At 43.2% G+C, this 72,089-nt stretch overlaps 1 protein-coding gene across 1 annotated transcript; it reads right to left on the minus strand.

The window, feature by feature from the left end:
- Positions 1-9,538: 9,538 nt before the first annotated feature.
- Positions 9,539-47,588, minus strand: ENPEP (glutamyl aminopeptidase). The gene is made up of 20 exons (XM_068137441.1): positions 46,750-47,588; positions 40,881-41,022; positions 38,226-38,357; positions 34,142-34,262; positions 31,887-32,041; positions 31,156-31,269; positions 29,809-29,943; positions 25,417-25,482; positions 23,840-23,905; positions 22,443-22,594; positions 19,064-19,143; positions 17,113-17,240; positions 16,940-16,995; positions 15,920-16,070; positions 15,111-15,184; positions 14,168-14,269; positions 13,888-14,058; positions 11,874-12,014; positions 10,695-10,773; positions 9,539-10,450 (listed from the first exon to the last, which is right to left on the minus strand). The coding sequence occupies exons 1-20, from the start codon at positions 47,346-47,348 to the stop codon at positions 10,301-10,303; spliced, it is 2,814 nt and encodes a 937-aa protein (XP_067993542.1). The 5' UTR covers positions 47,349-47,588; the 3' UTR covers positions 9,539-10,300.
- Positions 47,589-72,089: the final 24,501 nt, after the last annotated feature.

Here is a 72,089-nt window from a genome sequence, read left to right on the forward strand (position 1 = left end):
ATGGACAAACCACATTTCCCAGACTATTAATCTTTCAGTTATTTTTTTTTCTTTCCTAAAGCACACAGAAAACAGATAAAAAAATTTTGAGCTGCATTTTGAAAAGGATTTGAGCAATAGCTCCTAATTATAGTAGGAAATATATGTTTTACTTTAACACATATTTTTAGAGTAATACATTTCCCGCAGGAAAAGGTTAATGATACTTCACTACTAGCTTTTCCATCTTTAATCTTCCTCAGCTGATTTGTCTTTGACAGACAAAACTTCATTTTTTTTTCTAATGCACACAGAAAACAGATCAAAAAAATTTTGAGCTGCATTTTGAAAAGTATTTGAGCAATAGCTCCTAATTATAGTGGGAAATATATGTTTTATTTTAACACATGTTTTTTTAAGTCATAAATTTCCCATAGGAAAACATTAATGATACTTCACTTCTGTCCATAATCTTCCTCATCTGATTTGTCTTTGACAAGTTGCATTCATCTCCTAGGTAAGGAATCCTAGCTAAAATAACAGAAGTCCCCCCAATGTTTTGCAAAGAATTTTGTGCAGAGCTGTTAATATCCAACCCAGGAGTGTTTAAATAAGCAAAACACCAGCTGTTTGTGTCTCTAGGCATGCATATCAACCTGCTTTGGCAACTTAACAGCCTCTCAGTTCCCCTGTCCCACATGCTCATGTGGACAGCCTAGAAGGTACACCAAAAATGTCTTTTTCCTCACTAAACCCATTCATTAGATCAGAAGGAGCATTTTGCTTTGGCTAGGTGAGGTGTTCTGCTTTCTTTCACATATTTCTTTCAAATGTTTCTTGCCCTGCCCTGTTCTCTTCTGGCTGTCCGTCATCTGTAGTCAGAAGTAGGGACTGTGGTGAGCAGTCTGGCCAAGGTACAGGGTAGAACAGAAAGCTCCATGTTGGCATGTTGATGTATCTTCATGCTTGCATAAATAACATCCTTCATCCTAGCCCTGGCTTTTCTGAGTGGGCAACTCTAGTGCCTGTCATTCGATGTTGTACGTACTTTACTCCTCATGAAGTCTGACCTTACCCATAGCTGCCCTTCCCTTCAGTATTCTTGTGTCAATGCTAGTTACATGTTGTTCGCTCTACTGGCTGTTGCCTTCCTGTAACACATGGTGACTGAGTCAATGTTCACTAAAACCAGTCCCTACTTGCATCAACCCTTCTCAAATTGCACAACTCTGTGCTTCTATTTTGTGGCTGGGGTGATACCTGAGGGTGTAGTTTGCTCTGGTTCACCTCCTGGTTCATGCTGGTTCACTTTTGTGCCTGGAGCATGTCTTTCTTCTGTTGCAGTCTGTCCAGGGAGCTCAGCAGGCTGTAGGTGAAGCCAATGGCCTGACGTTATTCTGGGGCATTAGCTGCAGGGAGCACATTTCTGTTTGTTTGTTTTTCTCCAGAGCTAGGGAGGAGGGAAGTGAGTCTGTGCAGCTTGAATGAAGCTTTGTTTTCTGCTGAGGAAATGAAAAGCTGAAATCTTGTCTCGCCTGACACAGAAATGTTCCTTTTCACAGGACTGGGGCTGTTGGTTTGGAGTCCTTGAGGTGGTAAAGTAAAAGAAGGGCTGCATTTACAAGACCACTGGAGAAGAGGAGTACCTCTTAATGTGCAGTGGTTGGATACCTTGTGTGGGAGGTAGAAGACTTGGTGAATTATTGTTTCTGCTGGAGAGAATTTTAAACCACATGTCTGCCCTTTCAGGCTATTACTCAAACTGCTGTGCTATGGAATGGTGCTTCTCTACATTTCTAATTACCAAGGGCCTGTTAATGCAGATCTGAGCTAATTAGCAGGCTCTGTTGAAGACATTCATCTTAACTTAAAGTAATAATAAAATACAAGGGTCTGACAATCCTGAGTTCTCAGGCGCTCATGTGAATCAACAAACTAGAAAGTTACTAATTTGCTTGTGATTCTGGCTATTCTTTAAGTAGCATATGAGAATTCAGAAGCAGGCCCACTATAGTCCTTTGGAAGAATTCACATGCATTTCTGTGGTGGAGGCAGAACTAAGCCTTGGTCAGCTTGCTTTCTTCACAAGTGCTCCAGCCCAAAAAGGCAGGGATGATAACTTCAGGTCCATAGTGCTTCCTCCAGCTGAAGCTGCTTAACAAACCTGGGTGGGCTGTAATTTCAGTTTGCTGAAAGTGACTATTTGCTAAAATAAATGAATCAAATCAGGTTTTGGCTGCCCACCAGACACCTGGAAAATCTTTCTTAGACTGCCACAGTAACTCTTTGGATTCACAAGAATTTTAACCTATGACTTAACACCTACCTTCCTTCCTTCCTTCCTTCCTTCCTTCCTTCCTTCCTTCCTTCCTTCCTTCCTTCCTTCCTTCCTTCCTTCCTTCCTTCCTTCCTTCCTTCCTTCCTTCCTTCCTTCCTTCCTTCCTTCCTTCCTTCCTTCCTTCCTTCCTTCCTTCCTTCCTTCCTTCCTTCCTTCCTTCTTTCTTTCTTTTTCTTTCTTTCTATTTTTTTTTCCTGTAAGGTCCTGCAATTTCTGCTCTAATAGCTATGCTAACTACCCTCCAGAGAGCATCCTGCTGTTGTTTGGTTTCAGGCTCCCTCTTTGTGAAAGACCAAAACAAAAATAAAATACCCCTGAGCTGCAGAGCTGCTACAGGTATGCGCTCTGTAGCATGGATTTCCTGAGTGAAGAGGCTTCTTCACTGACCTGTGGTGCATGAACACATCTGACAGCAGGCAATACAGAATAGGAATTCTGGAATGGCAGAACCTCATGATCTGTGCTTGGCCTTGTACTTTGTGGAAGGAACCATATCAGTCTCTCGTTCACTGCAAGCAACTGAAAAACCTCAAAAGTGCTGGAAAGGATGTTTAGAGGTTACCTGGCCATTTCATCCATCTGCAAAGGAAAACTTTGGAAATCACAGAATCATCCAGGCTGGAAAGGACCTCTGAGATCATCAAGTCAAGCCATTTCACCACTCCACCAAGTCTGTCATTATACCACGTCACCAAGCACCAGATCTAGATGGCTTTTAAACACATCCAGGGGTGGCGATTCAGCCACCTCTCTGGGCAGCCCATTCCAGCGCCTCACAACCCTTTCCATGATAAAAGTTTTCCTTATGTCCAGCCTAAGCCTTCCCTGGCACAGCTCAAGGCCATTCCCTCTTGCTCTATCATTAGTTACTTGTGAGGAGAGACCAGTGCCTACCTCTCTAAAATGTTCTTTCAGGTAGTTGTAGAGAGCAATTAGGTCTCCCCTCAGCCTCCTTTATTTTGTAGAGTAAACAGCCCCAGTTCCCTCACCCACTCCTCGCAGGACTTGTTCTCCAGGCCCCTCACCAGCTCAGTTGCCCTTCTCTGTACCTGCTCCAGTGCCTCAATGTCCTTCCTGTACTGCCATGCCCCAAACTGAACACAGTACTCGAGGTGCGGCCTCACCAATGCTGAGTGCAGAGGAACAATCACCTCCCTGGTCCTGCTGGCCACGCTATTTCTAATACAGCCCAGGATATTGTTGGCCCTCTTGGCCACCTGGGCATATTGCTGGCTCATATCTATCCTCCTGTCAATCAGTGTGCCCAGGTCCTTTTCTGCCATACAGCTCTCCAGCCATTCTTCCCCAGATGATTTAAGCTAGGGTGAAGATAGTGGAGGGTATCACAAGTATAACAACATCTATTTCAAATTAATACTTGATTCTTACTAAGAATACTGACCCCATACACCCATCCTTCTTCTGAAAGAGTTAGGCTTCAGTCCTCTTTCATGCCCAGATCTCTTCTTTTTCCTGACCACCTGAGATCACCTATACACATTTTTTTCAGCATCATTAAAGCACTAGCAAGCAGGTGTCAGCTTGGGAGCAGTCTCTGGACATGAGTTTGTGAAGAAGAGGGCATTGATGTGGAAAGGTTTTCTGTGGGTGAAGGGTTTACTGTAACAAGTAGTGAGTGCTACTTAAGAATGGTTCTCAGATGCTATGTCAAGGTCATGTTTTAGGATTTGCTTTTCCCTCACAGCTCTTAAGAATATATGATGGGAAGCCAGAAACTCTCAGATTTATCTGAATCAAATACAGTTTGGGTTGATTTTTGTTTTTTTTTAATGACTAGATTCCCTCTCCCCTCTCCCCTCCCTCCCCCACGCAGCCTATCTTGGAAAAATTAAGACATCTGGGCAGCCGTATGAACCACTGTAGTACCTGTGAGCTGAAGAACATTTTCTTAATCTCAATATAGCTATATCTTTCTGTACCAGTTTTCCACACACAGGCATACATTCAGCTGCCATAGGTGTGAATGTGAAGTTGGAATATCTCCAGCCCAGCTGGCTTCTGCCTAAGCATGCAAACTCAACCTTGTTTGACTAATGAAGGTTTCATCTGGCACTTAGGGGTATTGCTGCTGCTGGCAGCAGAAAGAGGTCCTCTCCTTCTAACCTTGATTAACTCATCTCTCCTGTGCCCATCAGGAGTGGGATTTTTCCCTTTCACCTTGAGTCCCAAAAGCTGCTGGAAGGCACCATCATTCAAATGACAGTGTGTGCAGAGGGATGCTTTCTAGTCATGTCCTGTTTCAACACTAAGGGATTTTCTTAATGTCTGTCTACTTTGTAGCGATCTTCATTGCTGGTTTAGAAATCCACTCAGCTGGGGAGCTGTAGATGCCTTGGTATTTGCACTGGTGCTACTCATTTTTTGTTCTGGGCAGTGAAACAGTGTCTCCAGTTGTTTCTACACCTGAATCATCAAGATTTTCATGTGTCTGTTAGGCTTACAGCCTCCTGAGGCTCGCAGACTCAGGCTCTATGTGACACACAGCTGTGGCTGATACAGGAAGGACTTACAGAGCTGTGTAAGGTGACACTGCCATAGTAAGCAACGGCCCCTCTTTAACTTGGCCACATCACACTTCCATTACTCACAGCGTTTCTCTGCCTCACTGCCTGCAATCGCTCCTGCCGTGGTACTGCAGGAGCAGCAGAGACTCAGAAAGCCGTGTGGGTCTAAGGGGCCAGCCGGTTCTGCACTCCCTCACTTGGCTTTATCAGTGGAAATTCCTTTCTTGCTGATCGAATGGCCGAGGGGAAATTATCTCTTTTTAAAACAGTTCACATTTCTTTGGATTCAGTTTCAAATTGGCATTCTTAAGCTTATCACAGACCATTTGTAAGTGCACTAGTTCCTGACCGAAAGATTTAGCATGTACCAGATTTGTTATCCATCTAGGACAAACAGTCTGAGAGAGGCACATGCCATACAGTACATTCTCCATGAGCCACTTAAAGGTACCAAGAGCTCTACATAATCTAGAGAACATTATTTAAAACTGACAGAACCTTACCCTATCATAAAAGCAGGCTTCTTCTAGGACTTTTGGATTTACTTGCATGTTCAGATCCCCACTTAAGATCAGTGTAGAAACCCAAGTAACCCTTCTGTAACATCACAAATATCCAAGCACTAGTCACAACGTCTCTCTAACCCAGCGTGGCTCAGGCACAAAAGCTGTGCATAGCCACATCTTCCTGGACCTAGCGAGAACTGAATGACTGGCAGCAATTGCTTCATTCACTCTTTAAATCCCCTTCTCTCCTCCACTAAGCCCAGTAGTTGTTCAGGCTTGTCCCTGATTTCTTGCTTTCCCTTTGCCTCACTGGTATTTTCCTGTTGTCTCTCTCTGATTGACCTTCTTTAATTTTTTTTCTACTACAGTGATAGACAATGCTGCCAACATGTGCCTTGTTATGAGCGGTGGTAGGTCTGCATGCTTTGAATGGGGTCTACTTGTTATAACTTTCCAGCACCATAGGAAAATCTCAGTTACTTGTTATGTTTTCATTGAAAGCCTACTGCTGTAGCTGAAAAAGTTGGCCAGCCTGAACCCACTCAGTAGTAGTAAGGGCTGCATGTAACAAAGGACAGAAATCTCCTAAACTACTTAATCTTAGAATCACAGAATCATGAGCTGGAAGGAATCTTAATGATCATCAAGTACCAAACCCCTGCCATGGTCAGGGACATCTCCTACTAGAACAGGTTGCTCATGGTCCCATCCAACATGGCTTTAAACACTTGCAGGTTTGGAAACTCAAGAACTTCTCTGGACAACCTGTTCCAGTGCCTCACCAGCCTCATGGGGAAGAATTTCTTCCTAATGTCTCATCTCAGCCAACCTTCTTCCAATTTGAAGCCATTATCCCTCACCCTGTCACTACATGCCTTTGTAAAAAGTAGCCAACACAAGTGGGAGGACAGAAGCTTTATATCCTAGGTAAATGTTATTTATTTGTAAAGGAGAAACTCGATCCCCTGCAGTATTATCTGTCTGCTCCTGGAGCTCAAGCAGCAAGGTCCTATGAAAATTGCTAACTCTTTTGATGTAACAGATAAATGCAAGTTAATAATGAGAGTAATGCTGTGGCTCTGTTACCTTCTTCAGTGTATGGGGGAAAATTCATAGTGTCCCAGTACTCCTGCTTCTCTTTCTATAGCAAATTGTGGCCGAAGTGTTATGAATGATTAATCATCTCTTTCTTTACATGTTCTCTGAAAGGGAAGACAGCTGATCTACGTGCTTCAATATCTTCATATCAGTTTTGTGTTGTACATCATGGCCAGCTGGAGTCAAAACTTTCCAATTAAAACAAATATACAACAATTAATTGTTTTTTTCCTGAGCACTTGTACATGATGTCCCATCTTGAATTACACAGGTGAAACACAGGGTTAGCAACAGATTATGTTAATGCTGTTATATTAATAACATTTTGTTGAGATTAGGCTGTCAGAAAGTCATCTAGTAAGGGTTTAGTCAGGGATTGCATCTTGATTTAACAACTACTGGAAACCTTTCTTGGACAAATACAGGCACAAATACAGGCTGGGCAGTGACTGGCTGGAAAGTAGCCCTGAAGAGAGAGACTTGGGGGTGCTGGTGGACAAAAAGCTCAACATGAGCTCTCAGTGTGCACTTGCAGCCCGCAAAGCCAATCAGATCCTGGGCTGCATCAGGAGAAGTGTGGCTAGCAGGTCGAGGGAGGTGATCCTCCCCCTCTACTCAGCCCTGGTGAGACCCCACCTGGAGTACTGTGTCCAGTTCTGGAGCCCCTATTACAAGAGGGATGTGGAGGTGCTGGAACATGTCCAGAGAAGGGCCACAAGGATGAGCAGAGGGCTGGAGCACCTCTCCTATGAGGACAGACTGAAGGAGTTGGGGCTGTTCAGTCTGCAGAAGAGAAGGCTCCGAGGTGACCTAATTGTCGCCTTCCAGTATCTGAAAGGGGCCTACAGGAAGGCTGGGGAAGGACTTCTCAGCATCTCAGGTAGTGCTAGGACTAGGGGGAATGGAATGAAGCTGGAGGTGGGGAGATTCAGGCTAGATGTGAGGAGGAGGTTCTTCACCATGAGAGTGGTGAGACCCTGGAATGCGTTGTCCAGGGAGGTGGTCGAGGCCCCGTCCCTGGGGGTGTTTAAGAGCAGGCTGGATGAGGCTCTGTCCAGCCTGATCTAGTGTGGGGTGTCCCTGCCCATGGCAGGGGGGTTGGAACTAGATGATCCTTGTGGTCCCTTCCAACCCTGAATGAAACTATGAAACTATGAAACTATGACAACTCTTAATGCTCATTTAGTAATGAAAAAAAATAACTAAAGGTAACTCAGTTTTCAGTTATTATTAGAACTTTAACCACTGATGCCTTGCTATCATTCTACTCAGCTTGGCTTATTGCTTTGTTTTGAGTAGCAGGTAGTTCTGATTAACAAAGTGATATCAGGAATCACCTCAGAGCAAGCTGAAATCAGTGAAACCTGTAGGATGCTTCTGAGCAGACTATGAAATGGACGATATACATTCTGAAAAAAGCTGAAGTGGAGTTGCAGTTGGCAGTATGATGGTTACTTCAGGACATCACACAATAGAGGGCCTACAAGAAAGCTGGTGAGGGACTTTTTAGGGTGTCAGGTACTGATAGGACTAGGGGGAATGGAGCAAAACTAGAAGTGGGTAGATTCAGATCGAATGTTAGGAAGAAATTCTTCACCACGAGGGTGGTGAGACTGTGGAACAGGTTGCCTAGGGAGATGCTAGAAGTCGCATCCCTGGAAGTTTTTAAGGCCAGGCTGGATGGGACGCTGAGCAACCTGATCTAGTGTGAGGTGTCCCTGCCCGTGGCAGGGAGGTGTGTGTGTGGGAGTGGTGGTGTTGGAAGTATATGATCCTTGAAGTCCCTTCCGATCCTGACAATTCTATGATCATACCATTGCGTAGTCACAGTGCTAGAGCAGCACTCTGATAGCATTACAGTGTGATGCTACCAAACCAGTTTGTAACCTTGAAACCAAGAGAGATGTTGTTTGGCTTCTGCTCCTTCAATTCTTTCATCATAACTGCAAAATCATGAAGGTGAATTGCCATGTGTCCTGCTGAGCAGGCAGCTGCCCAGGGACATCCTGCTTCTCATGTACTGAGCTGCTGGTAGTTTGGGTGTGGACAACAGCTTCACTTTCTCTGTCCTTTGTGTATGAGTCTGAGCAAGAAGAAAAACTGGAATAAATTGCCTGGCCCTCTGCCACCTCTTCACCTTAAAGAGTAGCTGGTATCTGTAGCAAGTTGTTTTAACTACTGTTAGTCAAAAATCTGCCATGTTCTGTTTGCAGAAGCAAATGACTGACATTTTTCTTTGACAAGACAACTGCCTTGGTCACCAGATTTGTCTGAGCTTGTCGTCACTGTTTGGGTATCTAGGGAGAGGCCCAAAACAGTACCAGCCCTGAATCTCCTGGGGGAGCAAGCAGGGTGAAGTGTTTCCCTCTGGCACAATGTAAGTCTCCCCGCAGCCTTCTGTGCTGTTCCAAAGCCCAGAGGTAGACACAGACTGTACCCTTGGATTTTTGTACATTACAGCCACCTCCTCAGCATCTCTAGCTTTCCCTTTGAGTAGCGTTGCAGGATGAAGGGGAGAGAAGTGTTTTTCCATATGTCTGTCCTCCCATCCATCTGCAGTTGCCTGACAGAGGTGCCTAATCTCTCCCAGGGCTTTCTACTGTGAGAAGCTCTGTGATCCTTTTCCCAGGGCATCTAGACAGGGATTAACTCCAGCTGGCTCCCTGCTGATGCACCTTCCCACTCAGGAGACCAGGGAGAAGGCAAGGACGATGGGGCTGATGCTCTCACATCTGCTGCCCACAGGGTGGCAGGACACAGCACATAGAAACCTGGGAGCTCCAAGGCTTGGGAGGAACAAGGCAGAACAGTCCTGTTGCCTTCTCCAGCATCACAGTGGCAGAGAGACCTGGGATCAAGAATCATTTCTTTGCTGCCTGTGCTTCTGCAGTAGACTGAATTGCAAAAGGGGCTTACCTGTCCCCTCCATCTGAATTTGTCATTTTAAATATAGCTTATCTGAGGAGTTAACACATTCCCCCCACCTCCACCCCCAAGTCACTGAAGCTATATGTACAGCATACCTGGGACATGCAACAGCTGCTTTTCTGCCTCACAGGCACTTTTGCCATTTCATTAGAAAGAGACTGTGATTCCCAAGTAGGTTCTTGAATTTTATTTTTTTCTCCAGAAAAGAAAGAGTAAGTACTGTCTGTCTTGCTTGCAGTAGCAGCTACCACAGGCTCTGCTTTTGACAAGGTTTAGAACTAAAACAAAAATAACCAAGCCAACTCCTAACCCAAGCTACAGAATCCCAAAATCCCAACAAACAACATTGAAAAAGAAGCTGATAGTATTGATCCTTTGTATAGTGATAATTAGACTCCAGAAATCATGAGAGAGAGCCCTCCTGTAGTATCAGAAGGCAAAGCTAGATCCCATATATAGCATTTTTATAGCTGCAAGTATAGAGGATGGTTTTCAGACAATGCTAAAGCAACGTTTTTTTCCCCTTTCCTTCAGGAGAAAGCTCCTAAGAGGTACTACTTGGAAAGGAATCCCTGAGTGTGCTCTGTGTGAACAAAGAAGCAGCTTTTCAGAGCAGTATGTGGAAGGAGTGAGACCAGCTGGATCAGCAAGAACCCTAGTTCTGCCATCACTTCTGCCTTGAGTAGCTTTAAGAGTTTGTCTTCTTTGTTCAGGTAAATGCATCTCTGAACATATAAAGCTATTCCTGCACACAAGTGCTGGCAGGATCTAGGATCAGCAACTACACAAGCATTGCTCTGGCAGTGGTCTCCTGAGTGTTTGTAGAAAAAATATTAGGCCTTGGTCCTCTAAGGTACTTAGGTGAGAAATCCACATTGCTAAATGTCTCTGAATGCCCAGAATGATGTTTTGAAAAAAGTAAGACTTTAAGGGCTCAGCTCTGCTTCTAACCATCTTTGTATTTCCTCCTTGTTCGATTTTAGCCATTCAATGTTGATTTCCACTTGCTCAATTGACTGACTCCTGGACGATTGTCCTGCCCCAGCATTAGGATATTTCTCAAAGAAATTTTCCATCTGAAAAAGAGAGAGAAAAAGAAATGATGTGAAACAAATAAAGCTGCTACTGGGCAAGTGGCTTTTTGCAGGGCCAAAGGCAGTTTTGTCTGGGAGAGATATTTCAGGTCAGGCTAGCAGCATTGGGATAGTTTTACAGTAACTCCTACTGCTTCACTCTTTTAGAGAATGAAAAGTCAATTTTCCTGGCCAGTAGCTCATTAACTAAATTGACTTAAATCCAAGACAAATGCTGTCACCATACCTGCCAAAGCTGGAGCTCTGTGTTGAAGTTTTGGGTAATAGTTACTATTCGACCAAGGTTTCTGTCATTGATAGTGAATCTGGGGAAAGAAACAAAACAAGTAATACATGATGTTTGATGCAAAACTCTCCAAAAGAGAAGGTACAAGTCATCATAGAATTGTAGAACCATAGATTCATTCTGGTTGCAAAAGATCTTTAAGATTATCAACTCCAGCCATTCTCTAACTCTCCCAAGTCTGGTGCTAAACCATGTTCTTCAGCATTACATCTCTGTCTCTTTTAAACATATCCAGGGATGGGCATGCAGCCACCTTCCTGGGCAGTCTGTTAGATTCTTTAAGAACCCTCCCAATGAAGAAAGAGTTTCTTCTAAACCTCCCCTGGTGACACCTGAGGTAATTTCCTCTCTTCCCATCACTCATTACTAGGGAGAAGAGACCAACACCCATCTGGCTATGACCTCCTTTCAGGTAGTTGTAGAGAGCGAGAAGTTTCCCTTCCACCTTCTCCAGACTAAACAACCCCAGTTCCCTCAGCCACTCCTCACCAGACCTGTTCTCCAGACCCTTCACCAGCTTTTCTAGACCCACTCCAACACCTCAGTATCTTTCTTGGAGTAAAAGCCTCAAAACTAAACTCTGTACTCAAGGTGTGACCTCCACAGTGCTGAGTACAGGGGACAATCTCTTCCCTGGTCCTGCCATTCACATGACTCCTGTATCAGGCCAGGACACTGTTTGCCTTCTTGTCCACCTGGGCACACAGTCTTTCTCTACTGGGTAGCTTTCCAGCCACTCTCCCTCAAGCCTGTAGCACTGCATGGGGTTGCTGTGACCCAAGTGTAGACCTGGCAGTTGGCCTCATTGAATCTCATAACACTTTGCCTCTGTCCATCTAATTTCCTTGCAAAAATACAATTTTCTATGGCCTTGGTAGAACATTCTAGACTTTAAAATCACTTTTCATTGACAGTGATCATGTAGGCAAAGAATGATTTTCAACTTAGCAGCAGAGAGCTTTTTCACAGCAGGTAGATATTACTGTTTTGAACACACAATTTTCATTATGCAAAGCCCAGTGTTTAGAGCTGTGCAGTGAAAATACAGAAAGCCAGGGCATATAACAAGCTACACAAATGGGTGCAGACCTAGAATGTCTCAGGAGTTTCCTAACCTACCTGTCAACCAAGTCCTGCCAGTTAAGTCGTATCCAGTCCCAGGCCATTGTTTTCCCATAGACGTTGGACGCGATGTATCGCAGGACTGTGAACACATCTTGGCTTTTGATGAGGTTGGTGTCATTAATGGATTTCAGGTACCTAAGGGCAATGCCAGAAGAATCAATGAAAGTCTTCTACAAAAGACGATGTAAAGCAAATGGTAATTTAACACTTCTGACTGATGATGATCAATGACACAATGCCGATGTCTGGATTGCCCAAATATACAACCCCCGGCCCATTTCCAGGCAGGAATATGATTTCTATCTACAACATTCTAAAAGTGAAATACAATGATCTAAACCACAAATATCTGTTGATGACTGTCAAGAGATAATTATACTGAAAGAAACCCTGGCTGTTATGTATCTCTTTAAAAAGTAAATAGTATTTATGTCTTTAAGTTACTCAAAAATAGCCCAAACCCATTGTTAATATTCCAGTGAAAATCAGATTGGATCTTTCAGTAGTCTGGCCTGTTTGGGGAGTAAAGAGCCCAAAAGGTAGTAGTCCAGGCCATGGTCTCATATAGAGACCATGAATCCCCAGGCAGGAGTCTTGCTCACACTTAAAGCTGTGCTGTTCTGAAACTTGCTCACACAAAATGGGCATAGCAAGCCTGCATGTGCTGCAGTTGTACTTCCAGCTACAGCACAAATGGCTTTGGCTGACAGAGTGAAGGGATCCCTTAGCATGCATGTTTGCAGGGGGATGAGCAGCATGAACATGACTTCCTAGAAGCAGCTGCAGAAGAGCACCCTCAGACATTTTTTGTGCTGGGATTAAAGATTGTCTTCTTTTTCCCTGCATGTAAGAGACAACCTTCTCAGTCTGTTTGCTCTTTTCCCTTTCCTTGTTGTTTCAATAGTAAATTAAGACATGAATTCTCTCTGCTTTAGGGGGGATTTTTCCCCCCTGTAAATACAGGCTGATCTGTCTAATTAATTCATGTATTAATCATGTCAGTGATTAGTTATTGAATGGCTTTCAATTATGGCTGTTGTGGTCACAAGGTTTTAAGAATACATCTGCCTTCAATCACTTTTTTATTTACTCTAACTTTTATATTTACTCTTTCTGAACTTCCTATACTTCCTTGTTTCATCTTGCTTAAACTTGGAACTTTTCCAGACAGAGATTGCTTCATCTTATGATATTTAGGCAAGGCTCCAACCAAGTGGTGAATGACCATGGTGAAGGTGTTTCCTTGTATCTCTGCTACATGATACAATGGCTTGCAAAGCTATCAGAGAAGCTTACAAGAGCTGGTGTGTCTGCAGAGTGGCAGCCCATCCAGCCTGACATTTGGACCAGTCTGTGGCAATTTCTGGTCTCCCCATCACTGCCATGGTGACATGAATACTTAGTCTCTGGTTCTGGCTCAGACACCTTTACACAGCACCCCAGGGAGCATTGCAACCTCACACAGATGCCTTCATAGGACTGTTAGTAACAATTGCTCAAGGTTATTTGCCCAGTTTGGGCTACTTAGAAGGCAGACATATGTTCTAATGCTACTCAACGTTCTAATGTATTTAATGTTCTAATATGCTCTCTGCAGCCAATGGAGGGTGACTGACAACACCAAAGTAATTGTTCCCATTGATTTTAAGTCCTTTTCCTGGTCTGAGATAAACAGTGCTCTGTCCTGTATCCCTTCACTGATTGCAGAGGAAACAAAGATGACTATTTTTCTCCTTATGCTTAACTATTAAGCAACTAAAATGACACGGGGTGAAGGTGCTGTTGGAAGATCTGAAGACTCTGATTGTGTTCAATATCTTTCCACTAAAGGGGCAGGGCTTTTTTCTGCTATAACACAATCTCAGAGGAGGGTGTTAGATAACTGCTCTTGAAAATGTGTTGCATTCCTCATGCTGTAATCTGACAAAAATGACAGGAGAGAGGAGAGGGGAATGAACAAACCATTTACACCTATAAGGAAAGTAAAATCTTTGTGTGTTTAAATCACCTGTCCAAAAGGGTGATGTTCTTCACTGATGCCAGGCCATACAGCAGCTTCTCTTTTTCTTGTGCTAATGATGTCTCCTGGTATTTCTCGAACATATAATTCCATGATGACTCATTGCCTGAGTTCTGCATCCCATAGCGATACACTAGGAGTCGGAGATTTACAGGAACACTAAAATAAAGAAAGAGTACTTGAATATTCTTCCCCCTTTCCTGCTTGAGATCTGTGACTGAGCCACGTGCTGTGCTTTTCAGCAGCCACAGAAGCTGTGAGCACTCACTTGTTTCCTCGTAGCCAATCCTCAAAAAGGACAGACGCATTGTTCAGAGATTCTGGGTCACCCATACTGCAGGCAAAGTCTAGAACAGATGCACGAAGAAGCCTTTAAAAGAGAGAGAGAGGGAGAAATATTTTCCTACTGCTTAGTGTTCTTTGAATCCATCAATAATATCACAGTACCACAGTATCACAGTATCGCTTAGGTTGGAAAGGACCTCGAGGATCATCGAGTCCAACCTATCAACACAGACCCCATGACTAGACCATGGCACCAAGTGCCACGTCCAATCTCCCCTTGAACGCCTCCAGGGTCGATGACTCAACCACCTCCCTGGGCAACCCGTTCCAATGAGGAATGACTCGCTCGGTGAAGAACTTCCTCCTCACCTCGAGTCTAAACCTCCCCTGGCACAGCTTGATACTGTGTCCTCTTGTTCTGGTGCTGGTTGCCTGGGAGAAGAGGCCAACCCCTTCCTGGCTACAACCACCTTTCAGGTAGTTGTAGAGGGCAATGAGGTCACCCCTGAGCCTCCTCTTCTCCAGGCTAAACAATCCCAGCTCCCTCAGCCTCTCCTCATAGGGCTTGTGCTCAAGGCCTCTCCTCAGCCTTGTTGCCCTTCTCTGGACACGCTCAAGTGTTTCGATGTCCTTCTTAAACTGAGGGGCCCAGAACTGGACACAGTACTCAAGGTGCGGCCTAACCAGAGCAGAGTACAGGGGCACTATGACCTCCCTGCTCCTGCTGGCCACACTATTCCTAATGCAGGCCAGGATGCCATTGGCCCTCCTGGCCACCTGGGCACACTGTTGGCTCATATTCAGGCGGCTGTTGATCAGCACCCCCAGGTCCCTCTCTGTTTGGGATCTCTCCAGCCACTCTGACCCCAAATATGAGATTAAAAAGAAAAAAAAAAAAAAAAGAAAAGAAAAAAAGATTGCCCAACCTCTCCAAATGGTCTCCACTATCATTCCAGAGCAGCTGATCCACAATAGGCTTTACTTGTTGGAGAAAATATTTCTGAGGTAGAAAAGAGGAGTTAGTCCCTCATGTAGATTTCTTTAAATAACAATGTATTTGTGCCCAGAGATCATTCTCCTTCAGTCTTCCTAGAACTGGCATCTCTTAAACAATAAATAACATAAACATGCACAGTCTCTCCAGATCACCATAGCATTCCAGATCTGAAAATCTGCTGCACAGACAGGACAAAGGCAACCTGCTTCTCTCCAGCCTTCTCTGTGTTCCCAAAGGAAAATCAGGGTACAGCAAGGATCCACTGACATGACTATTTTCCAGAGATGATGCTGAGATCAGGACATATTTATTTCAGTGACTGTTAAATCATGTTCAAAATTTTAGGTCAGCTAACAAACCTGCTTACTGCCACAGTGCGATGTAGATGTTTTTTGTGTGAGGCCAAGTGTCAGAGATTTTGCTGCCCTGTACAGAGTTTTTTACTGGAGACAGGACAGTGCTAACAAAAGTCTGCACTGTGACTTATGGTGAAAGATTATAAGAATAATTAGGCATCATTTCTCTGATTTGAGAATCCACACAATTGAAAAATAAGTGCTAAGCAGTTTTTATCACTTCTGGTTTTGTTTTTTCTAAGTGGACAGTAGCAAAAAGTAAGTACTGATAGCTCAGCATCATGGAAAACCACTTGAAAGTCAATTATTTTTGCTGTTATAGATCCTGAACTGTCAGATCCAGTGGTCCCATGCAGGAATGGTTTTTTTTTTCCTTCATCACCTGAAACTGGGGGTAGAGATTTTGATCATCTTCCAGCATGTTTGCGAGGTAAGTTACAGCCGATATAACTCTGTGCCAAGGTAAATAGTCTGTTTCGTTTGTTAGGTATCTTGTGAGCTGCAGGGGAACAGCGTAATCCACAAGGCCAGCTCTGTGGAAGGAGAAAACATAACTTCTGTTATTTAGCTTCTATTATTTTAATGAACTTGAAGCACTTGCTTCTTTAAAGATATTAGAACGTTGTTTACTTTAGAAGGTCTGAAAAAATAAGTTTTGGGAGGGGGGAAATAGTCTGGAATGTAACTTGGGACATGTCTTCCAAAGAGACCGCTGAGGATCAGTTGATCAAAACCTAACTGCAGGAGCTCTCGCTGCCATGAGGATCCTGTTCACATTGTGCAATAGCTCAGTGTGCCCAGAACTGGATAGTCCTCAACTAACTACATCTACTCCAGTCACATGAAAAGGAATTGCTACCTCTGGAGGCATCCTGTGAGGCTGAGGAAACTCAGACTTGGAGGCTGTCACAGAAGGTCATACAGAGTTTATCTGTGTCAGTATGGCTGGGTACAAGAGCTAGAAGTTTCCAAGCAAGCTTCTAAGTAAGATAGCTGAGGTGGTAACTTCCTGTTGCCATGTTGTGCATTGTAGGCATGCCTCTGATTCTCTGGACACCTAACTTCTTCTGATGTGCTTCTATTATTGTTACTTACATGGCCCAAACACCCCTTTCAAAGACCTGGGCAATTTAAGCCCTCTTTTTGGCTTTTTTTTTTTTTTTTTTCCTCTCTTTTTTTTGGCAACTGAAATGAAGAGGAGAATTTCTCTTGACTGCATTGTTACTGCAGGCTGCCAATGCACACCTGAATTTACCCCTTTTGCAGGACAACACAAGGCAATAGCCAATTCAGACTTGTAGCAAATTCAAAGGTTTTCTTTCAGCCACCTGCGCTAACTCTAATTAATGAGCAATGGAAAGTGAAAAACTTGTGCTGAAATCTCTGCAGGGAATTAATTTACCTTGCTAAAGAAAAGGCATCATCCAAAATCCCTGCACGGTCAGCAGCTGAAAGACTCTGTGTGAAAAGTGGAAAAGAGACAGCAAGATTTTATGAATCATTAGCAGGAAAAAACTCAGCCTCCTCAGACCTCTGTGGGAGAACCATCAAACAGGTTGCTGTTACGATACTCACTTTGTAGTTGTTGACCAGAAGATTGCTTAACCTGTTCCAGTTTTGGCTATCATAATTCACCCGAAAGAATCCAATGTGTTCTGGATTAACATTCACAAAAGTGTCGGTAGGAGAAGATATTTCAATTCCTGCAAGCCAAACACACAGCGATCTGTTTGTGCAGTTTACATGACACAGAACTCACTGCAGATTCCTTGACTCCAAAAATAGTTTTAATGACTAGCAAATGAAAGTCTGATCCTTAAATGTATTTATTTATTGTTGAAATGGCTGTGAGTAAAGATGAGTTACGACAGACTTTAATGAATGCCAGCATCCGTCTTAGAATAAGGCATTGTGGTAATTACTTAGATTCATAGATTCATAGAATGGCTTAGTTTGGAAGGGACATTGAAGATTATGTTTCCAGTTCCCCTGGCATTGGCAGTGACACCCTCCACTTGACCAGGTTGTTCAAGGCCTCATCCAACCTGGCACTGAACACCTCCAGGGAGGAGGCATCCACGACCTCCCAGGGCAATTTGTTCCAGTGTCTCACCACCCTCAGTGTAAAGAATTGCTTTAGAATAGAATAGAACAGAATTAACCAGGTTGGAAGAGACCTTTGAGATCATCGATTCCAACCTATCACCTAACACTATCTAATCAACTAAACCATGGCACCAAGCACCCCATCCAGTCTCTTCCTAAACACCTCCAGTCATGGTGACTCCACCACTTCCCTGGGCAGCCCATTCCAACGGCTTTCTAACATCCAATCTAATTTTACCCTCTTCAAGCCAGGCTGGTTAGTTTGCTATATTAAAAATGGAGACTGTTCTGCTTAGGGTAAAGATGATGAAAATTAACATCATTCTAAAAAGTAAAAAAATGCAAAGAAGCAGTTCTTGCACTTGCAAATATGCATTTTAAAAGGTTTTCACCCTCTTGACTGCTACTAGTTTTAAAGTTCTCATATTTTATCTTCCATTGATTTCTGCCACCACCCCCAGCTTGGTCTAGTAGGAGGTCCCCCTGCCCATGGCAGGGGAGTTGGATTTTTAAGGTCCCCTCCAATTCAAACCAATAAATGAAGTCAGTATCCCCTTGCAGCCCACTGCAAAGTTATGTGGAAGTTAGAGAAAGAAAATTTCTTTATGTTAACCTCTGACTTTTATCATGGCACAAGACTTTTTTTGTTTGCTTTTACATGGATATGAAAAGCAACCAGTTTAAAACAAGAGCAGAACAAAAGGCAAATTACAGTTTGAATAGGTAACACTCATTGAAACTCAAGAAAAGAGCTGATTGTGGCATTTTGGAAATTCCAACAAGTGACAAAATTTAAAAGCTCAACAAGTCAGTACTTTTTTTCCCCCCCACTCCCTGTTTTTGGCCACTAGAGTTGCAGAATGGGAAATACAGGTTTGACTGCACAACAGATCATCAGAAATGCTCATGGAGGTATTTCCTCGTTCCTGAAACCAGTGTTAGAACACATATTTAATTGTGTGCAGCTCTTTAATTGAACTCACATTCTACTTGCCATGTTACAGGTGTATTCATCCCCCTCCCACTTCACCTCTTTCCTTTGACTCAACAAAGGGCATGTCTAAGTCCCATTGATTTTAACGCACCATAATTAAGAGTATGCTTAGATGCATCATTGAACAGAACTGTATTTAAGCACATGCTCAGGGATATGCTTCAGGACATTTAGCCACTTGCGTAAGGACATTTAAGCACATGCTTAAACACAGCACAATCACTTCCTGAATTAAGCCTAAATTGGCCTAATATGTATATAGGAGAAATAATCATCTTGCAGAATTGACTACTAATTTCACACAGTGCTCTGCTTCCCAGAGCTGGAAATGGAGAGCCTGAAAACTAATTCTGTATTTTATTAATTTTTAAGGATGTTGGAATGCTTTATTCATTCATTGCTCTTAAGAAAGAAGGGGAAATTTACCTGCAGAATCTGATATGTTGTAGAAAACATAATCTGTTGTATCCCCAAGTCTCCATTTCACTGGTATGTTCCATTTGTAACTGAAATAATTTAAAGGGAAAGTGAATCAAATGACATGTGAAAACCAATGCTAAATACAAAGCTTCAATTAATCTTTGTCTTTGTTTCAATGCTTCCATCTTCTTTTATGAAGCCAACTGTGCATATATGTTGTAGAGTCAGAGAATGGCTTAGGTTGGAGGGGACCTAAGACACTATCTACTCCAACCTCCCTGCTATTGGCAGGGATGCGTCTCAACTAGACCTGGTTGCTCAAGGCCTTGAACACCCCCCAGGGAGGGGGCATCCTCAGCCTCTCTGAGCAGCCTATTCCAGAGTCTCACCACCCTTGTACTGAAGAATTTCTTCCTAAGATCCAGTCTAAAACTATTCTCCCTCAGCTTAAAACCATTCCCCCTTGGCATATCACTACACACATTTATGAAAAGTCTCTTTGCAGCCTTCCTGTAGGATCCCTTCAACGACTGGAAGGCAGGTCTAAGGTCCCCACAGAGTATTCTTTTCTCCAGTCTGAACAACCCTAGCTCTCTCAGCCTATCCTCATAACAGAGGTGTTCCAGACCTTGGATCATCCTTGTGGCCCTCCTCTGGACTAGCTCCAACAGCTCTGTGTCCTTTATATGATGGGGACACCAGAACTGGACACAGTATTCGAGGTGAGGTGTCACAAGAGCAAAGCAAAAGGGCAGAATCCTCTCTCTTGCCCTCCTGACCACAGTCCTCTTGATGCAGCCCAGCACACAATTTGCCTTCTGGGCTGAATGAGTGCACTGCTGGCTCACGTTGAGCTTCTGATCAATCAACACCCCCAAGTCTTTCTCTTCAGGGCTACTCTCAGACTACTCTGTACATACTCACTGACCAATTATCCCTTGTAACAAATCCCAGCATTTCAGCTGTTGTTTGAGTTGTAAAGCTATTCCTGTGCTATGATACTCTCTTCAGGCAGCAAAATTCCAGCTACTGGTGTGGTATGATTTGGGCAGTTCTATTCTGTGTAAAACAAAGTAAACACCATGAAGTGTCTGAGCATGGTCATACTCTAGAGATGGAGAACACCAGTAGCTTGTCTTCATATTTTGCATATATCAATAACTCTAAAAATGCATCTGATGCATTGCAAGGGAGTAAGACTTTGTCTTGTATCCCATGTTGATGTATTTGTCATGTTAATATGGTACTGAGTTAATTGTGTACCTGAAGTTAAGTCTGAAAGCTGTACAATTTCTTTAGATCTTCTTTTTTTTTGTTTGGAAAATCAAAGAAACTCCTAGAGCCATCTCCTTCTAAATGCAGTCTTCACCTCTTGGTGACTTCATTCATGTGCTGGAGAGGGTAATGATGACCCAGAATCACATGAAAGAATTTCTGTTGTACTAGTGTCCTCCCTACTCTAGTCATGAGGTCTGTGGTGACAGGTTGGACTGGATGATCTTTGAGGTCTCTTCCAACCTTAGTGATACTGAAATAGTGAAATACTGTGCAGCTTATTAGCACAGGTCTGGAGCATGCAGCCCTGCTGAGCAGTATTGTCACATCACATCAGATGATAATCTAGCAGGGCACAAGACAATTAAAAGTTGCTTATGTGTGGCTGGTTGTTGTCAGTGTTAATGTATGTCCATTAGACAGCACTGGGAGCCAAATGTGACCTCACCACTTGCTCTTCAATTCTTTGAGTGCTTTCAGTGGGTAGTGCAGGCTCCTCAGTCCCAGGCATGGCCAGGATGAAGCTGAGACATTTGGACCAGAAGGGAGTCATGGCACAGCCTGACCCACAGCATGACCAGGCAGAGAAGTGGGATGGCAGAACATGCTGTGAGTATACCTGCATGGGCACTTGTACAGGGCTGCTAAAATTATTTGAGCAGTCACCTGCTGTTTCCTGTTAGCATTTTACAGTCTATCAGAGAGAGATTTGTTTTCAGTCTTAAACCCCCCAGTGACAAGCGCTATAAAAAGCCCTGAGTTGAAGTCAAGAGAAAGTAGAATTCCTCAGTCTTCTACCTTAAAGCATAGTGCAATAATTTAAAACTTTTAACATAAGGTATTTTTGCCACATTGCTCTGTAACACCAACCTTCAAATGGCACAGTGCTGTAGCCTGCAGGTAGGGTTGCTTCCAAAGCATTCAAACTTCTCTGCTTACATTGTGAGAAATAGAACATTGCAAATACATTGCTAATAATCTCAGCTCAGCTCTTTGGATACCTATCCAAAACTGCCAATACCATGGGCCTCCTCAGTGGTCAGTTTTGTTCTTTTTAAACAGAATGGAACAAAGTGGCCAAAGGGGTTTCTCCATCTCCACCTTTTTCTTCCTCTTTGTATTGAAATAATTAGTACAAACTAATGGAAAATTTCTTTGGGGTAGGTTTAGTTCTGCTTCAAACAGGCAAATTTCACTATTTTAGTTGGTTGGGCTAGCCCAAGGAACAGAACCTTCCTACTCTGGAGTAATTTGAGTCCTTTTCACTGAAATATTACAGAAGTTGTATTACCTCAAAATTTGGGCTGGCTAAGAATAGAGACAGTGCCAGCCATGCCATGGTGCAGCCAAGCCATTTTCCTGTGTTGAGTCCACAGGTATAGCTCACCTCCCTTCAGGTTAGTTGTGTGTTAATTAACAAATGTGCTCCTACACTGTCTCCCATCTATCTTGAATAGTATGAGATGAGAGTTTGCAGCTAGTTGTCAGGCCACACAAGAGCCCAGGATGGATAACTTTGACTAAGTAACTCTCTTTTAGATGGATAACATAAAGCAACATCTTCCTCAGTTAAACAGGAAAAAAGGCAGCTCTTGATGAGGATTAATAATATTTATACATGGTTAGCTATTTCACTGTAACTTATGTATCTAAGGCACATGGAGAAGACCCTGTATTGTATGTGGTGCATTATAGATGTTGTGCCATGTAGGAAAAGGAATGAACTCCCAAGATATAAAATACCTGGATCGTGGCATATTATTTCTGGACAGAGACAACTTTGTGTCACTTTTCCTTTGTCTGGCAGGCTATAACTTGCAGTCATTCAAGAGATGATTTGCAATCATTTAAGATGTCTGTGTGTGGAAATAAGTTTTTTTTGATAGACCCTCTCTGATTTTGCTCTGCTATGTTTGAGAAAGAAACCCAGAGACAAAGGGCTGATGCTGTCACGAACTGGAAGTATTTGTATCTAACTTCCTGGAGGTTTCTTTTTAAAAACAAATGTTGAGAGTATGTTTATCAAGAATGAGCATAACACTGCCTACATATATGTGAGCTGAAGAAAGTGTGTGTACAGTATGACTACTGGTTTGCAGCAGGAACTTACCCAAAATCAGAAGTGGGATAAGAAGCATTTGCATTGGGATCCAAAAGAAAACGTTTCTGTGTGAATATTGAATTACTTCCCATCTCCAAAACAGGGTAGCCCATCTGCCTAGTCCATGTGTCCATGACTTCCTTCACAGGTTTATTACTTGCCTGTGAATGATGGGAGAAGGTTGCAGTGAAAAATCAAATTCAGTGCAAAGAGGGGAAAAAAATTAAATATTTCTGATATTGAAAGAAAGAAAGAAGAGCAGAAAGGGCAGAGAAAAAGCAGGTTCAGTACAAAATTTTCTCCTTTAAGTTCTTTTATGGTGCCTGTCATTGACAGAAGGAATGAGCGGGAAACTTGAACATGGACAGAAGAAATGAGAAGTATGTAGACAGGAGACTGGTCAGTAACATAACAAGAAATACTGAGGAATCTTTGAGGCCTCCTGCATACTCTAAGATCTCTCAATTCTGTCAACAGGACAAAAAAGACATAAAGAGACTTCTCAAAGCCAGAAGACTCCTTTCAGTATGCCCTGTTTTGAGTGTGAAGGAGGAACCAGCGTTAACCATCAGCAGCTGCACTAACGTAAAATTTGATTCATTTTGTGGGCCATAAACTTCTGCTCTAGTCTGGAGCTGAAGGATGCTAGCTGGGAATTGAGTTAGAGTCACTGTTTTCTTCTTCAGACAAGACAGGTGACTTGAAGATGGAGAGCACCAGGGAGGGAGCAGTAGGAAGTCCTGCTGAGCAGGACAAAATGGTGGACCAAGGAGATAGGAGCTTGAAAGGAGACACAAAAGAGCAGCCTGGGCTCTGTGAGTGTTCACATAGTGGAAGTGTGTGTGGTGGAAGGAAAGGAAATGATAACAGGAGTAGACCTTGGTAGTATTTTGTGGGTAATTGGCCAGATGGAAAGAAACAGCCCAATCTCAAGGAGAAAGAGAGATCAGAAAATGGTGTCAACAGAGAATGACCCAACTGGGCCTCAAAAGCTGGAATTGAACACCAAAATTACTTGGGAATGGGCACTGTTGAGAGCTTCCCAACTGCTGAATCTGTTTAGAGATAAAGGAGAGTACAAGGTGCATGTGTGGTGGATGAGAGGTGCTTTCACCCATGAAACGAGCTTGGGTTAGGGTGGAGGCAATGTTCTGGCAGCTTGCTGTTTGTGAGCAAGGCCTCATTTCTTGTTTAGTAATCCTCTCCTCCAGCCTTTTGCCCCAAAAATGAAGAAATAATGTAGAATTGCTAGAAATAATATGTGTTGGAATATCCTGGGGAACTGCCTAGCTTGTGATGTCTCATTGATTGAAGACCTTTAGAATATGAACAGCTCAAGGAAATGAAATAATTGGGTGAGTTATGAAATGTTTATTAGCAAGGACTGGGGTTGCTGCAAAACCTACCTCTTCCAGAGCTTCCCAAAATTGATCTGTCTTGGCATTCTGGAAATGGTATTTCTTCAAGTATGCCTAGAGAGAGGTAGGAGACTGTGAAAACACTACCAAGTCTTTTTTCTTTGCCTAGGGAAGTGATACACGTATTCAGTTGTACAGAGATGCAAGTATCACACAGAATCACAGAGGGCTGGAAGGGATCTCTGAAGATCATCTTGTCCAACCCCCCTGCCAGAGCCAGTTGCATAGGACTGCTTCCAAAGGGTTTTAAATAACTTCAGCAATGGAAACTCCACCACCTCTCTGGGCAGCCTGCTCCAGTGCTCTACCAACCTGGAAGTAAAGAAGTTCCCCCTCATGTTTAGATGGAACTTCTTATGTCCAATTTTGTGCCTGTTACCTCTTGTACCATCACTGGCAACAGATCAGTTGTATAGAGTATCTATCCATGTGCAGTGACAGTCTGAGCAGGAGGTTCAATGGATCAATATTCTGCTGATGAAGTTCCTGGGCTTTCCTACTTTGTTGTAAACTTGTGCCTAATGTAAGATGTGGTTTAGAAGGAAGAAACTCAGATTTCACTAGCTGTGGACACAGAGTGGAAGAAGAAAGTCGAGTCACCTCTAGGTTGTGATCAAAATGACTGTTACAAGGAATCGTAGTATTGCGCTAAGTGTTTGCGTCTCCTAAACGCTATTCCTGTCCTGTGTACCTGGATAGCTAGTCACTGCTTTCCCACCCTGCTGTCTGGATCCTGGTGATGTTTAGTCAGTAGATGGTGCTGTTTGTTTCACTGTTAGCCACAGCTACCTGCAATCATGCTCTCGAAGGCCCTGAGTAAGGGGGAAATACTCCCTCGAGTACAAGGTGGTTGTATTTCCCCATCTTGTGGAACTGTACTGACTGAATATATGAAAAGAAAAATACAGGAAAATGCAGCTGTCTTGTAGTGTCCCATAAATGTGCTCTCCAGCAAGAGGGAGGTAACTCTGCAGAGACAACTGATGCTGGCTCATAGAATAGGGCAGAAAACCTTCCTCTTCCTGGGAGGGCCCCTTTCTCCCTTTTTTTCTTTCCATAATTTTGTAGCATGCCATTTTTTCCTTCATGAGAAAGGACTACGGACTGTGCAATTTCTCCTTTTTCTACTTCTTACCTCAACTATCTAGTGCAGGGTGCCCCTCCATCAGGGCATGAATGAGCTTATGCCTGTAAGAGCGTTCCTACAGAGCAGACTTGGATGGGTTGGAGGAGTGTGGCCATATGAAGCTCCAAACATACTTTTATGGCTGAATGAGGGCATCCTAACTGACAACAGGATAACGGTGGGGTGGAGGAGATTTCTCCAGTGAAAGCTATCACTAGTGTAGGTCTTCACAGGCAGGCTATCAAATCTTAACACAGTTCACATTCCTGCTTCTTTGAGAGTATGGAACATCTTCTCTTTGACATTGTCCACTCACTACTGACATGCATGAAATACTTGATATTTACTGTTTTAATCTCTGATATTCACTGTTTTACTGGTTTGCTACTGTCACATGAGGGTGGGTTGCATTTCTGGTGTGTTTTGATTCTACCCTTACCTGGCAGCCTTTCTGAAAGAGCTCTGGTGTAATCCAGTCTCGAATCATTCTGAGGATTGATGCACCCTGGGGACAAAGAGAAAAGGGAGAAGGTCATTTTGTGCTGCCCTAACCCTGGATTTCTGCTAATCCAAAAAAGCAACAGGTGAATGAATATTTTATAAGGCAAAAATAAAAATCATCCATCTGACTAAGAAAGTGGTATTTTTCTATTTCACTCATGACACACCCTGTCTGTTTGTGGGGGTTAGTTCTGAATGTGAGAGCTGTTTCTTAGCTGTAATCAGACACCTGTTTCCAGCTGGGCCTGTGCAAGGGCTCCTGAGCTCTGTTGCTGGTGTTTACTGTCCTACCAGTTTGTGTGAGCAGGAGAGTGGCGAGGGCAGCTGGGGACTAGCCCTGACCAGCAGCACAGTCTCATAGAGGAAGAGACTTCAACTGAAACCCCACAGATAGGGAAATCCAAAAATGCTGCAAGTCTGGGTCTTTCTATATTGGGGATATCATCTCAAGATGCAGAATGATTTCTGCTGAGGACTGCTGTAAGGGCTTTGGCCTGTGAAGCAGGGTAGAGTCAGGATCAGAGAAGTTACTTACTTGGGTGTTAGAGAGAAAAAACAATTAGGACCCCAAAAGAAAGAAACAAAGGGAATACAGGAGTAAAAGAGTCATGTGGAACAAAGAAGAGAATGGACAGAAAATGATGGAAACCAAAAGCAGTGCAAACTCAATCTAAAAAAGCAAAATACGATTTTGGGATTAGCACGTTTTCATTTTCTGAATGAAACCAAAGGGCAGCTGAGAACCTAATGCAATGAATAGTTTAAAAATATCCACTTTTCCCATGAAAACAAGGATGTTATCTGAAATGTCAGTAAATCCTGTCTACACTGTTTTGTGTCTCTGAGAGCAACAACTTCACAGGTCATGGCAGAGGGACTGTTTGAACAGGTCTGCCTCAGATTTCTTTCCAGACTACTGCAGAATCAAGGTGGTAGGCAGATGAGTCTTTCCTGATGGATGAATTTAATGTGTTTGCCATGAAATAAGTTCAAAACCAGTTCTGTAAAATTTAGAAGAGATATCTTTGTGGTACTTACAAGTCTGCTTATGGTTAATGGTGATCATAAAGCCACTTCTATGCACTAGAGTACCTCAGCTCCCCAGCTTTGTCTATCAACCGCTTCTTATCTGACCTCTCGTGGATCATCCCCTCCCATTTATATTACAAAGTCAGAGCAGAAATACACTCTTGTGTATGCATTTGGGAAGGGTGGAGATTTCTTGGTTTTAATTGCAATGTGTACTTAACCCCTTGCATCTTCCGCTGCCAATTTTCAGTCTCTTTCCCCTCCTTCTGTAATTTCATTGTAGCCTATGATGGAGCCCACATAACACAGAGAGAGTTGTAGTAGAATCATAGAATAATGGAATCGGCTTGGTTGGAAAAGACCTTTAAGATCAAGTCCAACTATTCTCTAATTCTACCAAATCTGGTGCTAAACCATGTTCCTCAGTGCCACATCTCTGTGTTTTTTTTAACACCTCCAGGGATGGGGATTCAACCACCTCTCTGGGCAGCCTATTCCAGTATTTGGGAACCCTTTCAGTGAAGGAGTTTTTTGTAATGTCCAACTGAAACCTCCCTTGGTGCAACTTGAGGCCATTTCCTCCTGTCGTATCACTTGTTACTAGGTAGAAGAGACTGACTTCCATCTGTCTCCAGCTTTCTTTCAGGTAGTTGTAGAAAGTGAGAAGGCCTCACCTCAGTCTCCTTTCTGACAAATATTTGACAAGATCATATGTGGCAGAAACTTGAAACGTTTAAGCCTAGTTTTCTTTAGCTGGAAGGTTCAAAAAATGTGGGCTCCTAAAGCAGATTTCTAGCAGAACTTATTTAAGTGTCTGTTTTCTTCAAAGGTAATCACTATCTGAACTCTAAAGACAAAACATTTCATTGTTACTTGAATAGAATAGAATCTTGCAGACTAAGAGGATTGAACTGGAAAAGAGGGGAGATCCAATTACTTTTTAAGGACAGATTAAAAACAGTGTATTTATCATTTGTGTAGCTCTACTCTCTTAGGTGCTTTATGTCCTCCTGGCCCTAACCTAGTTAAAGGTTCCCTCACAGAACCTGAAGCAATTAATTAGAATTTTAGTATTGTGTAAGCCCTGTAATTGCTCTGGTAATGGTAAAAAGAGAGCATTCCAAGTGATGCTTTATTTGTTTAGTGATGGATGTTATCATGAGGAGATTTGTTTTTATAAGAAATATGCAAAGGGCAAGCCAAAACAAAGCAAAAAAAAACCCAAGTCAATATTGTCGTGCATTTAGATATAAATACCAACAGTAATTTGAGCTAAGTCTACATGAAAACTTTCTCATTCAAGCCAAATTATATCCCAAGCCAAATTATATCCCAAGCAGGCTGTTCCCAAACAATGCAGGAGTTCTCAACTGTTTTCTCTTAAAAATAAAAATGAGTTCACGTAGCACTTATCCAGGCACAGGACTTTTTTTCACTCCATTGTTTTTTTCAGTCCATGCAACAGTCTGCCTCTTGCTTAGCTCACCACTAAAACACATTCTGGGCCAGAGAACTTGATTTAGCCCTGTGCGTTTCTTGACTTTTGTTAGTTTGATTTAAGAACAGCGTTACACAATGCAGGTTTTCACATGGTTTATGATTTGGCTGTGAGGCATTTATGATGCAATAAACACTGGTTGTATTGTTGGGTAGAGGATTTAGCAATTGAAAACAGAAAACGGATGAAAATGGATGGATTGAGTCTAGCTAATAAAAGTAATAGCTATGGCTACAAACTCTAGCGCAGCTAAAGCTGAAGTCAATGCAGCATGTACTTTGTGTCTGGCTGACAACAGGAGCTTGGAGGCAAAGCAAAACACAGGCTTTAAGGGTGAATTTTCTCTGTTTGGTGGAAACTTGTCACGGCATCAGATAGGAAACACTGACAGACAGACAAGAAGCTGTCAACGAAAGCCTGGTGCATCAGGGTCAGAAACAACATGGGAGATGGCTTGTGGAGGAGAGTGAACAGAGTCTCACTTACTTCCCCACCTTGGTGGAGCATGTGGAGGTGAGGGGGAAAAGGGTGTTTCCTCCAGTGCTTCTTCAGGCTTGTCTCTTAATGAACTGAAAAAAAACACCCTAGAAGCAGCAATGTTGTCAGGGTTTTTGAGCCATGAGAGTCCCTGGTTAGATACCAGACCTGCTTGGTTCATGTCCAAGGACAAAATGGCTTTGGGTGTATTTGATAAGGAGGGAGATGGGCCTAGTTCAGCCTCCAAGCCTGGATCCTGCTGACCACATCAAAGTGGTGACCCTCAGCACTGCTGCTGATGTGTCCAGTGCTCTGGACCTCAAAGCACTTTTCCATGACGGTGGAGCTCCTGGCTGCTGCCCACACAGCCAATACTACCAGAAGCTGTGGGCTCAGGATGGCTTCTTTGCAGCCTGGTCACAACAGTGGTTGGATGGCAGCAGCATCCTGGTGTCTTTCTGCTCACAGACTCAGGTATTCCTCAGTCAGTACCAGGTGGTTCCTGAGACAGCCTTTATAGGCACAGGTCCCTACCACCACTGAGCAGGACAGCCCCAGGGTGAGCAAAAAGCTTGTCATCCCTAATGGGGTGTCCTCTACCATCTCCTAGGCTGTAAATGACTGTACTACAAGTTGGTCCTGAGCTCTACAACTCTCAATGAAGTGTGAAGTTTACCTATCCCCCAGTTTAGTGCCAATGCCTGCAGAGGCTCTTTGCTGAGGCTTTCTGGGTGGTTGGGATAATGTGAGCAATATGAGACAAGATGTTACTTTGCTGTTTTCACCACTTGGTTCCCTGCCTTGCTTCCTCAAAGCTGAAGTTACACTGCCCCAAAGGTGTGAAGGGGTAGTGAGAGAAAGGACATCTGGACATCTGCCCTTGCATCATAGAATCACAGAATGCTTTGGGTTGGAAGGGACATTAAAGATCATTGTCTGCCTTTGCACTGGGTTGTGAGGTTTGACATAACTGGGCTGCATCAGCACATGAGGGATATGCCTAGTATTTGGTTTAGGACAGTTCTCAATCTGATGACTTTAGTGGCAGAAGTTGCTGACGTGATTTCCCTGGACCTCTGCATGTTGTGAGCAGGTCTTCATGGCACACAGTAGACGATTTGAGCTCTTGACTGCACTACTCCTCTGGCGGATTCTTCTGATTGAATCATCAGTGACAACAACAGGGAATGTCACAGAACAAAAAAGGTCCATAGACACACAGCCCAAGTGGGCTAGAAGTTAGGTTTATGAACTCCCCTGACTTTTATCTCCTCTCCCAAGACTCCCCTTCTTTGCACCCAAAGTCACAACAGGAGGATATCCTACCTTGCTGTAGGATATCGCATCAAACACAGAGGTGATTTCAGCTGGAGACGACACTTCAGATATAATTGGGTGGGAAGATAACAAAGAGTCATCCTCCATTACAGGAAGCATATCCTCAGTTAAAACCTGATCAAGCTGAGAAAGAGAAGATGTTAGGACAAAGATGTTAGAAAGGAAGGATGGCTATATGCCTAATTTCACAGGAAAATGTGCTTGAACTGCAGCTTCTCTAGGGGAAAGCAGTTGGAAGTGGAATGAAGTTCTACCTCCACTAAAGAAGGACTTGCAACCTCTTACTTTACATTTGAGAGGGGAGGGATACATTATTTTTTTTCCCTTAACTAAGATAAATTGTCTTTTGCAAATCCTATTTTCCCACGTGTATCATAATACAACCCTCTCCCACAGCAGGCAAAAAGGGAGCCTGTCTTATGAGTTTCAGCAGAGTGACAATACCTATGAAGAATTATGAATTCCATTTGCAAAACAGAGTTGGGGAGGAAGGAGGCAGGGATTTCCATCCCAAGGTCTATAATATTTTAAAGTAATTATATATACACACACACACATATATATATATATATATAAATTTAAAAGGGATTTTTTGCCTGCAGTCAAAATCTGCTTAGTTCCTAATCAATATTGTACAAAAAAGACTAAACTTCTTCACGTATTGCCTTCTCACTTCTTTGTAACACTGAGGTGTCTCTAGATCTTAAATGAACACAATGTTTAGATTAAAAAAAAAAGGCTTTCAAATTTTAGGCATGGCAATTAATTTCTCTTCTTATGTAGTTAGAACAACAGCACCTCTATTTCACAGTGTAAAAGAGGTGATCCAGGCATGATTTTGTTCTCTGTCTCACATAACGTGGATGTGAAGAGGTATTTATGGGCAGCAGGGAGGGAGGCAGGGGAAGCACTGCCTGCTTCTAAAGTTACTGGGGGCTAGGAGGTTTAGAAAGTGGGCTCAACCTACATAAAGCTTACTCTTCTTCCTTCCACTGGCAGAAGTTCTGCCTTTTCTCACAGCCATTACACCTGGGTGGCTGAGGAAAACATGCATGCTATGAGATGTTTGAGAGGGTAGGAAGAAGAGAGCAAGAAATGACCCCTTTTTCACACACTTATCATTCCTCAGGCTATGATGCCTATCTAAGGGTACCTTCTTTGCCGTTACTTCATGGTTGGTAGGTAGAAAAGCTGAAACCAACTTTTTCTTCATGTTGCACTGCACTGTGCAACGTAAATATACTTCTAAGTCTTCATGGTCCTTCTCTAGTTTTTAATGTCTTCCAAACCTTTCTCCCCAGCCCAGCCAGTCCTCCACAAGACAGAAATAATTACCATTTGCCAATCTGGCTCTGAAACATTGGCTCCCAGGTACTCAAAATAGCTGGCAAATCCTTCATTTAACCACAAGTCATCCCACCAGTCCATGGTCACGATATTTCCAAACCACTGCAATTATAAACATGGGAAGATGTAGTGTTAAATAAATGGTAAATGTTCATTTCAGCATCTCACGTCTACACATACAGCATTGATTTGTTCACTTCTCCTGTTGCCAGATGCAGATTATCATAATTTTGGGGTTTAAATGGGAATTCAGGCCTTGCCTTGTGTTAAAGCATCATTTTTATTATAAAATTACATATAACTGGGGAGATTGCTAATGATTCATGTGCCATTGAAAATATTTTTAGTTTCTTCCTCTTGATCTGATGATTTCTGCTTGTGAGGATGTTTTATTCAGACAGCCTCCACAGTGTACAGTTGTCCCTGTTTGCTTGCCCAAAAGAGACATCTGCACATGCAAATTAGTTCCTTTAACACATTCCAGACAGATTTTTGTAAGCTGGCTCACAGTCTGGACCCAAACATCTAAATTCCTGAGAAAAACCTAGAGGCAGTAGTTATGGTACTTGGAAGTTCTAATGGAGAACTGTTTTAACAGCATATTTTGCAAGCAAGTTGTGAGCAGACGTAGAAGATCCCAAGGCAGAGCAGTGACAGTATTTTCAAGATTAAAATGTTTATACTACACATTTGAAGCTCTGTAAAAAGAAACCATTTACCTGGTGAACGAGCTCATGGGATATCACAGTAACTACTCTCTGTTTGTTGGAAGTGGCTGACTCATCTGGATCATACAGCAAGTTTGTTTCTCTGTATGTGACCAGACCCCAGTTCTCCATAGCACCTGTCCCAAAATCTGGAATAGCTATTTTATCTGTATTGAAAGAAAGAGAACACGATAACCACTGCATCCTTTGAGGCACTTAGCTTATTATCTTTCTGTGTGTTCACAGCCTGCTTTGCTTGCCATTTGTGGTTCTGGTTTACTGCTGTGGACTGCAGTCTGTACCTTGTGTTTAAGAAGTACGTGGTCTGGCTTGGCTGAAGTTCTTGGAGTTAGGACCAGTTGCACTAGCTAAGAATCTGTCTTGTGAGGTGATACTGTTCTCCTGGGAGACCACATATCATGCATTACTTCATTTTGGCTCCAGAAATTAAGAGATGTGCTGTGGGCACTAAACTTCCTGAAACTATTTGCAGTATAATGAGGCATGTTGCTGTTTGTCACACTGTTGTATTAAAAGTATTTATTAACATGTTAACTGATGTAAATCCCCCTTGCAGTGAACAATATCTGTTTCTAGTCCTGCCAATCTCTGGGGGGTCACTTATTTATGGTCAGTAATCAATACAGGTTTAAATGAGAATTGTGGACTCAACTGGACTGACATGTTCTCCTGCAAACAATGACCACAGCCTTTCTGTGTGAGTTAGTGAAAAACCACGGATTGATTTAAAACTGAATAGGACAAACAAGCTTCACTCCACCCTAACAGGAGATAGAAATTACTTATTTCAACTTAAACAACTTGATTGCAGAACCAAAGTTGATACTTTGGCAAGGGCTTCACTGGCAGTCAAAATAAGGAGAATGACAATGCGAGAAACCATAAATCGGTGTGAAATGCAATATTCAAATAAACCACTGTGCAGAAACAAATCTGGTTCGTCAGGTTTGATATAGATTACTTCTAATTCTGATGACCAACATTATAAGTTAAGATCCGAGATCCAACAAACAGGCATTCTGAAAAAAACAGTATAAGATATCCAAGAGCATCTACTTTCTGACACTGCTGACCTGGGGTTACCATCCCACTCTCTGCAGCACAGACAGACCTGTGCTGTGGTGAAAAAGTCATCAAGCTTTTATGGAAATGAAAGTCTGAATATGAAGGGTAGGTGAGATACAGCCCCAGTTATTACTGGGTACAGGTGTGTAAAAACATATATTGTACTGGTTTCCCTAATTCAGTTGCCATTAAAATGCAAACAGATATTTACACTAAACTCCTCTGATGTTTTGAAAGGGGGAGGTAAAAATCTATTGCTGAAGTGATACAGGTTAGCCTGATGAGTAGGTGTGTGAACAGCCAGCACAGGATTTTACATAACACTGTTAATCATCTCCAAAGATTGGGGTGGTTATTTTTCCCCATTACATTGCCTTAACTTGTTTGTAGTTAATATTTTTTCCATCCTTTTAAGCTCATGAACCTATTAGAATTACCTCTTTGGAAGTCTTAGAGGGTTGCTTTTCCAAGACTCTGATTACATTCCCAACTTTATTAGTTCAAACTGGACAAATAAGATCTAGAGTCTTGATAGCCCAAGCTGCAGGATGTCCAACTGCACTACTTTTAATTTGCTTCTTTTGTAACCATGGGCAAAATTTGATGGTGTGCCCACTCCTGTTTAGCTCCAGGTCTTTATTTAGCCCAGCAGTAAAAAAACAACAAAAAAATATATGCTGGACCACATTCATCTTTCCAAGAAGTAGATACACACCCACTTTACACAAAGGTTAATAAATAGTGTGACATATTCTCTGGCAGTTTATATCTCCACTTATCTCACTGCTGACTTTTGTCCAGAGGTTCCCATGGAAGAGATACATATTTTTCTCAAACTTCTTCTGGCTCTACTTTAGCTCATGATGTTCCCTTGCTGATGACACCAATGCTTCCTCTGTTTTTTTACAAGACACTTTAAAATGACCATGCCAGGACCACTGCTTCAACTGAGCAAATAAAACTGGGAGAACTGGTAACTGTTACTGAGGCAACCTTCTCATCGTGACATTTAAGAATATCCTGAACCACATGAGTGCAGTTTTATAACATCCTGACGTAATAGCAGCCATTAGCAACCAAATGCTTTCACGCTGTTTGCCACCAAAGCACAGAGACCTGTAGGAGAAGCAGAACCTTGACAATGAATGAACAAAAGAAAAAATATAAGCATTAATATTTACCTAACTTTGGAAGGGAATAGCTCATATTAAAGTACTCTTCAAAGAAGTCGAACACAAGTTTTGTTACATTTACTGCGTACTCTGCTGTGTGTATTTGCTGTGGCTGGGCATAAACTCTCAGCTGCAGAACAAAGAGACAGAGCAGTCTTCAGTTAGAAGGTAGCAAGCATTGAAAAGTCATTTAACAGGCATACCTATAACGCTGCAGGTTTTCTCTAAGGAACCGGCCTGGATGATAAATTCTGTTCCCTCACACATTGACTCACAAAGTGTTTTGGATGTTGTATGTAAGAGAGATTGAGTCAACATAACCTGTGGATTCCTTCATACTTTCCTACTTACTATCATCATAATTTCCTCTTGTCCTTGTATGCTGGAAGATCTCAGACCCTTTGAAGATAGTGTGTTTACCAGATCTGTAACTCTTCTCATATATGCTGGCCTATGCAGGTTAAGTGGCTATTTGCCCAGGATTTCAGGTCACACAGCTACCCAGTTTCAACAATGGTGCCTGCCAAGCTGCCGTGCCTCTGGAAATCCTAGAAAACAATCAGCTCCCTCTGTTTCCAACAGGCAGGTTCAGGAAAACTGTCACATTTGGTAGCCCTGTGTGTGGTGAATGACCATTTACGTGCTCCTCTTGCATATCTGAGCATGTGGTCTTTTCTTCCCGAATGTAAAAAATGCTGTGTTCAGTGTTAACATATCCATCCCTGAGGCTTGTTTCCCAGGACTGCTTTGGCTGTTACTGCCAGACAATAGGAAACTTTAAGCCCTGGAGGACTGGAGTCCTTATGACACCTGTAACCATAATGAGAAGGCTTGGAAAAGCATTTTGGAATGTTATCTACGCACTGTGAAGACAAAGTTTAACTTCAGAATTCATGGAGTCTTTTGGGGATCTTCCCTCAGTTTCACAAGGCTTTGTCCCAAAGCTAACACAAATCTCTGCCCCAAAGCAGAGCCATAGCACTGTAGTGTCCATTGGCAGGAGCCATAGGCTGTTCACTCTTCCTCAGTCTTCATCTTGGAAATGAAGAGAGTGAAGTTTCTAAGTAAAGAGTGAAATTTCTGGCTTTAGGAAAACCGATCCATCTCATTTTGCACGCTCTACATGGTCACCTTCTTCTGGCTGTATTGATGTGGCTTGTTTACTCCTCAGCCTTGTCTTGCAGCCAGGAGTTTAGGGTCCAAACTCAGCAAATGAGCCAGCCTAATCTAGGAGCCCTCCTGGAGCTTGACAACACATTGACTTCCATACCATGAAATTTCACTTCCTCCAAATAGGGGGAAGGATGGGGAAGTGGTCAGAAATAAAGCTGGAATGCAAAGAAAAACCCAACAAAACAAACCCCCAAAAAGCTTATGAAATTCAATCGCGAATCCATTCCAGGCAGGGGATTTCCCTCAGGGTCAGTTTGCAATTACAATCTGCAATTTCCACTTCAGTAAGCTCTTTTCTCAATTTAGCAGTCTTCGCTCCCTTAGCTGATCCATATTAATGGGTTCCAAACCCTTTAGCATGCACTAGGACTGACTTCGAGTTTCATTTGTATAATCTCCTCTGTGATTTTCCAAGCAGACATTTGGTACCTGACAGGTAATCAGCTCAGGAGCACCGTGTCCAGCTGTAAGCACATTTCCCACCATTGATTCCATTTGTGGCTTTGTTAGGACAGTGGCTCTCAGACTAAACAGAGTTTTAAAGTAGTTTGCTGGGTGCTGTTGCTGTTGTTGATGAAAGCAATGTATAGCTCACATGGGTGCTCTCTGTTGGATGAGGGATTTATTGCTAGCAGTTTATAGAGCAAACTATGGAATGTTCTCAGCAATAAGTGAATCTAAATACTTCATTGCTTGGCTGGGCTTGCAGGTTTTTGGAAATGAGTTGTTTGGTTAGGAAAAGGACTTTCTAAATATCTGGTTAATAACTCTAAAGATTGCCTGGTTTTCCTGGGGAAAAGGTAATTTTTAGTGATTAATTTTATGTGGCTTCTTTAATTAAAAACAATCTTAGAGAGAAAACAATCTTCTGCTCTATATTGGAAAAACTATGTCAAAGCTAACAGAAAAAAAACTCCAAACAGTTGTGATTCTAACCTCACTTTAAACCCCAAGTTTTCTACTGCAGACAAGTCCTCAGACATTTTTCAGTGAATAATGTTAATAAAAAACTTAGAAACCAAGGACTGAATTAGATGTTTCTTCAGACAACCTCTGTACTGACAGAAATACACCAACTTTAATTTCAGTGAGCAACCTCTCTTATTTAGAAGAGCTACAACTGGTCAGGAACAGTATGGGCCTTACAGTGCTATGCCTGGGTGGGGGGAAAGCCCCAAGTAAAACAAAAACAACAAACCAAAAGTAATATTGACCTTGGAGCTATATTCTGGGGAATGGCAAGGGCAAGCAGAGAATGTTCACTTTTCCATCTAGAAAACAGTAAGTTTCATATGTCTTCAGCAATTTTGGTTTAGTTTTTTGCTATCCCACTACATTCTACAAAAGCTGCACGCATTTTGACTCTTCAAGCGACTAAACTCTAGAGAATATCTACAGAGGCCAAATAACCAAGGTCCTGTCCCTGACAGTGAATGGAGTGGCCAAACTGAAGAGCATCTGGTTAACAAAACTGAGTGGCTGGATGACCTAAAACATTGTCTTCTTCTGCAGATGACTCAGCTAAACAGCAGGGATCTAAGGATATTGCATCGCTGCCTCAAACCAGGACCCATTTGCTTGGCTAAGTGTAATTTAGCCATAGTTATCTGTCAAGAAATAATCTAAGTGTACAGCATGGTGCTAGTGAGGGCATAGAGGAGGGAGGCCTCAGCACAGTGCTGTGCCAGGAAGTGTTTGCTGAGATCTGGATCAGCACTCTGGGGTTTGATGCGAGGCAGATTTTCACATCAGTCTTGAGTGGGCAAGGATTTGCTGAGCTTTTTCAGATGGAGAAACTCAAGAAGAGCTTGCTTTCTAGGGGAACAGTGATCTGGCTTGAGGTTTGCAGTAGATTCCCTGGCCATTTGTGTCACTGCCCCCAGAAGTGGAGGAAAGTGCTGTCAGCTCAGCTGAACCACAAGACCATGTGTTACACCCCTGAAGGCAAGGGAAGAGAAAGCAGATTCACAGATTGCATCCAGTTGGAAGGGACCCACAAAGGTTAATTTGTTCATCCCCTCCTGCAGTGAGCAGGGACACCTCCAACTAGATCAGGCAGCAAGCAGCAGACAGCATACAGCTCTGGGATCATTTTCTGTCTCAGATGGTAAACCAATAAATAATGAATGGGTTTAGGCTAGATGAGGAGTTCATGTTGAGAGGCAAAAATGTATTTCAGCTTTCAGACTGTGATTCAACATGTCTTGTGATCTCCTTACACCTTATGATCAGACATTCCAAACAAAGGGAGAACTGGATTGGACTGCCTGTTGCATTTAAATAAGGGAGCTACTTTAATTTGATGGATGTAGATTCAAGCATAATCACTTCATTAGGGCACCTAACAAATGTATGGCAGTTTAGGCAGGCACTATCACTTCTATACTTGCTTCTAAAGAGCTTACACTAGTTAGTTTCCTTTAGCCTCTGTGCTAAAATAAAGAATGTTAGAGCCAATACCTAGTGGCACAGAGCATTGTAGTCCTATGTGTCTTCATGGTTGTAAATAAGAAGACATCAAGTGCATGAGTTCACACCTTTTAACCCCCAGGAAACTGCAAAGCATTTGTACTATGGCATGTGAATCTCTTGTACCCGTGGATTGTACATTCCTTCAGACTCTGGGCTTCAAGTCAGGGATGAGGTTGGAGAAATGTACCCCTCACACCTGTACCTGTATTAGAGATACTGACTGGTGTCTCACCAAGGTGACAGACAGGGAACGACTGCAAAATGCTCTGTGTAGTCAAAGTCAGAGGGATCACTGCGACCACCTAATCTGGTAAATTAAGCTGCAGAGAGTAGGCTGGAGAAAGGGGGAAATATGTTCCTCTTTGTATTATACAAAGAGATTTTTCAGTAATAAAACAACCATGCAAATCACAATACCTCTGCCATCAGAACCATGTTCAGGACTTACCGGTTTTCCACTAGCAGATATTTTCTCTATATAAGTAAACTGGTGCACTGCAAAGCATACCAAGTAAGTGCTCATGGGGACTGTCTTCTCAAAAATTGTCTGAGTCCAGCCACCATCCAGCTGTTCAGTTCGCTGCAGAAATGGAAAAACAATTAACTTGATTTTCAGAATTGCAAACACATGCAGAAGAAGGTACAGCATTACAATGAGGGCTGCAACTATATAGGAATAATAATAAATCACCTCTTCAGGTTCACCTCTTTTAAACCCCTCCAGGGTTTGAGGATTCAACCACCTCCCTGAGGAGCCTGTTCTTGTCTTTGAGAACCCTTGCAGTCAAGAAGCTGCCTCTAATATCCAAACTAAAACTCTCATGCTATCACTTGAGGCCATTTCCTCCTTGAGGCCATTTCCTCCTATCACTTGTTAATAGGGAGAAGCAACCAACATCCACCTGGTTCCAACCTCCTTTCAAGGAGCTGGGTAGAGAGAGAAGGTCTCCCCTCAGCCTCCTCTTCTCCAGACTAAATGACCTCAGTTCCCTCAGCCACTCTTCACATGTCCTGTTCTCCATACTCTTCACCTGCTTTGTCACCCTTCTCTAAACTTGCTCCAGCATCTCAATATCTTTCTTTTAGTGAGAGCTCCAAAAGTGAACCCAGTACTCAAGGTGTGTCCTCACTGTGAGAACAGTCAAAATGTTTGGGTTCTCTTTTTTTTTTTTCTGCACTACACTAAATGGGACATTATTTTGCTGCACTGATTAACTTTACCTGGACCTAATTTTCACCAAGGATTTCAAACCATTCACATGCACAGGAGTTTTGCCAATGGGAATTTTTCAGTGTGTACTTGTGTGTTTTGTTGTTGAAATAACATCATTTTGGGGAAGACTGAATTCTCTCCTCTCTTAAACATATACACCTTGTAGGAGTCAGGGATCGCAGAGATGCTACTCCAGGGTAAAGATCAGTCTAATTTATCTGCCTTGAAGTCATTCAGATATGAATTAGCACCACTAATTGGTGGATTGTTTAAATGTACATAAGGTTTAGTGCCAATTGTAGTTTTTATTTTGCAAATAAATTAGAAACCTTTCCAGATTTTCCCAAGTGTCCTTAACTCTCAACTGAACTATATGGCCAAACCCGCAACCTGTTGTATGTAAGTCATCCTCTAAATATTTATTCCTGCTATTCATTATCTGCTATTGCCTGTCTGACATACTTTTTTTTTTTTTATCCATACCAGAGATAAGGTCCATATGCAAAGGTGTAAAGTCAATGTCAAAGCCCACTAAATCTTGATAACGTCTTGTCTCATTCCCTCAGCTTCCTTGCCAGTTCCCTCACTTAGATAAGGTCTGTGAGGAAAGGTACAGCAAACACTCTCACAGATTGCTCTGACCTGGTCTCTTGTTGGCATCACAGAAATATTTTTGACAACAGTAGGCCAGAGCTTTAAATTTGCAAAGGGTCTGGGAGCCAGCTGTACCAGATGGGTAATAGTTCTTGCAGCTGCATTGTGAAGGAATATCTGAGCTTTGGGGGAATTTCTAAATAAACCAGTACGCAGCAAAGCAGACCTTTGTTTTCTGGGTGGGACAATGACTGGGAAGATGCAAATGTCAACAGCCTGGAGGCTGGAAGTTCCTTTCTAATTTTTTTTTTTCTTTTTAAAAAAATACTTGGCACTTTATCTCCCATTTCAGAACACATTCATTAGAAATGATACATTGGACTACGCATTCAGTTGAACTATTCATTAAAAACTCGCTCAGCTGAAAACCATTCAAACTTCTTCCAGAGGACCTAGAGATAGATAATTGATGCCATTGAATTTCATACAAAACTTGGGATTTGACCCAAAAGGTCCAGAAATACATTATTTAGAAAATTATAGTCATGGTGCACTGACAAGTTTCCCCACCCATGAGCTGACAAATACGATTTCAGGTCCTATATTACTAAAAATAATAACTCTGAACTTCCTTGCTAGCAGGATTCTGCACTGTTAGATTGTGACCAGCAGACCTTCACTTTGAACCTTCATGTAGTTTCAATGATTATTTTGGACTTCTCATTTGGAAAGCAGCCTGTTTTCCAGAGTATTCCTTCTCAGAGTCCACTTGGCTTGACTGAAGAACCTACCATTACCTGTTTATAATTAGTAAGAGATGCTCAAATCAATTTAGATTATACTCTGGGTAGAAGTTCTGGAACAGATTGCCCAGAGAAGTCATGAAAACTCCACGCCTGTAAGTTTTCAAAGCCAGGCTGGATGGGGCCTTGAGCAGCATGGTCTAGTGGAAGGTGTCCGGGCCCACAGCAGGGGCTTGGAACTAGATAATCTTTAAAGTCCTTTCCAACCCAAACCATTCTGTGACTCTATGAGTATCTCAACAGAGGGCCAGTTAGCTCAAAACAGAAGTGACATTTCATATCTGCTTTGGATTCGGCTTTGAACTGCCATGTTATATGCTGGTGGACCACTACAAGTCCTAACCAACCAAACAGCCCTGCCTCATGGAATATCTATTAACCCTTAGCTTTACAGTATCTGGTAGCAGTATGTGAATGCGTGAGGACCTTGTGACCCATGCTAGCTTTCCAGTGGCTTTACAGAACTTAGACAGCAGAGTTGTGAAATACATACCTGTACTGGCATGTTTGACAGTGCTTCGTAGGCATCTTGATGGATGATAGATATGTTGTAAGTTGCCTTTTTGTTGGGCTCGTCAAAGCAAGGAAACGATTTCCGTGCATCTGTTGGCTCATGATCAGTAGCTGCAATGCTCCTTAAACAAACATCAGATTGGCAAGCCTTCGTTATATACCTTTTGCATCTTATCTGCCATTCTAAGCAAATATTTTTAGCAATTTCACAACCTCAAGTCAACTACAAATATTTGTGTGTACTTGTCCATTCATAAAAGGGGGTGACATCAGAAATGTACAAGCTGTCATCATACAGTCACGTGTAACATGTACCCAAAAGTCTTGTCAGCATCCTCTAACATTCAGAGTGAAAGCTAAAGCCAATGGCATATCACCAAATGTTTTTAAAAGTGAGGCAATAAGAGGAATGACCCCTCATGAGTAGTAGCAATTTTGGTCACCTTCCTGATGAGCTTTCCCATTGATTTATGTTCCTAAAATAAATTACTGGTTGCATAATCTGAAAGGAAACCAAGGTCTTGGTACAGGAATGTTTACTTCGGTTAGTCCACAGGTTTACCTACTAAAGCATATATTGGGATTGGAGTCTTGAACATCTCCTCAGAGGACACCCTGAAATTGCTCCTAAAATTTCATTCTGCTTTTGTGTTTCTTTTCCTGCAGTTATGACATACAGTTTCCTGCTGGTGTTGTTATACCCCCAGGACTCCATTAATGAAACTGCTAGAGAGAGAATGAGAAATTCAGGTGAACATCCCAGTTCACAACTGACACTATGATAGCTGTTTTGCGGGTGGTGGTGGTTAGAAAGTCATCTCAGTTAGGCAGAAACAACTGAAAGAGCTAGACAATAGGGGTCACATGAAAGAAATAAATGAGGTGAAGGTTGTGAATGTTCCTATCATGTTTGATTCTCCCAGTGACACCAGGCTCCCCCATTTAGTGAAGCGCAGAATGGCAAAGTGTATTGTCCAGTGATTCATAGTGAAGGGATCACAGATGCTTCCGCAATTAATCTGGAATGTCAAGCATTTTCTGACAGCACTTCCACAGCTGCTCCAACTATATTAAGTTTTTCTTTCCAAAAAGTAATTAGAAGTGTACATCATAAATTACAGCTCTGCAGCAATCCTACAAGCTCACTTGACAACCAATTTTTCAGTGTTTCTCTTGCCCTTGGCATTTCCCCTGTGACAGTTAAATACTAAGCTGATCATGAGGAGCTTGTAGCTGCAAGAGTCATTTACAAGCCTGTGGAAGTAATGTGTCTGGGCCCTTACTATTCATGTTCATTGGAACAGGAACTCAAAAGTTCATGGGCAAAAAGCATAATGAACATTCACCTTAACATAACTTCAGGCATTGCTTTTGCTTGGTAAATTGTCACTCTACTTTTTGTAGGGTTTGAAAACTGTTTCACAATGGTGTTAACTTCTAGTCCCCAGGGCAATGCTTCCTTGCTATTGCTTAAAAAATTTGCTCTATACTTAGGCACCTTTATATCTTGTTCTTACAGACTGATGACACTGTCATCTCTCTGTTGATTCGTAAGGTGATGATCCATCTATCCTCAGCCACTGAGATACTGGAGCAGGTCCAGCAGAGGCCAATGAAGCTGGTGAAGGGTCTGGAGAACAGGTCTTGGGAGGAGCAGCAGAGGGAACTTATGTTATTTAGGCTGGAGTAAAGAAAGCTGAGGGGAGACCTCACTAATAGGAGCCTGAAGACCTGTGGGTGTTGGTCTCTTCTTCCTCATAACAAGTGATAGGAGGAGAGGAAATGGCCTCAAGTTGCACCAACAAAGGTTTAGGTTGGATATTAGAGGAAATTTCTTCACTGAAAGAGTTCTCAAAGACTGGAACAGGCTTCCCAGGGAGGTGATTGAATCCCTATCCCTGAAGGTGTTTCAAAGAAGCAGACATGTGGTGCTGAGTGACACAGTTTAGTACCAGATTTGGCAAACTTAAAGATCTTTTCCAACCAAAACAATTCTGTGGTTCTATAGTTCCTTGAAGACAGACAGACATAGGCAGTGCAAAACCTTAACACTACCATTCCTATGGAGTAGAAGATGAGAACTCCAGGCTACGGCATGCAAAGCAGTGGCACTAGAAACATGAAATGTTGTCATTTTCTTTCAAACTAGTAGTTTTTAGATAAGATTTTATCTGCTGCTTAGCAGCTTCTGCCCTTCTACTTGCTGTTGATGTCCAGACCTTTATATGTGAACTAGAGGTGACAGTTGTAAATATCATTGCAATAAAACGTGAAGATCTGCCTGAGACTGCATCCAGCTGTTGTTCCCAAAATAAAGCAGTGCTGCATTTAGAACCATGATGAATTTCACACCACCACCCCCTATACCTCACTTCCTTCCCCCCCCCCCCCCCAAAATACAGTGGCTTCATGCAAAATAAACCCCACAACCCTCTGCTTGAGCTAATGTAACAATTTTCCTCCTATTCTTTCCCTAGATTCAGACCCATTGCTTCTTCTGAAAAAATTTTCTCCTTGAAGAAAAAATCCAGGAGTGCTACTTTTGTAGACTAAAGAATATTTTGCCTTTACCCTAATCAAATAAAATCACAAACGAAAGCTATCCTGTTAGAGATGTGCCTAGCTTGGTATCTTTCATAAGCCTTGTGTTGTCTTCTTATGGAAGACAGAATTCCTATAAGGTGGAAGCCATATTTTGTCACTAACAGTAAAGCAAAACCAAAACAAGCTATTATGACCTGTTTGTATTATCTGTAATATTAGAGGGGAAAATAAAAGGGGGTTTTAGGACATTCCTTGAGAGGAATAAATGAGTTGAAAACCCCATTACATCAAGAAAGGATTCTTGTTTGTGCTCCTTTCCCTTATATCTGAAACTATTAATATTGGAATGTATTTATGCCCACTGCATAGAATCACAGGATGTTAGGGGTAGGAAGCAACCTCCAGAGATCATTGAATCCAACCCCTTTGCCAAAGCAGGATCACCAAGGGCAGGACACACAGGAATGCATCCAGGAAGGTTTTGAAAGTCTCCAGAGAAGGAGACTCCACAACCTCTCAGGGCAGCCTGTTCCAGTTCTCCATCACCCTCCCTGTAAAGAAATGTCTCCTCGGGTGGAGGTGGAACCTCCTGTGTACAAACTTGCATCCATTGTTACTTGTCCTATCACTGGGCACCATGCAAACTAGGGAAAGATTTTTATTCTCCTACCATCAGTGGAGAAATTAAATGATCAGACAGAGAAATACCTTTTCCAGAGGATCTCAGTGCTTACAGCTGGGTTAGCACACCCACAGGAAGATCTAGGAAGGTCTATGTCTCAAATCTGTCTCCTCAGTTTCTGCTTTCCTGCTCGCTACCCTCACACACAGGTTGGTTGAAATAGTTGTGCTCCAGAGGTATCTTAAAATCTCCCTCTGGGCATGTCCAAAAGCACCTTTGTCCTGATGGGGATTGCGTGATCTGTCTGAACAGGAATCCCAGGCAAGGTGCTCTTCTCCCTAAGCCTCCCAAGGATCCCAGTCTTGTGGGCATGTTCAGCACATGTCTACCTGCTTTCCACAGAATGTGGTGGGAGTTTTGAATCTAAGAAACTGCAGAGTCTGGACACATGCCCACTTTGTAAACAAAAGGCATCACAGCAATGCTTTGGGAAACCTTTGCCTCCACAAATAGACAGCTGGGGAGCAGCTCAGCCCTGGGAGTTGACTTTCCAGTGTTATTAGTTCTCTCAAAAGGTCCTGCTGCTTCTAACACTGCCCATAAGGGACAAAGGAGCAGGTTAATTACATGTCAGCTCTCATTTTCACTTCAGTCACCTTTGCTCCAACATGCACTATTAATAGACTTGCTTGACATTTGCTATTACCTGATCTGGTTTGTATTTACTGACTGCATGCCAAAAATGAGCCATTTGGGTTGATATTTTCTGAGGGTGATGCCTGCCTCAGGCAAAGGTAAAAAAAAAAAGCTTATTTCAGTCATCATTGTTTTTGAGTGGAAATCCAGGGTAAAAGGCAGTTTTAATAAGTAACAAAACCTTTCCTTTGCCATCCTTCCTCACCCCATCCTATCACCTACCTTCATGCTGCATAACAGCAACTTGGCTGCTGGTTGCAGCACCACTAGGCTGGTGGTTGCCTTCATTTCAAAGCTGTACTTACCACTGTCACATACATCTGCTCTTCCACCCCCCTGCAAACAATCTGCCCAAATTTAACTACTTGAAAAGCATTTCAGAAATCACCATTCACTCACACTTATTAGAGCCCTTCTTAAGCCAGACAATCTCACATCCTCAAGTTCCTTTCTGTATGGAGTGTTTTCAGACTGCTGGCTAGGATCATCCTTGCAATTGTAGCTTCCAGCGTCCATATCAAGGGGTAGGAACCCTCCAAAAATGAGCTCACATTTTATGTTTTCTTTAGCTCATGAAGTATTTCCTGACATCTGATGCTTGGTCCTTGTCTTACACTATCTGGATCTAGGGGATGCGCACCCACCTCATCTGCTCTGTGCCTCAGGTCCTGCTGCTGTGGTGTTTTGACAGACCTGGGGCAACTAATTTAATATCTAGGTATCCTTCACCAATAAAAAGCAAGCGACGCTCCTCAGCTTAGGAAGATGCTAAGAGATTACACTTTAAAGCTGCTGTGGGGATGTCAGATACTCAAAGAATAAAACCCAAAGCACCTTTCAAGTCAGAGCAATACTGAGGTGGTAGATGGAAGAAAATAAGAAATACAGAGATGGCTGGGGTTCAGGTTGTGCTCTACATGTCTTCTCAGGTCAAATAGCTAGATTCATGTATAAAAAAAGCACAAGGTTTGCTTTTTCCTCTGCCTCTTGGCTTTGCTGCTGCTGGTGCCTCTCATTGCTGCTGCTGGTGCCTCTCATTGCTGCTGCTCCTGGCATTGCCTGTCAGCAGCTGAACGGGCTGATGCAACTCTCACTTTGGATGCCGTTGTCACCAGGAAGGGCAAATAACTGCTGTGAAAACACACCAGTGTTTGTCTTCATATTCCTGATACAGTGTCTTGGAAAAGTCTAGCCAAGTGTAACTTCTGTCCATAAAGGCTGGAATGAATCAATTCAGAAACGTTAAGTGTTGGAAAATGGGTGAGTGTCCCTTCCATACACTAACTGCAGAGAAATGCCTCTGAACAGTGAGAAATGGCTTTTACAACTTTTCAGCTGGAAGAAGCACAAACCTGAGAGGTGGTATGGACTAACTGAACTGGCAGAAGCTATGTAATGTTTGAATAACTAATGGTATGCTCAAACGGAAGAGCCGGAGCACAAAAATGCAGTGTCAAAGATATTCTTCATAGCACGGACTTTCCTACTCATAACTTGAACCAGCTGCAGTGAAGTTCTGGTTTGGATATTCCTTAAGCTTACAACATTAAGGAGGCATGACATGTGGAAAACTATCACAAGAGCATTTTACACCAAAACTGTTACCTTAGGGAGTGACAGGAGAGAGCGGTGAGAGCTGTATGCTATTTATTGTACTATAGAGTTAAAAACGGGCCTCAATCCCTCCAGCTCTCTGAGGGAGCCGTATGTAAAGCTCAAAGGTGACCTGGGACCAGTGGAGTTTGAAAAAGTTTTTCAGAATAATCGTAACAAGCCCCTCATCTCTCCAGCCCACATTCACTTGTCAGCAGCCAAAGGGTTTTGAATAGCAGCATCTTCCTTAGGGGAATGAGAGAATTAAAGAACAGCCCAGAAATGTCAGCAAGTTGGTGAGAGACAAGACTGAGAAGCTGAACAGGAACAGAGCAGGCCTGAGCAAGTAGAAACAGAGAAGAAAGTTTTATAAATAAAAGAAAAACTTCTTTACTTGATCACTCCGCTTTCATTGTAGGTGGTCCTATAAAATCCAACCAGGGAACCGTTCAGCCAGCCTTGAAACTTCAGGGTGAGTATATAGGGATCGTTTTCATCAGTGACAGAGAGCTCTGTTTCTGTCTTCATCACTATGTACTCTTGTGCCTGGTATTCAAAGCAGTCATTGAGAGCAATCTGCTGTCCTGAGGATTTCTGGAGCGTGGGCATCTCTGTAATTTTGGTCTCTCGCAGGTGGAGCCACAGGGCGTTGACAGAGTTTTCCAAAACAATATGAATGCTGACTGTCCCTGTGTAAATGTCTTTCTCCATTTCAGGCTTCACCTGCAGATCATAGTGGACAGGCTTGACATAAGTGGGTAGCCTGAAATGTCTCCACTCTCCAGTTTCATCATTTTTAGCAGGACAGGGACCCAAATCCACTGTGGGCTGATCAGTTTCCTCTGACGGTTCTTGAGATTTTGGTCTGGACAATCCCACACCAAGCCCCACAGCAAGACCTACAGTGACCACAACGCCACAGATGATAGCCACGTGCTTTGTCTTCATGCAGTACCTCTTGGACTTCTTATCCTCAAAATCCATGCCCTCCATCTCTGTTCCCAGGACTGTTCTCAAAGGAAAATATTAACTGTAAAAAAAACAAACTTATTAGTCACTTCAGCACTTGCATTCAGTAAGCTCAGCAGACTTCGTTTGTATTTTAATTGTGTAGCTGTTCTCTGCCTGTCTCCCCCACCTCGCTTTCCATGAGACACTCAATTAATTAAAGACAACATGCATTTGGAGGAAATGGGAATGATCAAAAGGAGTGCATCTGGGCTGGGAGATGGAGGGAACAGGCACAGAACAACATTGTTCCTGTCGTGCTCCCCTTATAAGCAGTGCAACACCACCCCCAGCCCCTCCTGCTCTGAGTTAAATATAAAACAGTGCTATGTTAATCAGCAGTTAGATGATCAGATGCCAAAGCTCTGTCAGCAGCTTTCAGAAAGAGTTTGCATACAGAGGTGTAACTGCTCCAAACCCTCAACCTTTGCCACTACCTTTTTCTCTTTTTCTTTTTTTACCCTGCTGTGTCTTGTTTGGGTTTTGGAGGTCTGGGGTTGTGGTTGGGGTTTTTTTGGTTGGTTAGGGTTTTTTTGGGTGCATTTGTTTGGTTGTTTTTACTTTTTCCACGTGCTAACAAAGATCTCTTCAAACTTTCACCCTGCATTTTATGAAATGACATCTCCAAAGTCTCAACAATCCAGCAAAAAATTCACATACATCTTTCAATGATTTTTCAGTTGTTTCCCCTTTTCTAGGCTCATTTACCTTTGTCAAGTAATTTGAGGCGGTTACAGGCTGAGGAATGCACAGTGGAACAATAAATTTTGATCACTGACTTCAAACTTTAAACATGTTTAATTCCTCTCCTCCTTTCACAAGGGCCAGTTTTCCAGGAGACTGCTCACAGCCATAGCCTGGGATAGCATTGCCTTTTTGGTCAGTGCAATTACTGACAATTACAGAGAACCCTTGCTGTGAGGGACACTTCTGAATATGCAATTATATGATTTACTTGCTAAAGATCCAATTTAGCATTTACTGCATGTCATCACGACGTGCATGTGGCACTTCATCAAAACAAACTCATTGAATAGAGCCTCCTTGGGGGAACTTATTGTAAGGGTGGCCTCGCTAAGCCTGTGAGCAAGATGTTGCTAATGCTGTATGAAACTGAGTACAGCAGTAGTCTTGACCTTGTTTGATGCTGAACTAAAGGAAAACTGTGCAAAATAGAAACCTCAAGTTCCTGGATCTCTTAACACCTTTTCTCCACTTATGGAACCCACTTGAACAGATTTTTTTAATCAGGTACATAAGTTTGGCTTCATGCCTCCTGTTTTAGTTTATTAGGAGGCGGATTTACAGCACTCTTCACTCCAGTTGCAACTCTCTGCAAGTCTTTCACTACTTAGCCTCTTCATTTTTGTTTTGTTTGGGGTTGGTGGTTTGTTGGTGTTTTTTTTTAGATGGATGAAGTTTTTCCTGTATGGGCTGACTTTGGTCCTAGAGTCAGTCAACCCATGCTCCAACCAAGATGTACTAAATCAGAGAAGGTGCTTTTCCAGGATAAATATCATCCAGTCCATTTTAAAATGGATCTGTTCACAAGCTGCTAAGTTTCTCTTAGAAAGATCACCAGCCACCACAGGGAACTTTAGCCACCCAGCCCACATCAACACTCTTACAGCATACTACTATTTATACAGCATCTTGTTTTAAAATCAAGATTTCCCAACGGGAACTGAGAAGAAAATAATAAAGGGTCTTTTTTTGCAGACCATCAGGTTAACTCTTGTTGGGATATTTTCAAAAGTGAAAAATTAGCGCAAAATCAAATTTAAAGGGGAAAAAAAAAAAAAAGAAGAGGAAAATCAGGCAGAAAGCCACAAATCTGTTTCATATTATGTCTGTTTTTATTGTTTCCCTCTTGTCTGCTGTGATCAAAACTAGATATGACATGGGAAACCAGTGCTCTTTAATGGATTGAGTAAGATTTAACTTCTAACAGCAGAGCCAGCATCAAAGATCATTGTCTTTATATTTAAAACCATTTCAGCTTTTCTCTTGTTCTGTGATAGGACAGGACAATGAAAAAGAGCAAGAATAGACTTTAAATAAGACATCCTAAGCCAGAGCAGGTCAGAAGTGATATGAGAGTAAATGTGTTTTGCTTTCAGGTGTGTTTTTAACATCACTGTCATTTTCATGCTCCTTAACCATGGGGTTTTCTGTTTCATTTTTAATCTGAAGATGAAAAATGCTGTTTTAACTTATAGACCACTGAGCAGGTTACTTACTGTAGTTCTGAAAAGTCTTGCAGGTTTCTTCACTGATAGCAGTTGCCTCCTTCAGGAAGAGATAGAAAATATATGTGAACGAGCTGGTCCTAGATAGGAAAAATACAGGTATTCTCCTAAGCTTTAAAAACAACATCAGCAGTAAAAGCCATTACAAGCTAATGAGGAGGAACAACAAACTAGCTCAAGAGATAGCAGTGATGATTGGTGTCTTCTGCCAGTTAAGAACAATAGTGGAGTTATACACAAGCTCTAAGCATTAATGTCCTCTTTTAAAAAGCTGAGATTCAAGTCTAGTTTCCACCAGAAATAGGTATAATATATTTTTGATAGCTATAATCGGACTTATCCCTTCCATATCAGGAGCATGCTTTGTTCCTAGCTGATACCATTGGGGTCAGACAGCACAGCTAAGAAGCTGCCTAGATGCCAACATCCAGAGATAAGACAGTGCTCAAATTATTAATCCCTCTACACAGGATCAATAAAGGAGGGCAGTGCTGCCAATGTTCTCCCTGCTTGGCTGTCTCCAGGTAGAAAGTAGGAGGGAACAGGAATTGCCTCCCTAGGTTGGAGAGCACCATGGCCATCATCAACATTTAGAGATATGTTGCCTACCCTCTCTCCATGGGCATAAGATGATGAATCCCCCCTTGGAAAGTGGAAGAAAACTAATCCCAAGATTCTCCAGCTCAAACCACAAACCAAGGGAAGTCTTGGCCAAGCTTGGAGGGTTTAGTTTGATTTCTAGGAAACTGTAAACAGACTAATACAATCTCATCAGTCATCTGGACAATGCTGACACCTGCTATCATTTGTTTGGTGAATTTGAAGCAATTTCACCTTAAGTCAGTTTGCACTGGGATTACCACACTATCTTAACGCTGTCCCTTTGGCTACCTAAAACACAGAGGGGTATGAAGTCACCTTGCTCTGTCCTGATATTGCTGGTGGGCCCACCTGTGTGCTCGTAGGAGCAATACCCAGATTATCTTTTCAGACAACTACCAGGAATATAAAGTAAGGCTAATTTTTATCCCCAAATTATCAGCCACTCATTTCCAATATAATGTCCCATTTTAATTTCAGAAAATGGAATACAGTTTCCACAAGTGACAGCTAAGATCACCACCAGCACAGGCCTGCTGTAGGCATTCAGGGAGAAGTCACATAGTCCCAGGAGATTCTTAATTGAAGCTGACGATGAGAAAAGAGCTGCTCTGGAAAGCATCAAAGACATGCAAATAAATAAAGTATATTAAATAAAAAATGACAAAAAAAAGAAAAGACAAACCCCCTCCACTGCAACTCACAACAAATGAAATTCCTCCAAGCCAAGTCCATCCTTGGAATAACATCAAACACTCACTGGGACTATGCAAAAAAGGGTCTTTGGCTCCCTGTGTCCAGGGGCATTAAAGCAACACAAGGGCAGCAGAGCCGAAAGATCTTTGATTTCCTTTTGTTCTCTGAGCTGTCCCTGCTACAAGATTTGGGGCTAATCGATGGAGCCTCTCTGCCTCCATCAGGAAGAGACTGTCTCTCTTTATGCTAATGTGCCTCTTTAGATTTGTCTCTGCAAAAAAAGGGAAGGCATGAAGCAAACTGCTGTGGTGACTGCTTTCTGGCAGAGCTGCACTTTTAGACTTCTCCCCTGTGGCCCTCTACCAAATAAAAAAAATTAGGACATTAGTTTGAGAAATGTGAAATTGGTTGCAGTGTTCCACCAGGTCACAAATTAACCGTGTCCGAAATAATTTCCCTGTCCAATGTTTTTCTGTGTCTGCAATGACTGATTTTGTCTCCATCTTTGGCTCTGAACACCCTCCAGCAATCATCTATCCCCTGGAGTTCACAAGTCTTAGTAATTACTGGCTTGAGGTGGTCCTTCTTCCCCTCACAATCTTTTCTATGACAGTTTTTAACTACAAAACAAGTCCTTTTGGGTTTGGATTGTTTGGAAATGCAAACGTTTGGAACTGGTTTGAGAAGGACAGTCAGGATTTCTCCAGTCATAATTGTTTCCCCATTTAAAGCTCTGAAATCTGGCCCCAGCACTGCGGTACTGTTGCTGTGCTACCTTGGGAGGACAGCCCTCCTCCCTGCTGCAGCCCAACCAGCTCTCTATAGAACACACCAGCTGAAGCGAAAGGGAGAAAAGAAACAAACTTTACAGTGTTGTTGTGGGTTTAAGAATGGGAAGTCACAGCCACAGAGACAGAAGTCTTCCAAAGGGCTAGACAGGACCCAGGAAGTTGTAAATTGTTGTTCTATCCCATAATTCTGCTATCTCTTTATAAGTTGGCTGTATGGCCAGCTCTTTCTCTTTTTCCCTTCTCTCTCCCCCTGGGAAAGTGTGAGCTCTGATCTCTGGAATGGGGGAGGATTTTGGGCCTATCTGCAGCCTTGGGTGGCCTGACTAATTTTTTTCTATGCAATTCTGGCCTGGTTGAGCCCCATGTAGGGAGGCATGGGGGCGGGGGGACAGGGACAAAAAAGCACTGATGCCTGAGTATTAAGGTATGGTTGGCAGGAGGGAAGGTTTTTCTTGGTATGTAGCATGTACTATGGATTTTGTGTATTTTATGTGCTTTGTATTGTTATATGTAGTTATGAATAATACTTCCATTTACATTTCTAATTCTTTCCAATCCAATGTGGAGAGTTTTTCTTTAACTCCTTTGAGAAGGGTTAATCAACATCTGTCTTGCTCCTCAAAACAAAGACCAATGTAACCTTTAGGATATGTTGGAACATCAGCAGGCCAACAGGAGAATCAAATACTGTAGTTTAGAAATTCAGTGGGAAATTTTTGATGAACTTCTGGAAGCATTTTTCCTTTGTGAATGAAAACCTTGCTTTCCACCCCCTTCACTTCTGTGTGTGAAGGTGATACCTCAGAAGACCTTATCTCTCCACCTGCAATTCCAGGCACTAGTTTTAATCTTTCTAATATGAGTTGCAGTTCCCTGAAGCGTCACCACTGCCCTTGAGTACTGCTGTGTCATTTGGTACACAGTTATATTGATCCATTTCTACCTTAAGAGGGCACAAGGAACAAAACGTGTTGATGGAGGAGAGGTGTAAAATTTCCTTCCTACCTTGACTGGCCCCAGCCTGAAACTGTTAACCTTTGGGGCAGGATTATTTGTTTTGCTTTCTCCTTTAGAAGCAGGAGAAAGTTCAGAAGGGAAAAAAAAAAAAAAGCCGGGGCGGCTAGAAAATGAAGCATTAATCAGCCCAGTAATTATGTCTGCTGAGCATGCAGTGATAGTACTAAATTCAAGTGTGACACTGGCTTCATTGACCAGGTAATGGAGATTACTGTGGAAAATAGCATTTTCAGTCGAAGGCATGCTTTCACTTACAGTAAATTCTGGGTTTCTCATCTTACTGAGAAAGATATAGTGGAAAAAAAAGAAGGCATCAAACTAACTGGCAACACAGAATGGAAAGATCAATCATACTTTTAATCACTTCAAGAGATTAAGACACTGCATCTTGCTCTCTTACAACAGTGTGCACTGGGAGCAATCCCATAACAGCCAATAGCAAAGTGCTTGAGAATCTGAAAAGAGGGTATGATAACAGTGCACAAACATGGAGTGTCTCAGAACCAGCTAGTTTACCTATCCCATAATAGTAAGGGACCTCACAAAGCTGCCAAAGACAGTAAATTCAACACAGGGTAGAAGAAAATCTTTCATCTTAACCTCACATACATCTTATTCATAGTGAGAAGCCAAAGACACTGTTTATGAGGCACTGAATGCAAGCCACTGAGAAGCAGAACAGTGGACCAAGAAGATTTCTACTCTGTTCTACTATGTAAATTTATGTGGTCTTTTGCTGCTGAAGGTGCAGCAGAAATCATGTCAAGGCAGAGAAAGAGAATTGCTCACATGATTTCCAGCACTGGAAAAGTCTCATAAATGAAACCAAGTTAATGGAAAAAAAGACAACAGTTGAATCTTTTTGCTCAGTTGGAGATGTAATCTGAAGGGAATTGTCTGTCAACATGTATTCAGGTTATTCCAAATCTGTTAGCATTTTCTTGGCCAGGATGATGGGGCTGATAAAAGAGAAAACAGTTGCAGCAGCATAAACAGTGGCAGTTACTATTGTACATTGAATATTATATATAAAAAAGAAGACATTAAAATGATCCCATTTCTTCCCCTTTGCAAAGAGGATGCAGGTGTATTTAGGCATTTGAAAATGAATCAAGAGGTGGGGGGATGAAAGAAAAGCAACAACTATAAATGTGGCTTCCTTCTCTTCCTCCCTCCACGTTGAACATATTTGCCTGCAAAATGAAAACAGGACAATCTATGTCTTTGGGATTTCAATCGCATTTACTTCACCTGTTTTGTCCTGCATGCAGTACCTCATTCTTTTGAGGACTAGCTCTGTATCAGTCAGTCCTCACCTCCCCAAAGCCACTGACAACAGTGACTGGGTAGAGCAGGAGATAGACAGAGACCAGATGACTGATTCCCAGGTAAATTCCTAAATCACCCACCACACAGACTTTCACATGCAGATGTGTATGTGAGGGGTGATGAGATATACACACTGGAGAACCACTTGGCAAGTTTGCTTGAAAGGAGGTGTCACATTAGGAGGAAGGTTTTGACGTGAGTAATATTTCTTTGATGTTATTTGGGAGTCATGTCCTTCAGAACAACAGCCAGACAAATGTTTTCACAGAGCAAGAATACCATGAAATATTTTGTTCTATTTTAGCAAGCCCAGGCTGATCTGGAAGACAATTTTATTGGCCAACAGTAAATCCTGAGGTCTAACTTGATTTTTATTATAAGCAGCGGCAAGCAAAATGGTAGGTGTTTCTACACAAGGATGAGGACATCTTTATTCTGCAGGCATATAGCATGTTATTTTGAGCTTGTACAGGTTGCCAAGAGCATAAATGAGCAGACCAATAAAATTTATCACTTGGTAAAGATTACACCGAAGAAAAAACAGCAGAAGCAAAATCAAAGAAGATGATGAAAGCAACATTTCATCTTCCTTTTAAAACCAGCAATAAAAAATGAAGCCAAAGAAACTTGGACTTTGGGAGAGAATCAAATAGTGTTTTGAGCTATCTGGATCAAATTCAAGGTTTTAACCCCTTGTCCAAGACCTTCTCCAGTGATAATCAGGTGTCAAATGAAACTGTGGGTTTTGCATCAGTTCACTTTTAAGTTTGTAAGGGTGCTGTCTCTGCTGCCTCTGGAGAAGTTTAAGCACTGGTGTTTTACAGGATAAACTACAGGATGGGATATTATATTTCATGCAGAACCTTCTTTCCCTTCCACTTGAATTCACATTTTATTTTCTGTTCCCTAAAATCTCAATGGCAGCCTATAGCAGCAATTGTTCTTTACTAAAAAGTCCTTCCAAGGGCTTCTGACAATAGAAGACACAAAAACTAGCAACAAAGTACCAACAAACCTAATAAGTGAAGATAGATAGACATAAATTCAAATTTTCAGCCTCTGTCCCAATATTTTTTAGAAACACATCCTACTACTTCTATATGCTGTTTTCAGGTTATTTCTGGTCTCTAAAGCAAATAATATTTCCATTCACTGCAGAGAGAGCAAGAAGTAGAGCAGAGAAGTGCCGGCCAACATTTATTGCTGCATCTGAGGGGAACATTTATGCATATGATGTCTGATGCTTTTGCCTCACAGAGTTTTTGTTGTTGTTGTTTTCTATTTATATGCTTAATTTCAAGAGCAGCCTAATGGTTTTAGATGGAGTAAAGACTTGGTCCTTGCCTAGAGACTGCATGTGGTAGCATCTGGGAGCAGATGTTGGTCAGTTAAAGGGTAGAAGGGCTCTGCAGAGGGACCTCGACTGACTGGACAGATGGGTGGAGTCCAATGGGATGGCATTCAACAAGTCCAAGTGCCGGGTGCCACACTTTGGCCACGGCAATCCCATGCAGAGCTACAGGCTGGGGTCAGAGTGGCTGGAGAGCTCCCAAACAGAGAGGGACCTGGGGGTGCTGATTGACAGCCACCTAAACATGAGCCAGCAGTGTGCCCAGGTGGCCAAGAGGGTCAACAGCATCCTGGCCTGCATTAGGAATAGTGTGGCCAGCAGGAGCAAGGAAGTCATTGTGCCCCTGTACTCTGCTTTGGTTAGGCCACACCTTGAGTCCTGTGTCCAGTTCTGGGCCCCTCAGTTTAAGAAGGACATCGAGACACTTGAACGTGTCCAGAGAAGGGCAACAAGGCTGGTGAGAGGCCTTGAGCACAAGCCCTTTGAGGAGAGGCTGAGGGAGCTGGGATTGTTTAGCCTGGAGAAGAGGAGGCTCAGGGGTGACCTCATTGCCCTCTACAACTACCTGAAAGGTGGTTGTAGCCAGGAAGGGGTTGGTCTCTTCTCCCAGGCAACCAGCACCAGAACAAGGGGACACAGTCTCAAGCTGCGCCAGGGGAGGTTTAGGCTCAAGGTGAGGAGAAAGTTCTTCACCGAGAGAGTCATTTGTCATTGGAATGTGCTGCCCAGGGAGGTGGTGGAGTCACCATCCCTGGAGGTGTTCAAGAGGAGACGTGGCACTTGGTGCCATGGTCTAGTCATGAGGTCTGTGGTGACAAGTTGGACTTGATGATCTTTAACGTCGCTTCCAATCTTAGTGATACTGTGACACTGTGATTAGACATGAGAAAAATGAGTAGGGCACTGAAAAATGGAAAGAGCATGAAATGAAGTGATAGGACAAATATATTGACATAGGCATGTGCTACACATCTTGATTATTTGTAATTCAGCACATGTAAATCATATTACATTATAGGCTTTCATTCTGATGTCTTGCTTCTCATAATGACACAGAACCGTGAGTGAATCTCCTTTAAATGTAATCATTCCATTAAAATATCTGCTCAGCTGAGGAGAGCACTTATTGGACCCTCAGAGAAAGCAATTGCCAGCTGAATTATCAAGAATCATATCTGTGGCGCAATCAACAGTGTTTTTAATTTCTGGTGAGTCAGTCTAAAGATTCAAAAGTCAAAGGACAAAGAGTTCAGCATAGTTTTACAATGATCATACCTTGCTTTTCCAAGGGGACAGAAAAAAAGAAACAAAAAAACAGATATTTAGGGTAACAGCAAAGCAAGCTGCATTGTGCTTTACTGTGCCTTACACCTTTAAGTTCCATGTGGTTTTTAGAATGGAAATAATGGAAATAATTCATTATTTTTTAGGAAGACACACTACTACAGTGATATATGGCAACAAAAAGCTTCCCCAGAGTTGAACTTTAATAAGTTTCTTAAGTTTACATAAAAATTTTGTATCAAGTTACTTACGATTTGAAAGCGTCTCTGCACAAGATCTGAATCTATCTACTCCAGCTAGAGGATCAGAGCTATGCCACTTGCTTCCTTCCATCCACTTTGGTCTGCAATATCTCTGTTATGGACAGAGATGTTCAAATATTAGGAGACAGCCTGAAGGAGGGGGGAAAAGGGGGGGAAAGGAGCTAAAGCTAATCACAATATACGTAGGGTTTTAAACTGATACTGTTGTAGTCAACAATAAAGTTATTAAGGTAAAAGGTCACCAAAGCCTATTTTCATCCCCCAGTTCTTCCTGCTTACTATTCTAGTTGTCCGTCATCCTATAATCATAGAATCACAGAATGGTTTGGGTTGAAAGAGACCTTGAAGGTCATCCAACCCTCTTGCCATAGGCAGGGACACCTCATACTAGACCAGCTAGCTCAAGGCCACATCCAACCTGCATTTGAACACCTTCAGGCTTGGACCCTCCACAGCTTCTCTGGGCAACCTGTTCCAGTGTCTCATCCCCCTCAAGGGCAAAGATTTCTTCCTAAATGTCTAATTACAATTGAGCTTCTTCATCCTGTCACTCCATGACTTTGTTGAAAGTCCTCCTGAAGCTCTCCTGTAGCCCCTTCAAATACTGGGAGGCTGCTCTAAGGTCTCTCTGAAGCCTTCCCTTCTCCAGACTGAACAGCCCCAACTCTCTCAGCCTGTCTTCATAGGAGAGGTGCACGAGCCCTCTGATCATCTTCTGGACCTGCTCTACCAGTTCCACATCCTTCTTATGTTGGACACAGTCAGACCAGGAGAAATATCTTGATTGGTGATACTGTGAGGATGTATTTCCTAGACTGCAAAATAATGTTTCTGACTAAATGGAACATTTTAACGATGCACTTTTAACAATGCCAGGTAAAACCCCTACATGTTCTAGACAAAGAAGCAGCAAGGGCTTTTCCTGCTCTGTCAGCATGGAAATTTGTTTTCTAGCTCTTATCTTTCTATAAGAGGTAGCCACACATTTAGTGCTGGCAAGGAAACAGAGTCTGCCTTCAGGCAGACTCACCACAGTTTGACATGCTGCACAAACTGTTCCCTATTGTCCAGTGGCAATATTTTGGCATGTAGTCTGCTGAGACTCCTAGGTTCACAGGAAACATTTTAAGAAGTGACTCAGTTCTGCAAGTGTTTCCTAGTGAACTTAGCATCCAATTTGTCTCTGAATATTTATAAAAAAATAATAATTAAAAAGAAAGGAGAAAAAAAGTATTTTTTTTTCTGTGAAGAAAAAGCAAGTGAAAGGATAAATGGTAAAATGGCAGCACCTTTTTTTCCCAGGCTATCCTGAAAGTTTATATGTATTACCTGCTGCAGTTTGGTGCTCTTGGGATCCTATTGAAACTAGTGTTTGACTACATCCTGGCTTGCAGGCAGAAATACAGCCCCATTTAAACAAAAAGATGAGTTCTGGCTATGCTTGCCTGATCATTTGGATTATTGCCATTGTCACACTGAGCTGGGTGTCTGTGCTGAGCTTGTGGCAGCCCTTCCTTGCAGTACAGTAAGACTCAGGACTTTCTGCCTCCCACAATGTACTGGAAAAAGTCCTGCAGATAGAAAATTTGTTAAGGTGCTTCAGGTCACGCAGATGTTCAAGCAAAATCTTTGTATGGCCTATTACTCCCTTTTATCTGATAACTGTAAGTGCAGGGCTCAAAGGAGGACTCTGATATCTGGCTCTGTCATTCCACCAGGAAATAAAATTGAGCACTAATCCCACAGCCTCACCCAGGGCAGAGCACCCAGCACAGCAGGGATTAGGGCGATTCTCCTGAGTGGGAGTGAACCCACATTCAGCCCCAGAACACAGCCCATCTGAGCAGCCAGGTGGGATGCCGCCTGTCCATATTGGCTGCTAACAAAGTCCCTGGGAGCTCAGTTCAGGCAGACCATCATTTCTACTATCTCTGTTTCATTTCTGCCATGATAAGTACAGCGTCTCCTCAGAGCCTCTTCATTTGTTTTCTGGGGGCAGTTTAGACCCTCACCCATCAATTCCTTTTGCCAGGGAAAGAAATAATCTACATTTCAGTTTCTTGTGTGTTTTGTAGCACACATTTGTAGTTTTAAGAGTGGTGAAAATCATTGTAACAAGGGAAAGAAAGTGTTTTTTATGCAGCAAAACACTAAAGCAGCCTCCCCCCTGGGAACAGCATGAACTAGTCTCTTAAATACAGTTCCAAATCCCTTGATCTGCTGGGATTTACAACCTCACCCAGAAAACAAGGGGTGAAGCCAGGCAATGACCAAGAAGCAGAAGAAACTGCCCCAACTGCTGTGAACAAAAGGACTGAGAAGAGAGTGGTCAAAGGAGGTAGTGGCTAAAGGAACTTGCTTTGTAAGGTGAGGCCTGGTGACAGAGTAAGATATAGCTACTGTAGAGGATGAATATGTAAAAATATTTCCCTGGGTGGGCAGTTAATGAGGAAACATGGTTGAGTTTTTTGCTTTATTCCTGGCACCTGTGTGACTCAGTGACAGATGGTACAATACTCCAGGTTCAATTCTCTTTTGTTAACGTTACACATGCAGACTCCCATGTCCATCTCCCTTCAACAGGAGCATGGCCAGGACCTGTCCTGTGCTTATGCCTGTCCCCAAAGCTGCATGATTGCTACTATACTTGTAGCAATCCAACTCCAAAAAGCTGTGAGCTAAGTGATCCAACAGTGGTGGAAATGTGTCTCTGAAGGATTTTTATATTAGGTTCTGATTCACCTTCCTGCTCCAACAAGTGGAAACCAATGCTGCTTTCCTAGGCTGTCTGTTTTGGAAAGATACCTCTGCTATTCCCCTGAGGACAGGCATCCATTGTTTTACTCTGTGGGAGCTTCATTGCTCATTTATAAATAGGAACATATGTTTGACTTACACCAATCAGGAACAGGTGTGGAGAATAAAGGGTCATTTCCCTTTCTTCACACTAGCTCCTCTGTGAAGTTAATCCTCTTCTCTGTTGGCTAGCCACTCAAGATGGAGTGGAAGAGTCAGGTTGTGTTACCTTCCTTGTATGTTGCCCTGAGAACGTCTGGATTAATACTCCTGAAGTGCAGAACAGATTACTTTGGTGCAGCTCTGTGAAGGTGGCTGTGAGGAAACCTGAATTAATATGCCTGGCTACGGAAGTGATATCAAGGTAGTGTCCTGTTTTACACTTATGCTGATAGATCTGCAGTATTTTGAGTGTAAGTGGCTACAGTTGTTGGCTTGAAGAGCAGCATGTTGCTTAAAGGAAAAATGGCTATTAATTTCTAGAGGGATTTCTGTACTATAGTACTGCAATTAGTCTTATAGTTAAGCAGGTTAATAGGTGACTCAGCATTCACTGGTATGTTTTGAGATTCTATCTCATTATATGCAATTGGCCTTGATTCTTTTATCAGGAGTGACTTTAATGGTTGTCAAACTACACAAAAAGGCCATTTGAGTTCACACATATGGAATGTGAGAATATGAATGTTTATTACCACAGGAAGATTTTAAAATAAGTGACCTTCAGCTAAATAACCTCAAAGTCATAAGAACAAGGCCCTTAGTTTCAAGTGTGGTTGTGTTTGGGAGATGGCTGTGCTTTATGTTCCTCCTTCAGTGACTGCTTTGGTTAAAAGGTAGCCAACAGGCTAAAAGGACAAACCTCTGTTGCATCCATATGACCTCCCTCTACTGTAAACAGCAGAATAATGTTCCCCTGCCATCCCCTTCTGAAGTTAGTTTGCAGAGGGACCTCGACTGACTGGACAGATGGGCAGAATCCAATGGGATGGCATTTAACAAGTCCAAGTGCCGGGTGCTGCACTTTGGCTATGGCAATCCCATGCAGAGCTACAGGCTGGGGTCAGAGTGGCTGGAGAGCTCCCAAACAGAGAGGGACCTGGGGGTACTGACTGACAGCCACCTAAACATGAGCCAGCAGTGTGCCCAGGTGGCCAAGAGGGCCAACAGCATCCTGGTCTGCTTTAGGAATAGTGTGGCCAGCAGGAGCAAGGAAGTCATTGTGCCCCTGTACTCTGCATTAGTTAGGCCATACCTTGAGTACTGTGTGCAGTTCTGGGCCCCTCAGTTTAAGAAGGACATCGAGACACTTGAACGTGTCCAGAGAAGGGCAACAAGGCTGGGGAGAGTCCTTGAGCACAGCCCTATGAGGAGAGGCTGAGGGAGCTGGGATTGTTTAGCCTGGAGAAGAGGAGGCTCAGGGGTGACCTCATTGCCCTCTACAACTACCTGAAAGGTGGTTGTAGCTGGGAAGGGGTTTCATAGTTTCATAGTTTCATTCAGGGTTGGAAGGGACCACAAGGATCATCCAGTTCCAACCCCCCTGCCATGGGCAGGGACACCCCACACTACATCAGGCTGGACAGAGCCTCATCCAGCCTGCTCTTAAACACCCCCAGGGACGGGGCCTCGACCACCTCCCTGGACAACACATTCCAGGGTTTCACCACTCTCATGGTGAAGAACCTCCTCCTTACATCTAGCCTGAATCTTCCCCCCCTCCAGCTTCATTCCATTCCCCCTAGTCCTATCACTACCTGAGATCCTGAGAAGTCCTTCCCCAGCCTTCCTGTAGGCCCCCTTCAGATGCTGGAAGGCCACAATTAGGTCACCTCGGAGCCTTCTCTTCTCCAGACTGAACAGCCCCAACTCCTTCAGTCTGTCCTCATAGGAGAGGTGCTCCAGCCCTCTGATCATCCTTGTGGCCCTTCTCTGGACACGTTCCAGCACCTCCACATCCCTCTTGTAATAGGGGCTCCAGAACTGGACACAGTACTCCAGGTGGGGTCTCACCAGGGCTGAGTAGAGGGGGAGGATCACCTCCCTCGACCTGCTAGCCACACTTCTCCTGATGCAGCCCAGGATCTGATTGGCTTTGCGGGCTGCAAGTGCACACTGAGAGCTCATGTTGAGCTTCTTGTCCACCAGCACCCCCAAGTCTCTCTCCTCAGGGCTACTTTCCAGCCAGTCACTGCCCAGCCTGTATTTGTGCCTGGGATTGCCTCGACCCAGATGCAGGACCCTGCACTTGCTCTTATTGAACTTCATGAGGTTGGCTTGTGCCCACCTCTCCAGCCTGTCAAGGTCCCTCTGGATGGCCTCCCTTCCCTCCAGCATGTCTGCTGCACCACACAGCTTGGTGTCATCAGCAAACTTGCTGAGGGTGCACTCAGTGCCACTGTCCATGTCCCCCACAAAGATGTTGAATAAGACAGGTCCCAGGACTGATCCCTGAGGGACTCCGCTTGTCACTGGCCTCCACTGGGACATGGAGCCATTGACAGCCACTCTTTGGGTGCAGCCATCAAGCCAGTTCCTTATCCATCTAGTGGTCCACCCATCAAACCCATGTGTCACCAGTTTGGAGACCAGGATGTGGTGTGGGACAGTGTCAAAGGCTTTGCTCAGGTCCAGGTAAACGACATCAGTTGCTCGCCCCTCATCTATTAATTTTGTCACCTGCTCATAGAAGGCCACCAGGTTGGTCAGGCAGGATTTGCCCTTGGCAAAGCCATGCTGACTGTTCCAAATCACCTCTTCACTATTCTTTTGAGCGAGTAGTGACTCCAGGAGGATCTGCTCCATGATCTTTCCGGGCACAGAGGTGAGACTGACTGGCCTGTAGTTCCCTGGTTCCTCCTTCTTGCCCTTTTTGAAGATGGGGGCAATGTTTCCCCTTTTCCAGTCTGTGGGGACTTCACCAGATTGCCATGACTTTTGAAATATAATAGAGAGGGGTTTAGCAACCTCCTCTGCCAGTTCTCTCAGTACCCATGGGTGTATCCCGTCGGGTCCCATGGACTTGAACACTTTCAGGTTCTTCAGATGATCATGAACCTGATCTGCACTTACAATGGGCAGTTCTTCCTCCCTGTCCCTGGCTTTGTCTTCTATAACATCAGGAGTGTGGCTAGAGGCCCTTGTAGTGAAGACTGAGGTAAAGAAGTTATTAAGTACCTCAGCCTTTTCTTCATCACTTGTGACCATGTCACCATTTTCCTTTCTGAGGTGGCCCACACCTTCCCTAGTCTTCTTCTTCCCATTAATATACCTGTAAAAGTTCTTAGTATTCCCTTTAATCTCCCTGGCTAGATTCAACTCAAACTCTGCTCTGGCTTTCCTGACCAGGACTCTTGCTGCTGGCAGCTTCCTTATATTCCCCCTGTTCTACCTGTCCTTCCCTCCACTTCCTGTAGAGTTTCCTTTTAAGTAATAGTGTGTCCAGTAGCTCCTTGCCCATCCAGGCAGGCCTCCTAGCATTCTTACCTGCTTTTCTCTTTGTTGGTACACAGAGCTCCTGGACACAGAGGAGGTGGTCCTTGAATACTGACCAGCTGTCCTGGGTCCCTCTTCCCTCCAGGGCTTTGTCCCACGACACTTTGGCTAGCAGATCCCTGAAGCCATCAAAATCTGCATGCCTAAAGTCTAGGGTCGTGAGCTTGGAATACTTCCTCCTGATTGCCCTGAGGATGTTAAATTCAACTGCTTCATGGTCACTGCAGCCAAGGCTGTCTATGAGCCTCACATTGCTTACCAGCCCTTCCCTGTTGGTGAGAACAAGGTCCAGCATAGCACCATTTCTTGTTGGTTCCTCCACCATTTGGAGGAGGAAGTTGTCTTCTATGCAGTCCAGGAACATCCTGGATTGCTGGTGCCTTGCTGTGTTGTCCCTCCAGCAGATATCCGGGTGGTTGAAATCACCCATGAGGACCAGGGCTTGTGACCTGGAAGCTGCTTCTATTTGCCTATGGAGGGCCTCATCTGCTTGGATCTGCTGGTCAGGTGGCCTGTAGGAGACCCCCACAGTAATATCTTCTTCCCCTGTCCTGCCTTTAATTTTGACCCATACGCTCTCAACTAGCTTATCATCCCTCCCCAGTTGGAGCTCCACTGATTCCAACTGGCTATTGACATAGAGGGCAACACCTCCTCCTCTCCTTCCCTGCCTATCCTTCCTAAAGAGTTTATACCCATCTATCCCTACATCCCAGTCATGGGATTCATCCCACCAAGTTTCAGTAACAGCGACTATGTCGTGGCATCCCAGCAGCACAGTGGCACTTAACTCATCCTGTTTGTTGCCCAAGCTGCGCGCATTCGCATAGAAGCACTTCAGCTGGGCTGGCCCTGTCCTGCTCTTGTGCCAAATCCCCTCGGTTTCCACAGAATGTCCTGGTGGATCATTCGTGGCTTGCCTCAGGGTAGCAAGTTGAGAACCCTTACCAGCTCTCCTTCTCTCTACTGCTGGTGAGCTGCCCCTCTGTTTGTCACCAGCCAGCAGGAGACTATTAACCCCTTCCCCCTTCAAATCTAGTTTAAAGCCCTATCAATGAGCCCTGCCAATTCCTGCCCCAGGATTCTTATCCCACTCTGGGACAAGTGTGTCCCATGAGTTGTTTTCAGCTCAGGTGCCTTGAAAACCAATCCATGATTGTGGAACCCAAAGCCCTGTCGATGGCACCAGCCCCTGAGCCATGAATTGATCTGTCGGCCCTTCCTCAGTGTGTCCTCATCCATTGTTGAAGTTAGAGGGATGGCAGAGAACACGACTTGAGCCCCTGATCCCTTTAGCATTTGCCCTAAGGTTCTGAAGTCTTTTTTAATAGATTGTGAGCCTCTCATTGTTACATCGTCACTGCCCACCTGAAAGACCAGCAGTGGGTAGTAGTCTGAAGGACTCACGAGGTTGGGAATTCTATCTACAATGTCTTTTACTTGGGCACCAGGGAGGCAGCTGACCGCTCTATGAAATGGGTCTGGTCTGCATATTGGGCCCTCTGTTCCCTTCAGTAGGGAGTCTCCTATGATGATGACCCTGCGAGGTTTCTTTTCTGGGTAAGTTTTGATGGCTGGCCTGAGGCAACCTGTCATTGGTGCAGCTTCTGACCTTCTTGAGTCCTCGACCTTACCAATGACCTGTTCCTCCTGCAGAGCCTCATACCTGTTCTGTAACTGCACTGGAGGCAGCGTGCTACTCACAGGAGCAGACTTCCTTTGTTTGCATTTCTTCCGTTGGGCAGAGACCTGTTCCCATTGGCCCTGCTCATGTGGGTTACTACAGGGAGGTTGAGAATCTTGCTTCTGGGAAGGTATCAAACTCCCTGTTCCCCTAAGTGTTACCCCCTGTTCTGGTTTAGAAGAGATTACATTATGGGAATCGTCAATTTTCTGCTCGTCATCTCTTCTAGCTTTTAGCCTTTCCACCTCTTCTTTTAGTTTGACCACCATGCTCATCAGATCACTGACCTGCTCACACCTGAAACAGGAGCTGCTCCCTCCAGCCTCCATGTTGAGTGCCAGGCTCCAGCACTCACTGCAGCCACCTACCTGAACATCTGCATGCTTGTGTGTGGTCTCTGTTTGGGTGCCCACTGTCCTTGTGCTAGCCTTTGCTGTAGTGGTCACCATCTTGTAGTAACCACCCTCTCCACATGGCTTTTTTTTTTTTTTTTCTCCCCCTGTCAGTGAGAAGGCTGAGCTGAGCTGAGCTGGGTTGGTCTCTTCTCCCAGGCAACCAGCACCAGAACAAGGGGACACAGTCTCAAGCTGTGCCAGGGGAAGTTTAGGCTCAAGGTGAGGAGAAAGCTCTTCACTGAGAGAGTCATTTGTCATTGGAATGTGCTGCCCAGGGAGGTGGTGGAGTCACCATCCCTGGAGGCATTCAAGAGGGGATTGGACGTGGCACTTGGTGCCATGGTCTAGTCATGAGGTCTGTGTTGATAGGTTGGACTCGATGATCTTTGAGGTCTCTTCCAACTTTAGTTATACAGTGATACTGTGATAGATATTTCATATTGCTAATACTTAGAATGCACTCCTTGTTTTGAAACATGCTTTTAATGAGGTGAACTTTATTATTTCTTTTTACCACATAGCTGGTTTCAGAACCAGACTCTAACATTTCCTTACTGTTTGTGCTAGACAGCTGTAAGTTACTCCTCTGGAATGAAAAAGGAGCCTACTCTGTTAAAAGATTCGAAGTGCTGACGTACACAGGAGTCATTCACAGGACAATAGTCAGGCACTCAAAAATGTAGCTCCTCAGATCTTTCATGCTTAGTCTGGTGCCAGAGAAGAGAAGTGCTGCTTTCTAGGATATGGCTGTGAGATCTCAGTTCACACTTTGCTGACACTATTCCTGTTGCAGCCATTTTCCAAAACAGTGAGAGGAACACTGGTATCAGCTGCTGTCTTGTCTCATCTAAAGCTGTTCTCAAATCCATTATGAAATGACTGTCTGTGTAGAGTCTTTGAGACCTGGTCAACAGCATCTCTGTCTAGTACTTATTTTCAAGGTCATAATTTTGACTTTCTTGGTATTTTCCAAGAGGCATATTAATGTTTCTTTCAAAGAGCTTTCAGGAGGGAGCACTTTCAGAAGACAGATGTTTAGTGGAGATGTTTAGGACCCTTTCTCCATGCACATGATTACAGTACTGCTGCTAATGTCAGTTCCTGCATAGCACAGGGTAAAATTAAGCTCATTTTCTGTAGGAAGAACTTTACAGGAAAAGGCTGCAGGATTTTCATATCAGGCTATAGAGCAGCTAGTACAACTGGTCCTGTTGGGAAATACTTGGCTCCAAGCTGGCTATCATGCTTGTTCTCAGAGTTAGCAATTCAGAAATATCATAAGTAGATTAAATTTTACTGTGGGAGGAAGGATTTTCAATGAAGAAATAGTCAGATTCACACTGACCAACTGATATGATACTGAATGAGACCACAGTCTGAGCAATGAGTAGAGGGAAAGAGGGGAAAGTGCCATGAAGATAAAGCAATGTGCATTTCATAGGGGTAACATGAGACCCCTTGTTTTGCTTTAAAGAAATAGTGAAGTTACTTGACATACCATTTTTTTCTAAAGTTATGCTAATGATTACTAGTACAGTGCTTAATTTTCATACCTGGCAATTTTTTAGAGCAAAAAGAAGAAATCAGGTTACCAAAACTATGTTAACACTTATAAAAGAAACATTCACCATTCAGGAGACCTGAATACAGGAACCTCTTAATCTAAATGTAATCCAATGCTCCTCTGAGATATCCTCCTGTTCTTGCTATGTCTGGGTACAAGATAGAGGTTACAAAACTTCAGTTGCCATGACTGGGAAGTTTCTGGATCACTGTTTAACCTCTGCCCAGTCCCTTCACTGCCTAACTTTCTTCCAGGAGACAGTGTATGAGAGCTCCAGTTGATGTTACAAATAGAGGAGCCTGCATCTCCTGAGTCACGTGTAAGATTGGCACAACTATGTGACTTTCAAAGTAATGCTGCTTTCCACTGTGTAGATGTGGCAACATCATCAAATGTCCTGCCAATTACTGGTGGTTTACAGTTCAGTGTATGAAGATTAGATCTTTTTATGCAGACAAAGCAAGAACAACCCCTAATTCTGAAGTAGTATTAACTGAAGACAACACAATAAAATGTTTTATCATACAATAAAACAGAACCTGAGAACATAGCCTTGGAGTTTGACTACAGCAGGTATTGATGGAATTATTTCTGCAGTCTGGAAGCATACCAGATTAAAGATTAATATCCTTCCTCCCTCCCTTCTTAATCCATGTCAAAGAGAATGTTTCACAAAGTTTTGCATGGTTACAAAAGAGAGGTTTGGTATGTTTCAGGACTATCAGTTTTTCACCTAACCTTAATAATTTCTTTGGCTCCAGTTTTGTACTTCAGAGCAGCCTGGTTTTGGTGTCAAGATAAAAGCTCGCTTTCCTCAAAGGTATAGCTACAGAATTTCTGCTTATAGCACTAAAACCCCATCATCCCTTGAAGAAAGTCTCCACTCTTAGAAGAGAGGTTTTCAACCAGGGCACCACATGGGTACCTACAGTGGTGAGGCAAGGATGGGCTCTAGCTGGAAGTTTGTCCACAGCATGAGAGTCCTTGACTAGACACAGACTGTGACAGAGTTTGAGAAAAGGAGTAAAAGACTAACCTGATCCTAAATAGGGCCCCAATAGTTGGGGGTGTGGAGTGGCTGTCCCAGGGGAGGTAGGTCAGTGTCTATCAGTGCATAGAGGGCCTGACACAAAGGAGCAAAAGTGGCTTTATTTTCTTGGAAAGCATTGAAGTGGCCACTGTGTGCCAGGGCAGGGGAGTGGAAGCAACATTTGTTTCTAGCAGTGCCAAGAGAACCTGAACAATTACATGGACAAGGACTTTTTTTTTCCTTTTCTGATAAGGAATAAAAAGTGAAGGCTTTCCAAAGTGCTGATTACCACAATCAACAATGATGACTTCAAAACAAGGAAGGATGGAATTAAGTTGTTTGTTTATCAACAAGTAGGAAAGTGCTTAACAGGAGACTCCCTTTAGAAATTCATAGTTCCTTTAGCCAGCCAGCAGCAAGCTGGATCTGAATTACAGATAAGAAAAAGCAAGGCTTCAGCAATCTGTTTCAAAACTGTATGATCATCATTATCTAACTCTGCCAAGTCTGTTGCTAAACCAAGTTCCTCACATCTCTGCATCCAGTACCAGAACAAGAGGACACAGTCTCAGGCTGCGCCAGGGGAGGTTTAGGCTGGATGTTAGGAAGAAGTTCTATACAGAGAGAGTGATTGCCCATTGGAATGGGCTGCCTGGGGAGGTGGTGGAGTTGCCATCATTGGAGGCGTTCAGGAGGAGACTTGCTGGGGTGCTTGGTGCCATGGTTTAGTTGTTTAGGTGGGTTGGATTGGTTGATGGGTTGGACGTGATGATGTTGAAGGTCTCTTCCAACTTGGTTTATTCTACTCCAAACTTCTCAAGGGATCAGGTTTTAACCCCCTCCCTGGAGAGCATGTTCTAGCCTTTGAGAACCCTTTCAGTCAAGGAGTTTCTTCCAAGACACAATCTAAATGTCCCCTGATACATCTTGAGGCCATTTCCTCTTGTAGTAAGTAGGCAGGATTGACTAACTCCCACCTGGCTCCAACCTTATTTCAGAGAGCCATAAAGAGAAAGTCTCACATCAGCCTCCTTTTCTCCAGACCAAACAACCCCAGTTCCCTAGGCAGCTCCTCAGAAAATGTGTGAGGCGCAACACTGCAGTGAATTCAAGATTCCTTCTTTGTAGCTGTAAATTTTGAAGATCTGTAAATTAGCACACCTGCTTTTGCTTTGGCACTGTGGGATAAACACTAAGAATTGGATACAACAGCTGGGAAATTAGGACTATCAGTGCAGGTGAAAGAGTGTGTGGTACACACTGCAATTTCTGCTGGTCTCTGAAAGATGCAGAGTATGCCCCATCAGGGAGTCTGGAAAGGATGTTGAAAACTTTTGGAAGACATAGGCACCACAGAACTTCTCTGAGTGCACCACAAATATTGACTTAAGGCATCTCTTCTTAAGACATCAGCTTTTTAAGCTCTAAAGTGTGTTTGGTCTTAAGGGCCACAAGAAGAAAATGTGCAGTAGAACCAGATGGCTGTTAAATTCCAGATGTGGGATACACCTTTGGGGGAATCTATATGGGATGCACTATCTTAGCAACATGGCCTGGAGAGGGGGAACTTCTGTCTGCCAAAAGCAAGGACTCCATGGTTCACTCCTTTCCAAAGAGCTCTGTGGTGGTTATGTTTCTGACATCCAAATGTAGCAGCTGAAGGAGGAAGAAAACAGATCCTGCATGTTCCAAAGTGTGCTTTGAACTCTGCTGCCTGCCTATGAGCTGAATTACAGTATCACAGAACATTAGGTTTTGGAAGGGGCTTCAAAAGATAATTCAGCCCAATGCCGCTGCCTGAGCAGGATCACCTGGATTCTGTTCACACAGGAACACATCCAAGAGGGTTTTGAATGTCTTCAGAGAAGAAGACTCCACAACCTCTCTGGGCAGTCTGCTCCAGTGTTCTGTCACCCTCACAGTGAAAAAGTTTTTCCTTCTGTTCATGTGGAACCTTCTGTACTTCAGCCAGCACCTACTGCCCCTTGTCCTGTCATTGGATATCACTGAGCAGAGCCTGACTCTATCCTTCTGACACTTGCCCTTCACACCTTCACATATTTATAAATATTAACTAGGCCACTTCTTGGTCTCTTCTCCAAGCTAAAGAGCCCCAGGTCCCTCAGCCTTTCCTCATAAAGGAGATGTTCCACTCCTTTCAGTATCTTTGTGGGTCTGCACTGCACTCTTTCAGGCAGTTCCCTGAGGTCCTTCTTGAATTGAGAGGCCCAGAACTGGATGCAATATTCCAGGGCCACAAGGATGATCAGAGGGCTGGAGCACCTCTCCTGCGAGGACAGACTGAAGGAGTTGGGGCTGTTCAGTCTGGAGAAAAGAAGGCTCCGAGGTGACCTAATTGTGGCCTTCCAGTATCTGAAGAGAGCCTACAGCAAGGCTGGGGAGGGACTTCTCAGGATCTCAGGTAGTGATAGGACTAGGGGGAATGGAATGAAGCTGGAGGTGGGGAGATTCAGGCTAGATGGGAGGAGGAAGTTCTTCCCCATGAGAGTGGTGAAGCCCTGGAATGTGTTGTCCAGGAAGGTGGTTGAGGCCCCGTCCCTGGAGGTATTTAAGCCCAGGCTGGACGAGGCTCTGTCCAGCCTGATCTAGTGTGGGGTGTCCCTGCCCATGGCAGGAGGGTTAGAACTAGATGATCCTTGTGGTCCCTTCCAACCCTGACTGATACTATGATAGATGTGGCCTCACCAGGGCAGAGTAGAGGGAGAGGAGAATCTCTATTGACCTAATAACCACACCCTTTCTGATACACCCCAGGGTGTATTAGACACCATTGTGTGCTTCATTTCCATCTTGGATGGAGGAATGACTCTTCCTAGAGTTCAGTGCTGGGACTAGCTATATGACCATCTCCCCTCTGGAAGCAGTGGCTCCTAACTCCTCAAGTTTACTCTACCTTGCCCAAGATCATGCTTATAGTTCAGTCTGAAAAAAATGATAATATATGACCACTCAGATTTTATGACTGCTGTCTTAATCTCTTAGATATTGCAGTGACAAATCCTTTACAACACTGCGTTCAGGTGCACCTATAATAAAAACTGCAATTAAGCCGTATCTTTGTCTAGTAAATATCTTGATGGCCCCAAGACTTAGGCTATTCACCTTATGCACCTCCAAATTTAATTGATGCCTTCTATTCCTGAATATATGGAAAGTTCCAGTGGCTGTGAAAATGGCATGGTTAGGGAAATCTTTGTCTGTTCTTAAGGCTAAAGTGATGGGTGAACCCACAAAAGGCCTCAGTTATGTGAGCTGATCAGTCATAGATCTTCTTGATCTTCTTCTTCTTCATAGAGCTTGGACAAATTGTAGAACATAGCATTTCAGGACTTCAACCACATCTAAAGTTTCCATATAAATCTGTCAGATGAGCATACATGGAGCAACTGGACTGGGACCTACAGGTATTTTATATTTAAGGCTCTGTAAAGTTTCCCCAAACTGGGATGAAGGAACTATTTTTAACATCATCCCTTCTTTTTCACTTCATTTCATATTCTGTGATTCCAATGGATTTCACCTTAGTGAGATTTTTGTCCTTATTGTATCTCTTAATCTCTGGCCCACAAACAGAATCACAGAATGTTAGGGGTTGGAAGGGACCTCTAGAGGAGACCTTGTTAAAGTCTAATGATGTCTTTAAAATATTCAGAAGTTTGAATAATTAGCAAGACATTCCATTCTTGCAACAAAGTTTACAAACAGGCCTTTTCTAAGACACTTCTGATTGGAAAACTTCAATGGATGTTAGTTGTAGGCCAGCTCTCTTTGGTATATTCCTGAAGAGTTCTCTTAGCCTTCAAGGCTGGGGACGGGATCGATAATTCTCATTCTTGCCAATAATGATCATAGAATGATATTATAGAATGGCCCAGATTGGAAGAGACCTTAAAGATCATCTATTCAAGCCTCCCACCCATGGGCAGGGATGCCTCTCACCTAGATTTGGCTGCTCAAGGCCTCATCCAACCCTTGAACACCTTCAGGGAGAAGCCATCCAGAACCTCCCTGGGCAGTCTATTCCAGAGTCTGACTACCCTCATACTGAAGAATACTTTCCTAAGGTCCAGTCTAAACCTACACTCCTTCAGCTTAAAACAATTCCCTCTTGTCCTATTGCTGGACACTCTTATGGAAAGTCCCTCTCCAGCTTTCCTGTAG

This window comes from Melanerpes formicivorus, unplaced genomic scaffold (genome assembly GCF_026170545.1).
Source record: "Melanerpes formicivorus ecotype bairdi unplaced genomic scaffold, bMelFor1.0.p_v2 SCAF_4, whole genome shotgun sequence".
Classification (NCBI taxonomy): Eukaryota; Metazoa; Chordata; class Aves; order Piciformes; family Picidae; genus Melanerpes; species Melanerpes formicivorus.

What these genes read in the sequence shown, in the direction of transcription:
- ENPEP (XM_068137441.1), bottom strand. Translation starts at nt 47,348, where the DNA reads ATGGAGGGCATGGATTTTGAGGATAAGAAGTCCAAGAGGTACTGCATG. An exon ending in TATCCCACTTCTGATTTTGG is followed by an intron (nt 19,144 to 22,442) that starts GTAAGTTCCTGC and finishes AAATTATTTCAG; the next exon opens with TTACAAATGGAACATACCAG. An exon ending in GATGCCTTTTCTTTAGCAAG is followed by an intron (nt 16,071 to 16,939) that starts GTAAATTAATTC and finishes CTCCTTCCACAG; the next exon opens with AGCTGGCCTTGTGGATTACG.